The following is a 70,792-nucleotide window of genomic DNA, read 5'->3' as shown; positions in this document are numbered from 1 at the left end:
CTCCCATTTCTTTAAGAACTTGCCATAGTTTGCTGTGGTCGACACAGTCAAAGGTTTTTGCATAGTCAATGAAGCAGAAGTAGATGTTTTTCTGGAACTCTCTAGCTTTCTCCATAATCCAGTGCATGTTTGCTATTTGGTCTCTGGTTCCTCTGCCCTTTCAAAATCCAGCTTGCACTTCTGGGAGTTCTCGGTCCACATACTGCCTAAGCCTGCCTTGTAGAATTTTAAGCATAACCTTGCTAGCGTGTGAAATGAGCGCAATTGTGCGGTAGTTGGAGCATTCTTTGGCACTGCCCTTCTTTGGAATTGGGATGTAGACTGATCTTCTCCAATCCTCTGGCCATTGCTGAGTTTTCCAAACTTGTAGCACCTTAGAGACCAACTAAGTTTGTTATTGGTATGAGCTTTCGTGTGCATGCACACTTCTTCAGATACACTGAAACAGAAGTCACCAGACCCTTAGTGAGAGGGTGTATCTGAAGAAGTGTGCATGCACACGAAAGCTCATACCAATAACAAACTTAGTTGGTCTCTGAGGTGCTACTGGAAGGAATTTTTAAAATTTTGTTTCAACTACGGCAGACCAACACGGCGACCTACCTGTATCCAGGAGTGGATCACTTGCATATCATCTGGTTTGGCTCTACTATAGCCCTCTCAACTGTTTATTAAACAGACATGTACTGACAGAATAAAACTGATGATTGCAGCATAGTGCTCAAGTTCCTCCTTTGATTTACCCAAGCTTCTCTCTAAGGGCAGATCTGGGACTCCCCTCTTCCCTACCTTCCCACACTTCCCCTTCCTTCATCACTAGCCTTCCTGTTCATGGAGAGCTGCATTTGCAGGAAGGCTGTATGCACACCCAATAGCATGTGTAGGGGAAGGACTGGACTGTATTTGGAGGAGTCAAAGACTCCCTGGTTGTATAAACTGAAACTGGTATGTGTGTCAGAATGATATATTATCGCCGTTTGACCTTCTATGGAATTATTCCTAATTCTAAATTGTTGTTTTTGTTCTTTCCTTGTGTCGATGTATCCCTTGACCTAGGCACCCCCAACCTAGGAAGGCTCATCTCTAATACTTAATTCATTATTGACAAAAGTACACATGTACAGCTACTCGCCAATGTGCGCACACTAATAGCCTCTAGGCAGCTGTCTTCACATTTGTACCCTGCAGAACATTTACAGCCAGTGCTTTTTTTTTCTGGGGGGGGGGGGAAACGCATGCCCCTAAACATTTTGTAAATCTAAGTTTGGCCTCATTGAGGGGTAGTATTTCAATATGAGTAGGAAAATGAGAGCACCCCTAAACATTTTTAGAGGGGGAAAAGCACTGGTTACAGCAACAGTGAGACCACCCTCTCCCCAACTTATGCATTCTCATTTGACAAGGTGCATGTGACCAAACAGGCTTCTCCTACACAAAAGCCATCTGTCAGGGTTGGAGCTAGGAGTAGGTCAGCAATGAAACAATTAATCTACTGAGGCCAGTGAAGTTAACTCTTTATTGAAGGATGATGGGAGATGTGGTCCAGCAACATCTGGAGTGTGCCAGGTTAGCTATCCCCCCTTCTCTTCTTTTTTCCAGCAGTTTGGTCCCTGATCTGTTACATGAGCTGTGTGTGTGTTTTTGCTTTACAGTTATCCCTGAAAAAGAGTCTGATGACTGAAATGTTTTAGGCCTTTGAGGTCTCTTCTTCAGCAGTTCTTCCAGCGTACTTCTCCTGCGCTGTGCTGTGGTGCACTGCACTGCAACAAAACACTCAGGAAGAAGATAAGCAGACGAAACCAATTTTACTCTGCTGTAATGAAAAAATTGCTTAAACTCATTTGGAAGCAACAGAGTAGGGAGAAACAAACAGCTGGACATGTTTGTACAAGAGAATATATGAAGAGGTGTCAGTTATTCTTTTGCATGGAGCAATGTTAAAGGGTTCGATGTTTTGAATTTTTTTTCCTTCTTGCAGAGCAATGGAAATGCAGTAGAGCTGCATTGCCCCTGCATTCAAGGAGAATGCAGCTAATCTAATGCTATAGTTTTGTTTCCATGTGAGTTAACATGAACATGTTGAGGCTGGAATCGAGAGGCTGGCATCCAACAAAGTCCTACTTACAGTAGACCAATTGAACGCCAGTCTATTCTTTCACCATGTCTACTCTAAGTATGATTTGGTTGTGTACCAACCAAAGAACATTGCCTTCTACACATTTATCTGAGAGTGACTCCCACTGAACTCAGTGCTGCTTACTTTTGAGTAGACATGTATAGGATTGGCTTGAAAGGAATGTGCTATTGTCAAATGTTCCATGGGTACCTGTATCCAAGCCATATTCATTTAGTTTCTCTTCTCAATCCATAATATGCAAATAATAACTGCATTTTACAAAGATGTTATCTAGACACATTGGTGATTCAAGCCCACCTGGAGGCAGCTGTGGGCAGGATTCCTGCATTGCAGGGAATTAGTCTAGATGACTCCATCCAATACCCACACATAACCTTTTAAGATACAGTCATACTGAACAGCTTAGTTCTCGAACGTTTTAGCTCCAAAACACCACTTACCCGGAAGTGAGTGTCCCGGTATGCAAACTATTTTTGGAATCCGAACATCCGACGGGGCTTCCGCGGCTTCAGATTGGTTGCAGGAGCTTCCTGCATCCAATCAGAAGCTGCGCTTTGGTTTTGGAAGCCAAAGGACTTCCAGAACCGATTCTGTTCGACTTCCAATGTATGACTGTACATGGCTACAATGAATTTGTGTGGAAATATGCCCTCTGCTTGAGACATGAAATCTGATTCAGTATTAGAAGAGAATGCCAGAACCTGACTTTTTATCATTGTCAAGCAACCACATACACACAAACAAACTCACTCCCCCACCCTTTTAAACTCCTAGCCTATTTTTTTGTTTTGTTTGTATTTGCCTCTGAAACAGTTGCCAGATCAGTCTTGCGTAAGATCCAGAATTCTGGAACTGAGGATATTGGGCTCGGGCTGTTTGGAGAGGCTGGCAGTTTTCCAAGTAAAAGTCAACAACACGCTTTTCACATGCTTTGTTATCCTCCTAAGGATGTTACTCAGAAATAAAATTTACTGATTTTAATGGGATGTACTTCGCATTTGTGATTTGCATCACAATGCTGCAATTCTAAATGTGCTATTTAACACAAAAACTCAGTTGAACTTAGTAATAATTATTCCTGAGCAGGGCCGTCTTGATCAGATTGCGCGCCCTGGTGCTGAGGGGCGGAGATCGCTCCGCCGCCCGCCCCGCCCTCGCAGGGCGCAATTGGTTTCCGCGCGGCGCCCTCCTTGCCAGGCCGGCGCCCAGCTTACCAGCCCCCCGCCATGGTGCATTGCGCCACCGGGGGGCTATGTAGAGCCGGCCCTGTTCCTGAGTAAGCATGCAAAGGACTGCACTTACAGGGAATGTGGCTGAACTTGTAACATATGAGTTTAGGGTGGCCAAGTTAAAAATAAAAAATAAATAATAGGTCTCCTCTACATAATTGTGCAGGACGCCCTATACCTGCTGAATCCCCTCTTCTACACAGCTATTAAAGGTGCAAGAGCCGTTTCCTTATTTTTTACCCTGGCCATCCTACATACACATGAGCTTAGAGGGCAGTGTTGCTGTGTTCAGCCCTATCTTACAAATACAGTATATTCTTCATAGCATGGTGAATGACAGGAATAAAAAATGGCCTCTTGCACCTTTCATTGCTTAGCTCTGCACTAGAACTTAAGCAGAGCCTCAGATCACAATGGATCACATTATCTGCCAGCTTGAACCCTAAAAGCAAACAGAAAGCTTTTGCAATCTAGCTCTTGTCCAACTGAACAAGATGGCTGTGATGCCACACCTTAGGCATAGCCACCAGGGGCACTTGTTTTTATAAAGGCTTAATGATTAACTCAGGTTAACTAGCTTGATTGAGGATTGAGGTTGAATCCTGACAAGACGGGGTGGGGGGGACAGGGGGCAGGCTGATGTGGAGGACTCCCTGGTCCTGAATGGGGTAACTGTGCCCCTGAAGGACCAGGTGCACAGCCTGGGAGTCATTTTGGACTCACAGCTGTCCATGGAGGTGCAGGTCAACTCTGTATCAAGGGCAACTGTCTACCAGCTCCATCTGGTACGCAGGCTGAAACCCTACCTTCCCGCGGACTGTCTCGCCAGAGTGGTGCATGCTCTAGTTATCTCCCGCTTGGACTACTGCAATGCGCTCTACGTAGGGCTACCTTTGAAGGTGACCTGGAAACTACAACTAATCCAGAATGTGGCAGCTAGACTGGTGACTGGGGGCGGCCACCAAGACCACATAACACCAGTCCTGAAAGACCTACATTGGCTCCCAGTACGTTTCCGAGCACAATTCAAAGTGTTGGTGTTGACCTTTAAAGCCCTAAACGGCTTAACCCAATATACCTGAAGGAGCGTCTCCACCCCCATTGTTCTGCCCGGACACTGAGGTCCAGCGCCGAGGGCCTTCTGGCGGTTCCCTTACTGCGAGGAGCAAAGCTACAGAGAACCAGGCAGAGGGCCTTCTTGGTAGTGGCACCCACCCTTTGGAACGCCCTCCCACCAGATGTCAAAGAGATAAATAACTACCTGACATTTAGAAGACATCTGAAGGCACCCCTGTTCAGGGAAGTTTTTAATGTGTGACATTTTAATGTATTTTAAATTTTTGTTGGAAGCTCCCCAGAGTGGCTGGGGAAACCCAGCCGGATGGGCGGGGTACAAATAATTTTTATTATTATTATTATTATTATTATTATTATTATTATTATTATAGCTGAGTTGTACTGATAGTTTTATTGCTGTGTTGGCATCAGTCTGTCTCAAGAGACAAAGGTGAAGTCAAACAACTGGAGAATCACACCGCTTGCTGTGGCTGCAGAAACCAGTAACTCTTAACTGCTGCCTACCTTGTTGTTTTTGCTGTGTTTGCTCAACAAACTATAGATAACTTTATAGAATCATAGAATCATAGAGTTGGAAGAGACCACGAGGGCCATCCAGTCCAACCCCCTGCCAAGCAGGAAACACCATCAAAGCATTCTTGACATATGGCTGTCAAGCCTCTGCTTAAAGACCTCCAAAGGTTTACCTACACACTAGCAACATGAGATCAATGCTGTCTTTAGTGTTCAAATAGTGTTCTTCAGAAGAAACCACAGGATAAATTGCTTTGAAAACCGCTAGAGCCTGGTATGAAATTAGGTCACCCTGTTCCCTGAGGCTCAGATCCTAAGAATCATCATTGGAGCCTGGGAACACAAGTGTTCCAGGGTGGATCAACCAATCTATCAGTCAATCAATCAATCAATCAATCCAAGGGCATATCCTGGTTGATGTGTTTGGAATATGGCAGCTATTGGGTCAGGGAGAAGAGTCTGGTGGTTCAGGATAGAGCCTTATGAACATGGGGACAGAGATATAGCAAAAAAAATTCCAAGCCAAACAGAAATTATTCTGTCCTCAAAGTTTATGTCCTCAACTAAGCTTTCCCTTCTTCCTCTAGAAGTAAGAGTGTTATGTACTGAGCTGAATCCTAGAACAATAGGATTCAGAATCAGCGGGAGCTACCCAATCCAACTCCAGGTGGAAGTGAATCCGCAACCTGATTGGCCTGCTGGAGCAGCCAATCAGGCGGCTGGCAGAAGTGAATCTGCTACCTGATTGGCCTGTAGGAGCAGCCAATCAGGCTGCAGGCAAAAGTCAATCCACAATATAATTGGCCCACAGGTGTAGCCCTGAAGTAGCCAATCACGCAAGGCCCATTGTGTAAATAATGTATATAAGCAGATGGTTTTGGGAAAAGAGCCATTCGTCTTCTCTTCTCCTCCTTGATGACTATGAGCTGAATAAAGAGCATGAAATTCACTCTTGACTCCGAGTACATTTCACTGGCGACGAAGGTGGGATCCTGCTGAGCTGACCGCCACCACGCACTGCACCGCAGCACCGCCACCTGCTGCACCGCTGCATCGCACCGTGCATCCAGGCTTCAGCTCCAGGACCCAAGGAACCCAGAATGGCAACCAACAGCAGCTTCTCGCCATTCAAACCAGCATCAGGAGACTGGGAAGGGTACGCCGCCCGTTTCAACTTCCTCCTGCAAGCGAAAGAAGTCACCAACGATGCCATGAAGAGGGCGACATTCTTCAGCGTCTGTGGAGAGGAGACGTTTGAAATCGCCCGGGCTCTCCTTGCACCTAGAGATGTCGCTACCGTCTCTTACAAAACAATAATGGAACGGCTGAAGGAGCACTTCTCACCACAGCCCTCGGTGGTAGCTTGCCGAAATGCCTTCTACGCAAAACGGCAAGCCCCGGGGGAAACCATAACTGGGTTTGTGACCTCCCTCCGCCAAGCCGCCCGGTTATGCAACTTCTCAGAATTGGAGAACATGCTTCGTGACCGCCTCGTCGGTGGCCTGAGGGACGAGATGTTGCAACGACGCCTCTACGCCAAAAAAGACCTCACGTTCCAGATTGCTCTGGAGGAAGCCCTGGCAACCGAAGCCGCCGAGAGGTCAACGCAAGAGGCACGACCGGCCCCGCCATCCCAACCGAGGGTCTACCACGAAGACCTCACCGACGAATCCGAATCTGACAGGGAGGAAGTACACCGAGTACAGCGGCGCACTCAAGCAGCACACACACCACAGCAGCCTCGACGAGAAGGAGGGAACTGTGCAAGCTGCGGGGAGAACCACGAGAGGAGGACCTGTCGTTTCCGCAACGCAGAGTGCAGGCAGTGCAGAAAATTGGGACACATCGCCCGGGTGTGTCGGGCTCGACTCACCCGTCGACAAGCATCAGATGACCGACCCAGGAGCCCCAGGTCACACGGCACCATGCACCAAGGCAACTCGACGGAGATCACGGACTACCAGGTATTCCAGTTGCCCCATCCCAGCACAGAGAAAATTTATATAGAGGTACAGATAGAGGGAGCCCCATGCCGCATGGAGCTGGACACGGGTTCAACTCTATCCATAATCTCGGCCCGAACATTAAGGGAACTGTGCCCTAATGGGGGTCCCAAACTAAGGCCGGCCCCATTCACCCTCCGGGACTTCCAGAAACGTAAGGTCCCTACTATAGGGGTGGGGACCTTCAGGGTGCAATATCGAGGGCGAAAGCAACAATTGGACTTGCTGGTAGTTAAGGGTCCCTACGTTAGCTTACTGGGACTGGCATGGTTTGGACCTCTGGGGCTAGCCGTTACCGGGGTGAACCGCACTAGCTTACAAGTGGACGTGGACGCCATATGCAAAGAGTTTCCAGGGGTTTTCGATGGGGCATTGGGACGATATACAGGACCCCCCATTGCCCTACAGCTAGACCCCGCTGTACGACCCATCAGGCACAAGGCCCGCCGGGTCCCGTTTGCCCTGAAACCCCGCATAGACGAGGAATTGGACCGGCTCGTGGAGCAAGGAGTGCTGGAGCCGGTGCCCAACGCCCCCTGGGAAACTCCAATTGTCACACCCGTCAAGCCTAACGGTTCGGTCCGCATCTGTGCAGACTACAAATGCACCATAAACAAGGCTCTCACGGCCCATGCATACCCAGTGCCAGTGGTCAGCCATGTCCTCGCCACCCTGGCTGGGTCAAAAATCTTTGGCAAACTGGACTTGGCCCAAGCGTATCAACAGTTGCCTGTGGACGAAGCCACAGCAGAGGCTCAGACGATTGTGACGCACAGAGGTGCATTCAGAGTAAAGCGGCTGCAATTTGGCGTTAGCGTGGCACCAGGCATATTCCAGAATCTAATGGACTCTCTCCTTAAAGGGATTCCTGGTGTCACCCCCTTCTTCGATGATGTACTGATCGCCGGGCCCACACCAGAGGAATTTGAGGACCGCCTCCGCTCCGTCCTGCACCGTTTCCAGACGGCTGGCCTCAAGGTGAAGCGGGAAAAGTGTTTACTGGGAGTGCCGCAGGTGGACTTTCTGGGATTTAAGGTGGACGCAGAAGGGGTCCATCCAACCGGTGACAAGGTACGGGCCATTTGTGAGGCCCCAGCGCCCAAGAGCAAGCCCGAACTTCAGTCATTCTTGGGACTATTGAACTTTTACCATGCCTTCCTTCCCCATAAGGCAGCGGTAGCGGAGCCCCTACACAGACTCCTAGATAAAAGGGCCCCTTGGGTGTGGGGCCAGCGACAAAGGGCCGCATTCCAGGCAGTCAAGGACTTGCTCGTCTCGAACTCGGTCTTAGCACACTTCGACGAGAGGCTGCCAGTGGTGCTGGCATGCGACGCCTCTCCCTATGGCATCGGCGCTGTCCTGGGACACCAACTCCCGGATGGAAGAGAGGTGCCGGTGGCATACTTCTCCCAGACGCTTGCTGCAGCCGAACGAAACTACTCACAGATTGACAAGGAGGGTCTGGCAATCGTGAAGGGCGTAAAAAAATTCCATGATTTCTTGTACGGGCGGCCCTTTACCATAGTGACTGACCACAAGCCGTTGCTTGGCCTGTTTGCCCCTGAGAAGCAGACCCCCCAAGTGTTGTCTCCACGTGTCCTCAGGTGGTCAATTTTCCTTGCCGGCTACCAGTATGCACTAATCCACCGCCCTGGGAAGGCGATGGGCCACGCAGACGCCCTCAGCAGGCTACCACTACCAGAAACAGGCCCCGACCCAGCGCCTGCACAAGAGGTTATGACCCTGGAGCTGCTTCCCGACCGACCCATTCAGGCACGAGAAGTTGCGCACCATTCCACAAAAGATAGGGTCATCTCCCGGGTCCTGGACTGGGTGTGGCAAGGATGGCCCAGCAGCAGCCCCGGGCCAGAATTCGCTGGCTACACAAACCGCAAACATGAACTGTCGGCCCACAAGGGGTGCCTGTTATGGGGAAGCAGGGTTGTTGTTCCCCAGCCCCTCCGCAAAAGGGTCCTCACAGCCCTACACGAGACACACCCAGGGGTAGTGAGGATGAAGGCCCTTGCCAGGAGTTATGTGTGGTGGCCGGGGATTGACAGAGAGATAGAGGCCTGGGTCCAACACTGCCAGACCTGCCAAGAATCCCGCCCGGATCCCCCAAGGGCCCCAGTCCAGCCCTGGGAGTCTGCCCGACATCCATGGTCACGCTTGCACGTGGACTTCGCTGGCCCCTTCCAGGGAAAAACATTCTTCATAGTGGTGGATTCCTACACCAAATGGCTGGAGGTCGCACTGGTACCATCCACTTCTACGGCGGCAGCCATCCGGGTACTACGTAAGCTGTTTGCGACCCACGGGCTCCCTGACACCCTCATCTCGGACAATGGAACCGCATTCACGTCAGAGGAGTTCCAGACCTTCACAGCGCAGAACGCCATCCGCCACATCCGCTCAGCACCATTCCACCCTGCCACCAATGGCCAAGCGGAGCGCATGGTGCGGACCACCAAGGACAGCCTCCGCCGCATGACACAAGGGGACTGGGAATACCGCCTTGCCGCATTTCTTCTAGCACAGCACAGCACCCCAAGCACAACGACGGGCCGGAGCCCAGCTGAATTACTAATGGGCCGGCGCCTTGCAACTAGACTGGACCGACTTCACCCCGACAGAGCTCAGGATGAGGTAGTGGTGGGGAAAGGCAGGAACCCCCGGACATTTGTGGCCCAGGACCCAGTGTATGCAAAGAATTTTGGGGCAGGCCCAGCATGGGTACCCGCCACAGTCACCAAGGTGACCGGTCCCGTGTCGTACGAGGTACTAACGGAAGGGGGGCAATGTTGGCGCCGCCACTGCGACCAGATACGGCGACGATTCCCAGGAGGAACCCGGGAGGAGAGCGGGACAGAGGGGTCCCAAGGGGACAGCAGGGCAGTGAGGCCTGTAGAGCGAGAGGGGTGGGCAGAGGAAGCAGAAGCAGTAGGCACAGAGGGGCGCCCCAAGGCTGGAAGGACACCGGAACCAGAGCTACAACCTAGTGGTTCAGTGGCGCCAGACCAGACAGCCCCGGCACAGCCAGCAGCCTCGGAACACGAGCCAGAACCAGAACCCCTGACCAAGGAACACCCCAGGCCACAACGCACACGGAGGCGGCCAGCAGACCTTGGGGACTACGAATGCAACTTCCCGGGCAGGACTGGAACTTAGAGGGGAGGGGTGTTATGTACTGAGCTGAATCCTAGAACAATAGGATTCAGAATCAGCGGGAGCTACCCAATCCAACTCCAGGTGGAAGTGAATCCGCAACCTGATTGGCCTGCTGGAGCAGCCAATCAGGCGGCTGGCAGAAGTGAATCTGCTACCTGATTGGCCTGTAGGAGCAGCCAATCAGGCTGCAGGCAAAAGTCAATCCACAATATAATTGGCCCACAGGTGTAGCCCTGAAGTAGCCAATCACGCAAGGCCCATTGTGTAAATAATGTATATAAGCAGATGGTTTTGGGAAAAGAGCCATTCGTCTTCTCTTCTCCTCCTTGATGACTATGAGCTGAATAAAGAGCATGAAATTCACTCTTGACTCCGAGTACATTTCAAAGATGAAAGAGACCAAAGCCCTGTAATTTTCGTTTACATCCTCAGACCTGTCAACCCTGTGTAAAACTGCTGGATGAACCTGGTAATCTAGATTTATATCAGTCTTAGTTCAGCACAGAAACTGCTTTAGCTGCTCTGATGAATGACTTACAGTATCCAGGAGAGAAAGAGGGGGCATGTGGCCCTGAAAATTCTCCTTGATCTCTCATCAGCTTTCATTCCTTCTTGATATATTGGCTGGTTTGGGAACTGGAAATACTGTCTTCAGTGGTTCTATTCCCACTTCCTTGTCCAGTTTCAGAAAGTGGTAATGTGTTCGATCTCTTGCTATGAAGTTCCATGGGGTTCTATTTTTGTCTCCCATGCTTTTCAATATTTGCATGAAGCCATTGGAAGAGGTCAGAAATCTAAGTGAGGTGTCATCGATATACAGATGATATCCAGTTCCATGTCTCTTTTGCAATGGAGCCACTGATAGGCTGCCTGAGGGCCAATAAACTGAAACTCAATCCAGACAAAAAGAAGGCTAAATTGGCAGATTATTCATTTGACCAGGTAGGTAGGTTGAACCCATTATGAATGGGATTACAGAGGCATTGCCCCTGAAATATTAATGCCTCTGACATTGAAGGTAGAACATAGGCATGTACTTGTAAGGCAATGTTGCTGAGTTCAGCCCTAACTGATGGATGCACCTGTATCCTTTGCAACCGCACTCCAACACCCACCCAATCTGATTCTTGGGTGGAGGGAGGCACAGTAAATGACAAGAGTAGAGATCAGCCTCTTGCACCTTACATTGCTTAGCTCATTCACGCTGCAAAGCCTCAGATCACAATGGATCGTTTATCCGCCAGCTTGAACCCTAAAAGCAAACAGAAGGCTTTTGCAATTAGCTCTTGTCTGATTCAGTGGCTGAGATTACATACTTTAGGCATAGCCACCAAGGGCCCTTGCTTTATAAAGGCTTACAGATTAATTCAGGTTAATCAGCTGAGCTGTAGTGATATTATTTATAGCATAATCGGTAAAATGCTGGTCTCCACCCCTGTTTTTCTCCCTTCGTTTGTTTGCTCACTTTGGAAGTGGTGTTGCACTTCATGCCAGCCTGATGAAATATGATATCTAAGGTGTTCCCACCTTTTTGTTTCATATACTGTATAGCATTACTACAGGATTGCATATGAGCTGCATCCAGTCATACTTCAACCAAGAGACCCAGAAGCTGCTTCCAGGGAATTCATACTGAGCAAAATGCAACTCGCCTTGCCTGGACTGGGGTTAAACCTTTACCTGTTTTTTTATGCAGCTGCTACCTTCTGTCTGGTCAGCGTGCTCCTGAAAGTCATCCGGCTATGCCAAAGGAGGCAAAAGCTGAGCAGATCTTTGGAGAGCTTCCCAGGGCCACCGAAGCATTGGTTTTATGGACACACCAATGAGGTAGGACTTCTTCACCCAATCTAGTAGAACTCAGGAAAAAAAAGTGAGTGATTGTAATGTTTTGTGCCAAACAAATGTAGTGCTGTTGCCATTGCTGGTACATCAGACTTTTCATGAGCGACTACGATGCGAGTGGCAAAGGGCACAAACTAGACATTGTGGTGCCATGACCTATGTGTTAGAATGTGAGCTAGATTCCTATAAAGCAGGATGTAATTTCACGTACAGAGAGGCAGACATGAAACGAATGTTAGAAGTGCCTATCTGTACTTTACCCCAGAAGCTGCTTGTCCCTAGCCATGGTGCTGTCGCCTTCTGGTTCAGCACCCACTTCCTATTCAACCCACCCATACACTACCTTAAATCAGCCATTTCTCACATTATAGGAATTTGGTGATTAGATTCTAACACAGGGATATGTCGCCATCACACTGAGGTTGCTTCCAGGCTGTTGCTGTTTTGGGGAAAGTACTAGGTTTAGGAGAGAAACCTAAATGGGGTACAAATTACAGGATTAAGGGGATAGTTTTGGAAGGTATCTGATAAGCATGCTATGAAGCAGCCCAATGCTTATTGTGGAGTGAGAGATCCCCAATGGCCTGGGGACTTTGTGCTTTAAAGCAGGCTTGAAATGTTTCTGATCAGAGAGAAGGCTGAATCTCCAAGGAAATGGAGATCTATGTTATGCAGTAGCCCAAAACTTGTTTAGGGGTCTAAAAACATATGTGCTTCCTTGTTCTGATTGCTCATGCAGATCTGCATCAGATATAGGGAATTAGGAATCAGCTTCATCTCATGCCTGATCAAAGACTTTGGAAAACTAAAAAACTTGTTTGTTACACCATGATATTTTAGGTGGATATAGGCTGGGTACAATTGGTTATACCAGTGTAAAGCTTCTGAGACCATCTTTATATGTAATGTTTATCAGGCTGACTTAAGACCCTGAGATGGCCTGGAGAGTGGGAAGCCCACACCTAGTTGACTATAATAGCATTGATTTGATTTTTGTCCCCAATTGCCACAGCTCGGTCGAATTGGAGAACTTTCCACAATGGTGTCATGGTCGGAGAGATATCCCAACGGCCATTCCTTGTGGTTTGGAGCTTTCTTGGGGTTTCTCAATATCTACCATCCAGATTACGCCAAGGCTGTATACAGCAGAGGAGGTAACAAAATGGTCCATTTTAAGGCAATACCTTTACATCTCCTATCTGTACACTCAGTGTCAGAGACTGAGGAAGGAGCAGAAGGTGAGCTGAGCTTGGGAGACACTCTGTAGGTTTTGTGGCTTTGTCTTTTGGGGCTGTGTGTTAGTAAGTTTGTGTGCTTTTTTGTTTTCTTACTTGTTTGTGTGCTTGTGCTGGTTTTCTAGGGCTGCTGCCTCTTGGATTTGGGTGACTGTCCAGGCTTGTGTGGGTGTTTGTTTCTGGCTGTGACCTTGTTTGTTTCTGGCTGTGACCTTTCACCTAGAAGTGTGAGTCAGGAGGGACAGGTGATTAGCTGTGGGCGGAGCTAGTCAGAGCTTGGAGTGCAGAGACTGAGGAAGGAGCAGAAGGTGAGCTGAGCTTGGGAGACACTCTGTAGGTTTTGTGGCTTTGTCTTTTGGGGCTGTGTGTTAGTAAGTTTGTGTGCTTTTTTGTTTTCTTACTTGTTTGTGTGCTTGTGCTGGTTTTCTAGGGCTGCTGCCTCTTGGATTTGGGTGACTGTCCAGGCTTGTGTGGGTGTTTGTTTCTGGCTGTGACCTTGTTTGTTTCTGGCTGTGACCTTTCACCTAGAAGTGTGAGTCAGGAGGGACAGGTGATTAGCTGTGGGCGGAGCTAGTCAGAGCTTGGAGTGCAGAGACTGAGGAAGGAGCAGAAGGTGAGCTGAGCTTGGGAGACACTCTGTAGGTTTTGTGGCTTTGTCTTTTGGGGCTGTGTGTTAGTAAGTTTGTGTGCTTTTTTGTTTTCTTACTTGTTTGTGTGCTTGTGCTGGTTTTCTAGGGCTGCTGCCTCTTGGATTTGGGTGACTGTCCAGGCTTGTGTGGGTGTTTGTTTCTGGCTGTGACCTTGTTTGTTTCTGGCTGTGACCTTTCACCTAGAAGTGTGAGTCAGGAGGGACAGGTGATTAGCTGTGGGCGGAGCTAGTCAGAGCTTGGAGTGCAGCGGCGCGCGCCTAGCGGCGCGCGCAGTTTGTCCCATCTTTTTGATCTAGGGCAGCAAGTCTCACACGTTTGTTAGGGGAAACCTAGGCCTCTTCCTCTTTCCCCCTTGACTTCAAGGTTTTCAAGGTTTTCAAGATGGAGGTGGAGGGAACAACCGTTGTCACCTGCAATTCCTGTGCAATGTTTGTTTTCTTGCCAAAGGATGTGGGTAGCTACACGTGCAACAATTGCAAGTTGGTTGCCCTACTAGAAAACAAGGTTGCCCTTCTGGAAGAGAAGGTGCAGCAGCTTCAGGGGCGTGTATCTACGCTCCAGAGAATTAAAGAGCTGGAGCTTTTCTTGGATGCAGCAGAGCACACTGTCTGCACCAAGGAGGAGACAGGGGATCTCCCTGAGGAGGAGGTCAGTTCCCCAACACAGCAGCCAGATGTATGGAGGAACGTGACTCATAGAAGTAGGAGGCCCAGGGATCGCTCTGAGTGCTTAGAATTACACAACCGTTTTGAAGTGCTCATGGAAGACGAGGAACAGACTCCACCTGAGGATCTCTCCCTCATCACAGTTGATGAGGAATATGAAGACGAGCAGCAAAGTCAGTCCTCCGGGAATATGCAGGTAACCTTGGAAGGGACAGCACATGGAAGAATCCCAACCAAGCCTATGAAGAGGCGTGTAGTGGTGATAGGGGATTCCCTACTGAGGGGTACAGAAGCAGTGATCTGTGGGCCTGACAAGATGTCTCGAGAGGTGTGCTGTCTACCTGGGGCCAAGATCAAAGATGTAACAGAACGGCTGCAAGGAATCATAAAACCCACCGACAAATACCCCTTCCTTTTGGTGCATGTGGGAACCAATGACACTGCAAGCCATAGCTTACAGAAGATCAAAAATGATTATGAGGCTCTGGGCAGGAAGTTGAAGCAATTAGATGCACAAATTGTCATCTCTTCTGTCCTTCCAGTTGAACGACATGGCCCAGGGAGAGAGGGAAAAATAGGGGAAGTGAACAACTGGCTTCGCAAATGGTGCAAACAGGAACGGTTTGGATTCCTAGATCACGGTCTGCAGTTTCTTGAAGATGGACTTCTGGCAAGTGATGGACTGCACCTCACAAAAGTTGGGAGGAATGTTTTTGCCACAAAACTCAAAAACCTCATCAGGAGGGCTTTAAACTGACTTATGGGGGGGAGGGAGACAGTGGTCCTGAAGGTAGGAGTCTATCGAATGCTGAAGATGATCATCCAAATGTCAAGGACCAAATGGAGCAAGCAGCATGCAGACCTAGTGGTGGGACGAAAATATTCTTAAATAAGAGACATGGGGGAATGATCAACGGTCTTCAATGTCTGTATACTAATGCACAGAGCATGGGAAATAAACAAGATGAACTTGAGCTCTTGGTACAGCAAACTAAATATGACATAATAGGCATCACTGAAACCTGGTGGGATGAGTCTCATGACTGGAATGTAGTAATAGAGGGATACAATCTATTTAAGAGAAATAGACCAAACAGGAAAGGAGGAGGAGTAGCTTTATATGTTAGGGATATGTATACCTGTGAAGAGATCCAGGAATTAAAACTTCAAAGCCAAATTGAGAGTATCTGGGTCAAAATTAAGGGAGAGAAAAACAACAGTGATCTCATTGTGGGAGTTTACTATAGATCCCCAAGCCAAACTGAGGACACAGATGATGCCTTCCTGGAACAGATGGCCAAGCATTCCAAAGGAAGTGAGATAGTAGTAATGGGGGATTTCAACTATCCTGATATTTGTTGGATGTCAAACTCAGCCAAGAGCATAAGGTCGAACAGATTCCTCACTGGCCTTGCAGACAACTTCATTGTCCAGAAAGTGGGAGAAGCAACAAGAGGATCAGCCATTTTAGATCTGGTCCTAACCAATAGTGATGACTTGGTTAGTGGGGTAGAAGTGGCAGGATCATTAGGTGGGAGTGACCATGCTCTTCTGGAGTTTATTATCCAGCGGAAAGGAGCAACCAAGCATACTAAGGTCCAAATTCTAGACTTTAAGAAAGCCGACTTCAGAAAACTTAGGGAAACGCTGGGTGAAATCCCATGGACAGTAATACTAAAAGGGAAGGGAGTTCATGATGGTTGGGAGTTTGTTAAAAGGGAGATATTAAAAGCACAACTTCAGGCAATACCAATGAGACGGAAACATGGAAGGTGCCTAAAGAAGCCAGGCTGGCTATCTAAAGAACTTTTGACTGAGTTAAGATTTAAAAGGGATATGTACAAAAAATGGAAAAGGGGGGAAATCTCCAGAGAGGAATTCAAACATATAGCCAGCACGTGTAGAGACAAAGTCAGAAAAGCTAAAGCACAGAATGAACTCAGGCTCGCTAGAGAGGTTAAAAGCAACAAAAAGGGCTTTTATGGGTATGTCCGTAGCAAAAGGAAAAACAAGGAAACAGTGGGGTCACTCAGAGGAGAAGATGGTGAAATGCAAACAGGGGACAGAGAAAGGGCAGAACTCCTCAATGCCTTCTTTGCCTCAGTCTTCTCCAAGAAAGAAAACAACGCCCGACCTGAAGAATATGGAGCAGATGATTCAGCAGGGGAAACACAGCCCAGAATAAGTAAGGAGGTAGTACAAGAATACTTGGCTAGTTTAGATGTATTCAAGTCTCCAGGGCCAGATGAACTACATCCAAGAGTATTAAAAGAACTGGCAGAGGTGATTTCAGAACCACTGGCAATAATCTTTGAAAATTCCTGGAGAACAGGCGAAGTTCCAGCAGACTGGAGGAGGGCAAATGTTGTCCCTATTTTCAAAAAGGGGAAAAGAGAGGACCCAAACAATTACCGCCCAGTCAGCCTGACATCAATACCAGGAAAGATTCTAGAGCAGATCATTAAGCAAACAGTCTGTGAGCACCTAGAAAGAAACTCTGTGATCACTAAAAGTCAGCATGGGTTCCTGAAAAATAAGTCATGTCAGACTAATCTGATCTCATTTTTTGACAGAATTACAAGCCTGGTAGATGAAGGGAACGCTGTGGATGTAGCCTATCTTGATTTCAGCAAGGCCTTTGACAAGGTGCCCCATGATATTCTTGTAAAGAAGCTGGTAAAATGTGGGCTAGACAATGCTACCATTCAGTGGATTTGTAACTGGCTTACTGACCGAACCCAAAGGGTGCTCATCAATGGCTCCTCCTCATCCTGGAGAGTAGTGACTAGTGGGGTGCCACAGGGTTCTGTCTTGGGCCCAGTCTTGTTCAACATCTTTATCAATGACTTGGATGATGGGCTTGAGGGCATCCTGAGCAAGTTTGCAGATGACACCAAATTGGGAGGGGTGGCTAACACCCCAGAGGACAGGATCACACTTCAGAATGACCTTAACAGATTAGACAACTGGGCCAAAGCAAACAAGATGAATTTTAACAAGGAGAAATGTAAAGTACTACACTTGGGCAAAAAAAATGAAAGGCACAAATACAGGATGGGAGACACCTGGCTTGAGAGCAGTACATGTGAAAAGGATCTAGGAGTCTTGGTAGACCACAAACTTGACATGAGTCAGCAGTGTGATGCAGCAGCTAAAAAAGCCAATGCAATTCTGGGCTGCATCAATAGGAGTATAGCATCTAGATCAAGGGAAGTAATAGTACCACTGTATTCTGCTCTGGTCAGACCTCACCTGGAGTACTGTGTCCAGTTCTGGGCACCACAGTTCAAGAAGGATACTGATAAGCTGGAACGTGTCCAGAGGAGGGCAACCAAAATGGTCAAAGGCCTGGAAACGATGCCTTATGAGGAACGGCTTAGAGAGCTGGGTATGTTTAGCCTGGAGAAGAGAAGGTTAAGGGGTGATATGATAACCATGTTCAAATATATAAAAGGATGTCATATAGAGGAGGGAGAAAGGTTGTTTTCTGCTGCTCCAGAGAAGCGGACACGGAGCAACGGATTCAAACTACAAGAAAGAAAATTCCACCTAAACATTAGGAAGAACTTCCTGACAGTAAGAGCTGTTCGGCAGTGGAATTTGCTGCCAAGGAGTGTGGTGGAGTCTCCTTCTTTGGAGGTCTTTAAGCAGAGGCTTGACAGCCATCTGTCAGGAATGCTTTGATGGTGTTTCCTGCTTGGCAGGGGGTTGGACTGGATGGCCCTTGTGGTCTCTTCCAACTCTATGATTCTATGATTCTATGATTCTATGATTTGGTAGCTAATATGTACTGATGGGGAACATGTGGCCCTGCAGATGTTCTTGGACTTCCATTGCCATCAGCCCCAGCCAACATGTCCAATGGTCAGGGATGATGGGAGTTGTATTCCAACATCTGGAGCAGCCCAGGTTTCTCATCACTGTTATGTTGTAAGAGCTTAGCTGTAGAAACATAGGTAAAGGTAAAGGGACCCCTGACCATTAGGTCCAGTTGTGACCGACTCTGGGGTTGTGGCGCTCATCTCATGTTATTGGCCGAGGGAGCTGGCATACAGCTTCCAGGTCATGTGGCCAGCATGACAAAGCCGCTTCTGGCGAACCAGAGCAGCACACAGAAACGCCGTTTACCTTCCCGCTGTAGCGGTTCCTATTTATCTACTTGCACTTTGACGTGCTTTCGAACTGCTAGGTTGGCAGGAGCTGGGACCAAGCAACGGGAGCTCACCCTGTCGCGGGGATTTGAACCACCGACCTTCTGATTGGCAAGCCCTAGGCTCTGTGGTTTAACCCACAGCGCCACCCGAAGCTTCTTATACTGAGTAAGACCATTGGCCCATCTAGCTCAGCATTGTCTACATTGACTGTCAGTGGTTCTCCAGGGTCTCAGACTTAGGTCTCTCTCAGTCCTAACTGGAGATGCCAAGGATTGAACATGGGACCTTCTGCATGTGAAGCAGATGCCACAACCATATTGTAAACCAAACCAAACCAAACCAAACTAAACCAACAGCCATTTTAGCCCAGGAAACCCAGGAAGGTGCGAAAAGTATTTCAAGTATCACTATCAAATTATATGTGAGATAGCAAATGTTAACTTGCCTCACAAATGGTAATTGATTGAGATTGAGGGGGAAATTACCTCTGAGATACAGTGGTTGCACATGGTGCTGAAGCTCCAGAAAGAGCTCGTTGTTCAGAGGAAGCCATAACCATGTCACTTCTTTGAATCATTCTGAGTGTTAGTCTCTGTGTTTTGCACTTACTATCATATTTTCTCATACTATCTTGCAGGTTTTTACTTGTTAAACTTGCCTTAAACTTGCAGCAAGCCCAAACTTACCTGGGGAACCCCCATATTTTAAACCGTTTCCCGCTGGCAGCCCGGATTGGGAAAAACCCTGTAAATCTCCCGGATTTCCTACATGCCAGGGAGGCTCCATTTTGGGTCCTGGCACCGTCCGATTTCTGGTGCCCATGTCCAGACATGTCCAGACATGCGTAGAAGCGACTTGCGGTGCCACTCTGCCCATGCCTGGGCACCGAAAAATCGGGCAGAGCGGCACAGGAAGTTGCTTCTATGCATGTCCGGATATGTCTGGACATGGGCACTGGAAATCAGGCGGTGCCAGGACCCAAAATGGAGCCTCCCTGGCAGGTAAGAAATGGGCACCGGAAATCAGGCAGTGCCAGCACCGGAAGTTGCTTCTACGCATGTCCAGACATGCATAGAAGCGACTTCCGGTGCTGCGCTGCTGCTGAACCCGCATTTTTCAGCGGGAGACTTGGCAGCTATGCTTGATGGTAAAAGTCCAAAATGAACTCAGGAATGTAACAGAGACATATTTAAATGTGGAAAGGGATTGAAAGCCAGAGATGAAAGGTGGAAAAAAGAGATAGAACATAGATTGTTTATTGGAGCCTACATTTCAGATTATTGGAGGAAAAGGGGTGATCTTCAGTGTGGAGATCAATCGATGACATTTCCTCCTCCTCATATCAGCATGGAGATAGTTGGAAGGGAAGGGAAACATTGCCTCTATGTATTTCCTGAAGAGCCAGCAACAACATTTTTTATGCCTTCATATCTCAGTATGGAAGTTTTGTAGGAGAGGAAAGGAGAAAAGTTTTCTGTTTATCTTTAGCGATGTTTCTCTCTCCTCATTTCACTGAGGAGATGCAAAGGGAGGGGGAAACATTGTTAAAGATCTGGACACAGCCTTTCATTCTCCCTATTTATTCTTGGAATTGCATGTGTGGCATATGCCTACAACACTTAGGACAGCATGTACAGTATCTTGAGTGTGTGTGAGAGAGGGAGGAGATAATGTATGAGTGTGGAAGAGGAAAATGAGTCAGTGTTTCTGGAAGAAGAACTCCCTACTTCTGGCTCTGATGCTTGTCCACCTTGTGATGAAAATAGATGTACAAGAGCATCATGATCAGCATCATGTGTGTGCACTTTAAAAAAAGCCATATCCTTAGTCAACATCATTAATGCAGTGTGTGTGTCAACATGATATTTAGAAAGCAACCAAAAATAGAATGTTAAGTTGGAGGGGTACTAATTGTAAATTATATGTTTGTGTGGGTGTTTTTGTTTTTAAGGACAACAACAACAACATATAGATAAGAGGGGGAAATGAAACTACAACAACAAAAGCGAGAAAGGCAATAATAAGACACCATTTCCCCATGATAATATTTTAATTTTTTTGCCGTTTCGTAAGAGTTACTTAAATAAAAATAAAAATATTTCTACTAGTTTAGCCAGCCCTCAGCATTTTGTGTCCATTATTCCATTTTGCTATGCTTTCCCTGTGCTACTTGTCCGCTAATGGTTGTATCCAACCAATGTTAGCCATACTCAGAATAGACCCACCGAGATTATATATATATATATATCCTGCTCTCTTTTTCTGCATTGTTCAATGCACTCATCCTTTTTGAATGTTGCAGATCCGAAGGCTCTTGATTTCTACAATTTTTTTCTCCCATGGATCGGTAAGTATGCTTTTGGTTATTACATTTTGATCAGGAATCTCCAACTTCTTTAGGCCCTGGGGCACATGTGGAAATCTAAGGAACTGGTAGAGAGTGCCCCCCAAATACCCATTTCACAAAAGAAAAATTTGAAGATGCTCAGAACAGTCCCTCCAAAAAGAAAAGAACAACCTTAAAATGACTTGCACACAGCCTAAAACAAGAAACACACAAAGAAAAGGGTGAAGGGTGGGGAGGTTATTACTTAAAAAAGGAAAAGAAAAAGCAAGCAAGTATGGGATGGTGAGGGAGCTCTAGCAGGCACCAATGGGCCCATAGTGACCACAGCTGCCACACTAGGGACCCCAAAGTTAGATGAATTAACTTAACTTAGGGATTCTTCTTGTGGTGCTATCCCTGATTAAATGTGAACAAGGAGTTCCCTCATGTGATGTACTCTACCCATGACATACTATCAACCTATATGATAAAATCTGAACACCGAGTTCCAAAGAACAGCCAAATAAGAGAAACGTTGATTGGGATTCATCTGTCTCGGGAGACACTGGCCTTTGGGGATGAAGCCAAACTGTTGGAGATACAGAGCCTGCTGTGGCTGTAGAGACCAATAGAGGAGAGACATGTTCTGTTGCAGCTGGGGCAGATGAAGATGTCCGGTTGTGCTGAGGCACGTGTACAATGGCATGACTTCTTTCTGCGCCCCTCCCAGCAGTCATTCCTCCTTCGGTCACTGCTGTGAATATGTACAACTTATTATTGCATTGGTCCTTGCATTTAATGTATGTGACAGCAACATACCTCAGAAGTGCCAAGGGGATTCAAGCTCTTATTGCTCTTTCAAGCAAATTAGTCGTTTCTCATTGGACTTTCTGTCCCTTGGCTGACCTCATTAGGGGAAGGGCAGCTTTTCACATTCCATTTATGCATTAAGTTTTGTTTGTGTTAGACCACTGGCATCTATTCTGAAGAACGGAGTAATCTTCTTGGGAAGACAATGTATGAGCAGCTCCTCGGGCCCTTTGGATAAGGTTGCAGTGCATGTCACTAACCATTATGCTAAGTATCTTGTATAATAATGCCCTGTTCAGACTGAAGCCCCTACTACAATACAACCAAAGATCCAATTCCTATTAAAGTTTGTTTCCTGTGTTAAAGTCTGTCATCACGACTGCTGTATCTCCTTTCATTTGTGCCACTCCTTTGTTCTGCGATTCCAGAAACTGCCAAGGTTGAATTCTTTGTGGTAGCAGGGTGGAGATCAACATGATGAACCGCATTAATGCCAACAATCTCTGTATGTCATTTATTGAGAGTATCAGTTGCAGGATTAGATGGGGTTTGGCATGGAATTTTAAATCTTATTAGCGTGCCTCTGTTCAGACATGTTCTGCAGAGATTACTAACAAAAATGAGATTTGACTAGCTTTTTCATTCCACATTAGGGAAAGGGCTACTGGTATTAGATGGGCCCAAATGGTTCCAGCACCGACGTCTGTTGACTCCGGCATTTCACAGTGATATTTTAAAGTCGTACGTGGCACTGATGGTCGATTCCACCAAAGTGATGCTGGTAAGGGCTTTAAAAACCCCAAAAATCTCACCTCTCTCTTATATCTAATAGAAGATCTAAGCCAATAGTATTGTGGTTAAACTAGTGCTTTTTTCTGGGGGGACGCAGGGGTATGCATACCCCTAAACATTCTGTGAATCTTTGTACTTTTGTCCATTTACCCTATTTTTTTTCCCCACTTTGAACTATAAAATGGTGATTTTCTTGAGTCAAAACACTTTTTTAAGGAAAAAAAGCACTGGGTCAAACTATTCCAGCATGGCAATTACACTTTGTGCCCAGGTACCAACCTTGATCAGAAATGTTGTTCCTACTCATAGCTTATTCACAAACTTAAACCATCTTGTTGTACTCCTCTGAGCCTTGATTTCCTTTGGATGATGGAGTACAAGCCCAGCACTTTCATGCAGCAAGATGAATGTACCTGCTTCAGGCATCACCCTGATGGTGAGATGAAGACATGAATTTGTAGCTCTTTAGTATTGGCCCTGAGGTTTGGCTTGGGATTCTAGAGTTCTATTTCATTCAGCAAAAATGTCTTGGGCTAGTACTATTAGAGGATTCAAGCATTGCTTTATTTTCAAACACATAAGTAAAGCATCAGGGAAAGCAATGTGACAGTCCTACAAGGTACCATATATGTGGCTCCATGTCAGATCACCCTAAAGGGACTCTGCCTTCAACAAATTCATAGCTTTGCCTCTGCCTCTTCCAAACACCCCCCTTCCCTTAGCTAGAGCAGGCATAGGCAACCTCGGCCCTCCAGATGTTTTGGGACTACAACTCCCATGATCCCTAACTAACAGGACCAGTGGTCAGGGATGATAGGAATTATAGTCCCAAAACATCTGGAGAGCCGAGGTTGCCTATGCCTGAGCTAGAGGATGAGTGTCACCACTACCCCCAAGCTGAGTACCTCATGCAAGCACAAACATTGATTCTCAAATAGCTCTCATTGTCATCCAGAAATCTGCCTAACAAAGGAAATGGGTCTCATGGAATTATATTTAGACATAGTGTTAAAAATACAGGCAAAACACACATACCACCAACAACACCACAACAGGGTCACCAACTGCGATCCTTACTTGTGCCATAAACATAATCTATTAACTCACTAACTGATCATATGTATGTTGTATGTTGCATATATAAAATATTTAAGGGGGCCATACACCCCAGGTTGATGGGCATTGCCATTTAGATGGTGTATCATGTGATCAATTATGTGGGGCGGGGCTTACCCCCCATATTTTATTCAAGTTGGCACCCCTGATAGCCACCTATAACTGATTGGAATTTGATCATCAAAGATTTAAAGGGCTTCCACATTAGAAAGAAATGGAAACCATGATACCACAGTATATAAAAATAAGAATTCATTGCTTACTACACATGCTAGGTTGGTTAGTAAAAAAAGGTAAAGGGACCCCTGACCATTAGGTCCAGTCGTGACCGACTCTGGGGTTGCGCGCTCATCTCGCATTATTGGCCGAGGGAGCCGGTGTATAGCTTCCAGGTCATGTGGCCAGCATGACAAAGCCACTTCTGGCAAACCAGAGCAGCACATGGAAACGCCGTTTACCTTCCCGCTGTAGCGGTTCCTATTTATCTACTTGCATTTTGACGTGCTTTCGAACTGCTAGGTTGGCAGGAGCTGGGACCAAGCAACGGGAGCTCACTCCGTCACAGGGATTCGAACCGCCGACCTTCTGATCAGCAAGCCCTAGGCTCAGTGGTTTAACCACAGTGCCACCTGGGTCCCTAGGTTGATTAGTACAAGATCATAATCACCCAAATCTGATTGCTCCACTGCCGTTGAGATGATTGCCAAGTTCTCTCTCCAATCTATAATTGCAACAAGGGATTTTGTGGTATTTGTGGTTGTAGGGGAAATCCCCCGGGTGTCTAATGATCTGACTAAATGTTTTTTACCGTGAATTGTAAATGTACTAAATAAAGAAATGGACAGTGTGCCCTGCTCATTCTCCATGTGGTCTAGCAGCATGTGTGGCATATGGATGCCAGAAATCTAATCATCTGAGAAATTTCCTTTTGATGTGTGAAACCTTTCTCTCTTACATTAGGATAAATGGGAAAGGCTGATCTCAGAAGATAAATCACTGGATATTTTCCAGCATGTTGGGTCTATGACACTGGACAGCATGCTGAAGTGTATCTTCAGTTATCGAAGCAATTGCCAGCTTGACAGGTATCATGAGAACTGGGAGGGGGGGAGATAGAGGGAGGGAGAGAGAGAGAGAGAAAAGATTTATAGTACAAGGGAAAAATTAACTCCAGTTTATAAATGAACCACAGAACAATTTGGGTGGTGGTGGGATCACTTTTAGTATAAATCATTGTCTAGTGAGAACCAATTCACGTGAGCATCAGGGCACAGAAACTGCTTGAAACCCCTGCACCTGTTCTTTCCAGGTCTATGGGCGGTCTCTCACACGTCCCATGTTACAATCCAGAGTGGAATGGGTCTAACTCAGGGGTCATCAAACTTTTTCAGCAGGGGGCCGGTCCACTGTCCCTCAGACCTTGTCTATATTTTGAAGAAAAAAATTGAACAAATTCCTATGCCCCACAAATAACCCAGAGATGCATTTTAAATTAAATCACAAATTCTACTCATGTAAAAATACGCTGATTCCCAGACAATCCGCGGGCCGGCTTTAGAAGCCGATTGGGCCGAATCTGGCCCCCTGGCCTTAGTTTGCCTACCCATGGTCTAACTAATCAATATCCACCAAGAAGGCTTGCAGTTGTGCTAGCAGGCTAGGGCTCGGCCACGATAATTTGCTCTCTCAGACTAATTTGCCTCAGAAGGTTGTTGTGAGTATAAAATGGTGATGGTGGGAAAGACTATCTATTTCTTGGAGGATAGGTGGGGTTAGAGTGTGATAAACAAACTACATTGCTTTGTATTGTGCCTGTTAAAAATAATCACATCTCAATTAAACTCTTTCTTTGACTCCTCTAGTAAGAATACATATGTCCAAGCAATTAGTGACCTCAGTTGTTTGATGCAGGAAAGAATACAGACATTTCTCTATCACAATGATCTAATCTATCACCTCTGTCCTCATGGATACCGTTTCTTCAAGGCTTGCAGAATAGCCCATCGACACACAGGTATTTATTTCCTTCGGTTCTTCTCTTCAGTGGAGGGATCTACACCTGTATGTACATAGCCAAGGCAGCAAGCCTAACCCCACTTACCTGGGAGTAAACCTTATTGAATTAAATGGATCTTACTTCTGAGCAGATATGGTTAGGCTTGTGCGATAACACCCCAAGGGCATGGAGACCCAGCTGCCAGGCAGAACCCAACTGCAAAATTTAATCTGCAGAAAGTCAACCTGGGCTCTCCTGGGGGGGTGGGGGTGGGGATGCTGAGCAATTCTGGTGCCTCTCAAGGGTTTCTAAACCCTTGATTTTTCAGCAGGGGTACTTCAGCTATGGAATAGTCTCCCCAGAGAGACTCGCCTGGCACCTGCATTACAGTCTTTTCAATACCAGAAGATCTTTTTTATTCACTCACATTTTTTTTACCTGTGTTGTAAATCTGGACCATAAACTATTTTATGCTGCCTTTATGTAAGGATGTCTCAATTGCTGTCTTTTATTGATTATTGCTGGTTTCTGATTATTGCATATTGTATTTTAAACATTTTGTTGTAAGGGATTCAGGTAGTGTGGCCATATTTCAAAAATCCAGACACAGAAGTTGTTGAGCTTTTTTTTTTAGACAACGTTTTTGAGCTATTTTTAACGAAATCCGCCAAAATCTACACTAACGACGTATTCCGGACATATGGCAACCCTTATGTTTACTGAAGGGCAGGTATCGACATTGAATGAATGAATGAAAAGTGGGCAGTATTCAGCTAAGGATGCAATCCACACAGCCTTTGCTTCCCATGGGTGGGGGTTGGATTGAGCCCCTTCACCCAGCCCTGCCAACCTTTGCCAGCTTTCACCTGTAGAGTGATGCCAGCATTACTCTGCTGGCACAGAGCTTCTCCTTCCAGACATTGAATGGGTGGGCGGGCAGAAGTGTTACTGGTGGGAACCCCACTTGTGGCAACCAGTGAAAAGCCCCCAAATGGGGGGGGGAGTATTCCAGGGACAGGGAGGGACTGAGCTAGCCTGGGATCTGTTGGCTCCCAGGCTCTCCTCACTGCTATCATGTAACAGCTTCTGGCCTGATCACTGCGCCAGCTACAGGATGGTGCAAAAATTGGTCTGCCCCCACTTTCTGCTCTGGCTGTCCCTGCCCTTCAGTTAAGTCCCACTGGACAGCCTAAAACCCTGTGTTTGCTCTGAGAATGGCTTAGTTAAATGCCACCCAAAATAAACTGATGTGTAGACTTTTTTTTTAAAAAAAAGAATATTTGACAGTTGATAACGTGAGGTTTCATATATGATTTCTGACAAAATCAAGTCAATCAAAAGACACTAGCAAGTCTAAAGTATGCGAGTTTCCAATTTTAAGGTTAAGGTTTTACATTTCAAACTCAAAATGTCACATCCAAAGTTAAATAGCAATGTTTGCAAATATTTGTTTGCAAATATTTGTTTGAGCAGGTTACACCAGGATATGGAACAGTCCTAAGACTCCTAACCTTGGACTCAGTTATACAGCTGCAAAGAAAACATTTAAAGTGCAATATACAATGCGACACTAGATGGTGATGGCGAGCCTTATGGAAAATTCAATGTATTTTTTAAAAATATTGTTAAAAGAAGCATTTTCAGAATGTTTTTTATATGTGTGTAGATTTCACCCTTAAGTCCTGTTCCACTATGGGAATTTCCTCATCCTTTTAAAGTTAGTAACATACAGAAAATTACTTTGAAGCAGTGAATGTCATGACAACTGTTTGGGGAAATTATTAGATTTATTACTTTTTTGACACAGAAAAGGTGATTAGGGAAAGAAAGGCACTCCTTAAAGATGAACGGGAACTTGAGAAGATCCAAAAGAAGAGATATCTAGACTTTCTGGATATTCTTCTCTGTGCCAGGGTGAGTAAAATCCACATCATGTATTTCCAGATAAGGGATATATGCACATATGCAACCAATAGTCCTGTCCCTTAGATACATTGGTTTACAGTGTTTCTATCTCCCTGCCCAGCCATAAAGGGCTTCCAGAGTGGCTTCCTAATCCCATGAAGGAGGCAAGTGGCTGCATGTGACGGAAAAAGTCTTCCACGGCTTTTGACCTTGATCATACTCCATTTTTCAGGATGTAAATGGTGAGGGATTATCTGATGAAGACATACGTTCTGAGGTGGACACTTTCCTCTTTGAGGGTCATGACACCACCACCAGTGGGATTTCCTGGCTCTTATATGCCATGGCCCAGAATCCAGAGCACCAGCAAAAATGCAGGGAGGAGATAAAGGAGATTCTTGGAGAGCGAGAGACTCTGCGCTGGTGAGAACGTCCTTTGCTCCACTATCTGTTTTTCTTTTGTGAGAGGTACATGTGTCTCATATTCAAGTTTCTCTCCAGTTATTTCACTGCAAGTATAAATGCAGAATATGCAAGGATGCTCAAATCTCCTTTTTTGTCACTTCTTTTAATATTCGACTCCACTGTCTGTGTAGTATTTTTGTCTTTTTGTCACTTGCGAATCTTCCTCACAGTTTGTTTGTTTGTTTGTTTGTTTGTCCCAGGGATGACCTTAGTAAGATGACTTACACTACAATGTGTATTAAGGAAAGCCTCCGTGTTTATCCTCCTGTTCCTCAAGTGTACCGAGAGCTCAACAAACCAGTCACATTTGCTGATGGAAAGACATTGCCTGCAGGTCTGCTTCGTTATGTTTGATTATCATAATCACAATCACAACACCTTTATTGGCATATATGTTTGATTATATTTCACAGCATTTTCCGTGACAGACATGAAGGATGGGAACTGAAAGAGTGGCAATGGTGTTCTGATTGTGAGTTTTGTGACAAGTATCTGGCAAGATGTGATAAGAGTTGACTTGCTCAGTTGCCTTGAAGGATATAATTCTCTATCTGACTTTGGAGTCATGTGCCCCTAAAAGTTGTTGAGAGGCTTAGAAATTGTACTACAAAAGTTCTTTGTGTTAGGACACTGGAACTAAAGAGGCAAGGCACAAGATTCGAGATGTTACTAGGGCAACTGCATTAAACTACAACATGAAGAACTTCGAAGCTGAATAGGAAAAATCCATGTGTGGGGAATACACATCCTCTGTCAGGCTTTTAAGTATACCATGTCCAAATTTCAAAGTAGGGCTGGCTAGAATCCTTGCCTCACTGAAGACAAGTTTGAATTCGACAAGCCAATGCCAGGACAAGGCATCTTCATATCTTCCTCTGCAGATATATTTACATATTAAACTATGCACCACTTCGGAGGCTGTTTGTAAAACTGGCTGTGGTCTGGGAATGACAAAATAAATAAAAATGAAATATAAACTCACCCCGAGGACTTCCAGCTTAATCTATCTGTTCCATGAGTTCTGGCAAAACTCTTTTGTCACCTCAGAGAATGACCATTCTTCATGAAAGCAGACTCAAACCCCCACTAAGGCATTGTAACCTACATGCATGTAACTCAAAAACAAATGCCACAAAATACATTGGGATGCCATAACAGCTGCATCTTAAGCAATCCTTCCCTGGAGTCTTTCTGCAATCCAGCAATGCAGCACTGAAAACACAACTTTGTGATGTGTTCTGTCTTCCATTTACTAATCAGGTATTTCTCTCCTCTCCTTAACAGGTGCTTTGATATCCCTGAATATTTATGTTCTTCACAAAAATCCTGAAGTGTGGAAGGATCCTCAGGTACTTATGCTCTGGAGCATTGTTCGGTCATTGGTTTAGAGCATGCTGGATGCACATTTAAAGCATGTTTATTGCACACTGAAAGCAGGTGACTCCTCCCCCAAGAATAATAAGAACAGTTGTTCCTGCTTCACGGAGCTTCCATTTCTAGCACCCTTAATATACTACAGCTCCCAGGATTCTTTGGGGGTAATCATGTGCTTTGACTGTGCACAGAATATGTTTTAAATGTATAGCATGGATGTGCACTTAGAATCACAGTACCACAGCAGTGTTGCATGCAAAACGAGATAAATGTACAGTTGATCAATTCCTTATGTATGAGGTGGAGAATTTGGGGGTGCTCTAGGATCTGGGCTTCTGGTATTGTACCCCACTTTTTGACGGGGAATCCCTTGAGAATTGTGCAAAATGGGAAGAGTTGGGGCATGAAAATTTGCTGCAACTTGGGACAACTTAGCATTTCACAGCCTAATGTTGACATACCCTCCAACATTTGTCTGATAAAAATAGGGACGTCCCATTCCATAATGATAAGTTTACTGTTTATACACATCTTACTGGGTTGCTACTATTGTGGGATAGTAGAAAGTAGTATGGAGAAGCCACTGGAATAGATGACGATAACCCTGGGATAAAGAGACATTGATGACAAATCAGGGGCGTTTGGATAATGAGGAAGGGCTGTAGCTCAGAGTACAAGCTTGAGATGCGGTATGTGATGGGTCCAACCCCCGGCAACTTTCTACATGTCTGTGTACATCCCTGTTGCCAAACTGAAGGCTATCCCACATATACATGTACATCACTTGAATTCTGTCTCTGAAGTCTGGCATCTGAATGCATGAAGTGACCTCAGTGAAACCACTGTGCTTTACAAGAGTGAAAGCTCCTCTTGTGATGTTGTACCCATGATTCACTTGTGCAACATCACTTGATATTGCAGTAATCCAGCGATGAGCATGCATGTGTGAAGCAGCTTGTTTCGGATGCAAGCTGCTGATAACTACAGTCTTGCTCTCTTTCAGGTGTTTGATCCTCTAAGGTTTTCACCCGATAATTCATCTCAAAGACATTCCTATGCATTTTTGCCATTTGCTGCTGGACCCAGGTAATACAACTAATGATGTGAAGTTGTTCACTGAAAATAGACAGAAGCAAGAAGAAAGACAGTCAGCCCAAAGCAAAACTTGATTCATATGATGGATGAGTGAAGTTCATCCTCAGAATTATGGGTTGCTGCTTGCCTGTGTGTGGTTCTCACTGATATTGTGACAAGGAGAATGGAACAGCCCTCTTCCATGGGACAGAAGGTTTGTTCCAGAAAGATTAGCTTTCCCCCCTTACAAAGGGGTCCCTGTGTGAGTGTTCTGTTTACTGAGGCTTTAGGACCAATCCACACTCGTTTGGGTCGTTTCTGCCCCCAAGTCCAGGGTAATCCATGTGGGGGTTTTTCTATGGATTGAATGCATCCATAGTGAAGCAGTTTTCTGAACACACCACAGATCTTGCTCTTAATTTAGCATACTATTGTGCTTAATACACGGATTCATGGATCCTTAAGAAATAGTTTTTCTGTGGATATATTCCGCCTGTGATGACAACAAGATTAAAGATTAAAAATAAACTCAAAATGTGGTTAGTGTGAATGGAGTATTGTAAAGACTTAGATGGTCATAACTGAGGATCAGGAATCTTGCACCAGAAGCCAAATTCTTCTTTATTTAAGCCCTCTATGGAAACGCCCCATTGCTTTAGAACAGGTTTTGCCAAGCTGGCAAAACAGTTCCCATCAGCACGAATTTGCTGGCTGGAGCTGAGAGGAGCTGAGGTTCAAAATGGCTGTAGGGCAGCTGAGATTGGCAAAGGCTTCTCTAGAAGTATTCCCACCCCACACCAAAATGTTTTATCTTGTATGTAAACCACTTTGAGATTTATTTCTACAATCAAGCAGAATGGGTGACTCCCCATATGCGAAGTACCGGGAGATCATTAAATAATCCAATTCATGCCTGGAAATGGCAGGAGAGAGGTGTGGAGTCCTCATAGTTCATGAGGAGACCCTCAGTGAGGGCAGAGGAAGCCCCAAAGAGGCCAGAGGTGCAGCAAGGCCTCGGTCCAGTATACCTGAAGGAGCGTCTCCACCTCCATCACTCTGTCCGGACACTGAGGTCCAGCGCTGAGGGCCTTCTGGCAGTTCCCTCGCTGCGAGAAGCCAAGTTACAGGGAACCAGGCAGAGGGCCTTCTCAGTAGTGGCACCCGCCCTGTGGAACGCCCTCCCACCAGATGTCAACAAGAAAAATAACTACCAGACTTTCAGAGGACATCTGAAGGCAGCCCTGTTTAGGGAAGCTTTTAATCTTTAAGAAATTAGTGTATTCTAATATTTCTGTTGGAAGCCACCCAGAGTGGCTGGGGAATCCCAGCCAGATGGGCGGGGTATAAATAATAGATTGTTGTTGTTGTTGTTGTTGTTGTTGTTGTTGTTTTTTAAATACATTTTATTCCAATTTTCCAAATTCAACAAATTAACAAAACCAATCTTTTATACAAAATCTTATATTCACATCTTTTACCTTGCTCCGCCGAGCTATGACTTCCCCCCCTCCCTTCATGCGGGTTTCTTGTTAATTCCCTTTTTTGCAGTTCCTTTTTTGACATATTGGTCAATTCGTAAGGTTTATTTTAATCCTGCGAGAGTTTTTAATGATCTACAGTTTTTCTCCATATAGTCCACATATTTACTCCAGTCCTTTTGAAACCTTGTCTCCCCCTGGTCACGAATCTTGCATGTCAATCTAGCAAGTTCAGCATAGTCCATCATTTTTGTCTGCCACTCCACAATTGTAGGTAATTCCTGTAATTTCCATTTTTGGGCTAACAAAGTCCTAGCTGCGGTTGTTGCATACATAAACAGTGTTTGATCTTCTTTTCTAATCTCTCCTCCCATTATTCCTAACAAAAATGCTTCTGGTTTTTTTGGAAAAGTATATCTAAACATCTTTTTCAATTCGTTATATAAACTTTCCCAAAATCTTTTAACTTTTTCGCATGTCCACCACATATGATAAAATTCACCATCTTTCTCTTTACATTTCCAGCAACTTTTGTCACTCATTCTATACATTTTAGCTAATTTAACTGGAGTTAAATACCATCTGTACATCATCTTATATACATTTTCTTTCAAGGCAGTACATGCTGTAAATCTTAAAGTTTGATTCCATAATTTCAACCACGCATCATATTCAATATTATGCCCCAAATCTTTTGCCCATTTAATCATCACTTCTTTTGTCAACTCATCTTTTGTATACCACTCCAACAACAAATCATACATCTTTGCCAAAAGCTTTGTTTTGCCTTCTAGCACTTCTATTTGAAATTTGGATCTTTTATCCTCAAAACCTATTTTTCTATCTTCTTTAAGCACATCATTTATTTGATGGTATTCTATCCATCCTGTTAACACTCCTTTAATGTCCTCAAAAGGTTTTAAACTCCATCCTTTTTCAGTTTTCATCAAGATTTCCTCATACGTGGCCCGCCTCTTCTCCATATTTACTTTCTTAACTGTTAATACCTCTGCTGGTGAGACCCACCAGGGTGTTTTAGTCTCTAACAGCCTTTTATTTCTTTCCCACACCTCGTACAGAGATCTTCTTATCACATGATTCGTAAACCCGGTATGTGATTTCTTTTTGTCATAACATAAATATGCATGCCATCCAAATCTATTGTTAAAACCTTCCAAATCTAACAAGTCCGTATTCTCTAGAGTTATCCATTCTTTTATCCAACAGATACAAGACGCTTCATAATAAAGTCTCAAGTCTGGCAGGGCGAATCCACCTCTTTCTTTCTTATCTACCAAAATTTTATGTTTTATTCTAGGTTTTTTCCCCTGCCAGACAAATCTTGATAAAATCTTTTGCCACTCTTGGAATTGCCTCGTACCTTTAACCACAGGTATAGTTTGAAATAGGAATAACATCTTAGGTAATACATTCATCTTTATTGTTGCGATTCTTCCTAAGAATGACATTTTCATATTAGTCCATCTTTCCAGGTCTTTCTTTGTTTCCTTCCATACTTGTTCGTAATTATCACTATAAAGATTAATATTCTTTGCTGTCATCCATATTCCCAGATATTTTACCTTTTTAGCCACGTCGAGTCCATGTTTTAACTGTAATTCCTGTTTTTCTTCTTTCGTCATATTCATTGCCATAACCTTGGTTTTTTGTCTATTTAATTTGAATCCTGCCAATTGGCCAAATTTCTCCATTACTTCTATAGCTTCTGCAACACTTTCCTGTTGTTGTTGTTGTTGTTGTTGTTATTTGCGCTGCCCAGCCTCTCTGTCTAACAGCTGATGTAGCTGCTGCTTTCCTGTGTGTCCTTCAGCCTCCTGCCAGCTCCTGATACCGTATTTTTTGGTATGGATTGAAGAGAGAGTAACAGTAAAGGTGTTTAGAGGGGGCTCTGCACCTTATGCATGCAGGCCACACCCCCCCCCCGTGTAAGTGGGGCGGTGCTTATATGTGATTCTTATGACATGAAATACTAAATAAAAATTATTATGGGGCTGTTCAAGTTTCAGCTTGAATGTTTTTTCTTCCTCAGGAATTGCATTGGGCAACAGTTTGCTATGATGGAGTTGAAACTGGCGGTTGCTCTGACTTTGCTGCGCTTCCAAGTTGCACCAGATCCTGCTAATCCTCCCCTTGAGAAACCTCAGCTCATCATGCGCTCTTGGAATGGGATACATTTATATTTAAAGAAGCTTACATAGATTCTCTGTCAACCACAGAACATGACTCTTGTAAATAATAAAACTTGTGGAGCTGCTAAGATGTGTTATCTTTATCGCTATTTGGTAGATCAGGAGAAACATATTACAGCCAAACCTCGGCTCTCGAACGGCTCCATTTTCAAACGTTTCTGCTCCTGAACGCCAAAAACCTATCAATAAATGCTCTGGCTTTCAAAGATTTTTCGGAAGCCAAATATCTGACACGACTTCCGCTTGAGTGCAGGAAGCTCTTGTAACCAATCGGAAGCCGTTCCTCAGTTGTCGAATGTTTTGGAAGCCTAATGGGATTCCTGAACAGATTACGTTCGACGACCGAAGTTTGACTGTATACATTTAAAGAGATATGATACCAATTGAAACAGCTGCTATAGCTTCCCCCCACAATTTAGGCAAGTGCCACCCCTGATGTTTTTCAGCACCTGCCAAAGACCTTCCTCTTCCAACAAGCCTTTTAAGTAGAAATCTTTCCTAGCCTGCACTTGTATTGGAATCCCCCCATGTGTTTGAATTTTAAAAATTGCTTGAGTGTTTGCCTCCCTCAGTTCCATTGGGAGGAAGGGTAAGATATTAAGCAAGCAAGCAAGCAAGCAACAAAAGCCTCTATGAGAAGCAGCCATGGTGTTGAACAACTTCAAGTAAACATGCATAACAGAATCCAGCAGGGCCGTCTTAAGCACCTTTGGCGCCCTGGCGCCGAGGTGCGACGGATCCCTCCGCCGCCCCCCGCCGCCCAGTTTGGCGCGACGGGCGGGTGGGCTTAGCGCGCAGTGCTTAGTGCTGCGCGGCGGAGCAGCCAGCGGGCGGGCGGGAGCAGCTGCGTGGCGCCCCGCCCTGGCGGGCCGGCGCCATGGCGCCCTGCGCCACCCAGCCTGGCCGTAGAGCCGGCCCTAGAATCCAGTTACAGACACAGATTATAATAATACCTAGTACAGATGACAGCAAATGGTTAAATTATCTTAGAAGAGTTGTATTGTGTGACCCCCCCCCCCAGTGAAGCATGGATATTGGTGGGACCTGACAATTTTGTGTCCTTACTAATAAAGGAAATAAAATAAAAAACCAACTCAGACTTCCTTGAGCCAATATTTCTTTGCTTCACCTCTCTCAGCACTCATCTCTGTTGTGTAAGACATTCAGATAGGGCTATATCCGAGACATTATTGAACCATTCCTCTTTAGGTAGCATCAGACATGACTTCTGACCTGAAGGAGCGTCTCCACCCCCATCGTTCTGCCCAGACACTGAGGTCCAGCACCGAGGGCCTTCTGGCGGTTCCCTCGCTACGAGAAGCCAAGTTACAGAGGGCCTTCTCGGTAGTGGCAAACCACCCTGTGGAATGCCCTCCCACCAGAGGTCAAAGAGAACAACAATTACCAGACTTTTAGAAGGCATCTCAAGGCAGCCCTGTTTAGGGAAGCTTTTAATGTTTGATGGATGGATTTTAATATTTTGTTGGAAGCCGCCCAGAGTAGCTGGGGGAACCCAGCCAGATGGGCAGGGTATAAATAATAATGTATAATAAGGTATAAAGGAACTGTGATATAAGAACTGAATAGAAAACCAAATGAGGGGAGGGAGGGAAGTCAAGCTCGGCAGAGCATTGAGATTGAGAGATTTGGAAAGAATTGTTAAAAAGATTGATGTTTGTGTAGTATTGTATTTTTTAATGTTTGTTTGTTTTGTGTATTGTCTTAAATGCGCTTTAATTGGAAAATTTAATAAAATGCTTTATAAAAATAAAATTAATAATAATAATAATAATTATTATTATTCAATTGTTCCAATGACCATCTAAGCCAAGCATAGGCAAACTCGGCCCTCCAGATGTTTTGGGACTCCAATTCCTATCATTCCTGACCACTGGTCCTGTTAGCTAGGGATCATGGGAGTTGTAGGCCAAAAACACCTGGAGGGCCGAGTTTGCCTATCCCTGATCTAAGGCACCATCAGTAAGAACAAGTCAAGACATCACTTGGCCCTGGTCCCTTCAATTGCCAGGGGCATGGTGGCATGTTTGATTCCATAGTACATCTATGAACTGTGTGGCATATCTGTAACTTGTTTTTCTACCCAGCAGCTCAAGGTTGTGTACATTTTCCTCCCCTACCTGCTTCTATATTTGCAGCAGCCCTGTGAGGGGGGCTAGGTTACGTTAATATAGATACATACGAAGCAGCAGGGGGGCCAATCCACATACAATGTACCAGGCCCAGGGAATCCTGTTGACATCTCTGAGATTACCATTGCTCCTGATCTGGAAATTCTCTCAGCTGGTGCATAATGCTGCAGCTAGACTGATGGTGGGGACAGACTACAGCCAGCACATAACTCCAGGGCTTAAAAGCTTTCACTGGATACCCATACACCACTGGACCAAGTTCAAAGTTCTTGCATTAAATTACAGGGCCCCAAACAACTTGGACCCAGGATACCTGAAGGACCCCCTGGTTCCATATATCCAGGGCTTTTTTTCTGAGGGAACTCACAGGAACTCAGTTCCGGCACCTCACCATTGCCATTCTAAGAAAACAAGGGAGGTGGTTCATAGTGAGTTCCAGCACCTCTTTTTCTAGAAAAATAGCACTGCATATATCCTTGGGAAGTGATTTTTGATTGGCAGAATGTCCCATGGAAAAAGCTGAAGCCCCCTTACCCTGCTCCATAGCTCCAGACAAATTTGCAGAATTTCTGTGTTTTTATTTTGTTTTCTCCTGCATAAATCTTGTACTTCTTAGCTCCTACGATCAGAGGTTTGGGAATTAGCTGTGCAATCTGTGACATGACAACCCATTAAATAAATAATTATACTTCCATACAATAAAACTCAGATTAATGTTTACAGAGAGTAAGTATATGACCTCAACATACACAACACACACACATGCATTCACACCCAACACAGTCACATCTAGGAACTGCATTTTTTTAAATGACTGAATAGATATTAAAGGGTGCAATGGTTGTTACACTGTTTCCTGGCAGAGAAAAAGGAGAGCTGAAAGGGAGAATGTTATTGGTTGTTGGCCCCACCCAGTAGACTTTGGCTGGATTAAAATTACAGTTCCTATAGTCAGTAAGATTAGTGCTTTGGGGAAAGTATGTGGGTGGTTTTTGCAGGCAAATACTTCTGACTTCTGATTTTCCTGGTAATGTACCAGAGATTACAGCAATTTGCAAAAAGATAGTGTACAGTATTAGGACTAGAACTTCTTCTAGAACTGGCACTTTCAGCAATAGGAGCTCAATGGAAGAAGGCACAGTGAACCAAGGTGGGAGTATGAAAACTGTTCCAGAGACGGTCCTAAATTCTTCTTGGTCTTGGCTGCCTTGGGATTTCTCTCATATTTTCCACTTGACAATTATTTTGAGCTTTGCCTATGTGGCCCTGAAAGCTGTTCAGCTGTATCGGAAAAAACAGTACCTGGTCAAAGTTCTCAGATGTTTTCCAGGACCTCCAGCGCACTGGCTATATGGCCATATCAAAATGGTAAGGTGGTTGTGCAGGCGGTATGTATGTGGCAGAGCGAGGGGGGTAGAGAAAGTGTCTTTATGTATTTACTAAGCTTTATGCTAAGAAAGTAATGGATCAATGCCCACATTCTTCTGTGTTATGTAAACATAAGTGAGAAATGTGCTTTTCGCTTGCTTTTTCTACTAATACAGATTTAGGAGAAGGTCTTCACCCTTTCAAATGTAAGGAAAAGTCTGCTTGCACTTTTAAAAGTGCTGTGTAATGTTTGTCCACATTTGCAAGAAGTAAATATTTTTGTGTGCTTTGGGACTCCCTCTTTATTGACACTAGGCAGGCACCCTCACCACAGTGGTTTGGACACTGACTGAACACGTCTTTATTTCAGCAAGCACCTCAAAGTGCAAGTAGATAAATAGGTACCGCTACAGTGGGAAGGTAAATGGCGTTTCCGTGTGCTGCTCTGGTTCGCCAGAAGCGGCTTAGTCATGCTGGCCACATGACCCAGAAGCTGTACGCCGGCTCCCTCGGCCAATAAAGTGAGATGAGCGCCGCAACCCCAGAGTCGTCCGCAACTGGACCTAATGGTCAGGGGTCCCTTTACCTTTAATCTCTGAGTCTCAGTACTCTCTGTTTTTTATTTGTCCAAACTTAAATCTGGTTCTCCACATTTCTGCAGTAACTTGCAAATTATGATTTAAAAAATATATATATTCATGAAAATGATTTAGCATTTTACCGCAAATGTCTCATAAGAAACACATTTTCAATGCACTTTTAACTAATACACATTTTTGAAAACATTTTCCCCCTATACAGTACTGTGTATCTTTGTACATTATTTTCACATACGTTTATTTATTTTTATGCACACCTTTACCTAATATATACATTTTTTCTAAACTTTGTTTGCTTGGAGAACTGCATCACAAAATTCAAAGTAAATGTGAATTTCACACGACGGTTGTGTTTTGATTCTCATATTGTTTTGGAACATGGAAATTTTGCATATCTACCTTTAAATGTGAACTGAATCAGCATCCCTACTCAGGAGTTCAGTTTACATTCCAAGCTAGAGAAGAGCTTTTGGGGGACATTGTGCTCAGTTCAGAACATCGCTGAACATTATGAATGGAACTAAGTCATATTCCAAGGTAAATAATTGCAAACTGCAGCAACACACTAGAGATCAGCTATAGCAGATCTGCCAGCCATTATGCTAAGCTAAGTTGCAAGGGGTGCTTCATGCCATTACTTCCTCATATCTTGTTTGTTTCACACTTTTTGAAATGCAAGGAAGCAACATATGATGGAATTTCCCATCACGTTTGTACTAAAAGCTTTCAGCCATTGCCAGATACAGGGCTGAACTGCAAACATTTAATCCAACATTCAGAAACCAAAGAATCTACTCAGCCAGTAGAAACAAACATTTCTTCTTGAGAGCACTTTGAAGGAAAATAATAGAGAACCTCATATAATCTGTGCTGAACACGAAGAGCAGCATAAACAGCATGTTATGTGCTCATGACTTAAGGACTTTAAGATGATATGATTATTCCACACCCATCCTACATTCTAGAAGTATAACATTAACTTGGCCTTGACTGATACCTGCTGAATATTTTCTTATCATTAGGTACTTGTGGTCGGGGGACAAAGTGCCAATTTGGAATGCCATTCCATTATGAAAAAAATGAGAAGGATTTTGAGTGCAAAATTGTACAGCTGTGACTCACGTGTTATGGAACTCTCAAGCTTTTCAATTCAGGGGTGTGTGTGTCATATTTTCTTTTTCCTAAACAGAAGACTGGCATACAGAGTTTATTTTACTTTGAAAATTAAAGCCTGATCCATAGCTAGGTCAAGAAACTGACAGCCGACAAGCAATTATTAAATTACCATTGCTTATTTTAAATTGAAAATCAATGGTGCAACTTCAACATACCACGGAAGTCTTCCATGAGACATTGTTCATGTATGCTGAGCACTCTGCAACCGTTTGCTGGCTCAGATGATTGCTTGGCAGTTGGAGGGTAAACAACACATTTTCTTTCATTAAGAAAGGGAGGTATCTTGAAATTTTTTAGTTTTCAATGTTTCTAAAGAGCCTCTTTCCTCTAATACTCATGCTTATGATGGAAAGCTCGAAATGTGTGTGCACATTTATCACAGGCATATCCCAGTCCCTCTCTTGTTAGTTTCTATACACTTATATGTCCTACAACAGGTCCAGGGTACCTTTGGCTGACTAGATATTGTTCAGCTACAATTTCCATCAGCCATAGCCACTGCTCATGCTTGCTAAGGCTGATGGGAGTTGTAGTTCAGCAAATTCAGGAGAGCCAAAGGTTCCCTGCACGTGCTCTATTATGTTCTTTGTGATATCCTACTGTGGGCCCAGTCACAGTACCCTCCACCCCTGTGCAAAAGCAATAGCTATGGTGTAAAGGAACAAACATGGCAAGACAACGATCTGGGGTAAAAAGTGGTCAAAACTTTATCGATTACAGGTATAGGTAGACTTTGGCTCAGGCATTGGGTGTATTATTAGCCTCCTACTGGAGGGCTGAAATTTTGAACGGGGTCATGCATTGTTTTGTGGACTCCCCGAGACATGAATCTCTAGTCCCACATTCACCCTCTACTCCCTGGCTCCCCTATTTGACGTGCAAATGTTTGCATTTGTGATTGATCTATTTCTCTTATGCAATCTTACCTAAAACGGGAAAGATTTGCACGCATAAAGGAGCATAATCAATCATAAATGCTATATAATAATGTTATTATAATGGTTCGATTTATTTCAATTAGGAAAAAAAATGTTTTTCTAACTATTATTTGGTGGCTGTTTTCTTCTTCTTAAATTTAGACACCAGTGTATGTTCTTCTACACCTGGGAGGTTCAGTGCAGAACAGAAAGAAAGCAGATTTTAAAAGACTGCGGTGTTGGGACAGAGTCAAGGGGGTGAATAATCCCATTGTTAAATATGCATCCTAGCTTAACGTTATAAACCATTGCATTATATAATCATCTAAGTCTGATTTCATTCTGAACTAAACATTTAATCACGGTGTCTGAGATGTAAACTGACTACTGATCTTTTTTTAAAAAAATAATGATGATGCAGATGAAACCGGAAGAAGAATTCCTGAACATAGCTGCATGGACAGAAAAGTACCCACACTGCCATCCACTTTGGTATGGAAATTTCTTGGCTTTCCTGGCCCTCAACCACCCTGAATATGCAAAGGCAGTGTACAGCAGAGGTGGTAAGAAATTTGTATCTTACGTCCTTCTGATTGTGCAGTTACATAAATATGCTAGAGGCTGTCAAAATTATCCATGCATTTATCTCTGGGCAGTAAGTTCCGCTGTTCTTTGCATTTATCGAGATATGAATGTAAGTGATTCATATTTCAAGGCCATCCTAAAGCAACCTTCCCCAAGCTGGTGCCCAGTTTAGGGAAGCTTTTAATGTTTAACAGACCATTGTATTTTAATATTTTGTTGGAAGCCACGCAGAGTGGTTGGGGAAGACCAGCCAGATGGGCGGGGTATAAATATTATTATTATTTAAGATGTTTTGAACTCTAACTCCCACCAGTCCCTCACTGCCAGGCAAAGAGCTCCAACTCCCAGCTCTAGTTCTACCCAAGTCTTTAATGCTTAGATCAGATTGGTAGAGAAGGCACATTGCAGGCTACAAAGTTCAACAGGTACACTAGAGAACTGGATATTTCCTTTTGGAAATTGGGGGAAGCACAACTGTTTGCCCAACAAATGGCTGGAGTCCCCAGGGCTGGGCAAGGAAATGGTCACACCTTGGAATAAGCTGGGCCTGCAAAGGTTGTTTGTCTTAAATCACATGTGCAAAGATGTGGGAGTGTGCACTGGATCTGGCTGCTGAAAAGCAAGGAAAGGCAAGTGAGTGAGCTCTGGGTGCCCATAAGAATTCCCTGGATTGAGGCAACAGAGTTCAATTTAGCAAATGAAACATCTGCATTTGTTCTCACAAATACTGTATCATCTCATGCTAACCTCATTGTCTCTCATTTATTACACTATTCAGATCCTAAAGCTCTTATAACATACGACTTCCTAATTCCATGGATTGGTATGTATTTTCTCTCACTAATTTTATGCAGCCCTGTATTTCCTGCATCGAGCATATACATATATTCTCAGCTTTCAAAGTTCAAACTTCCGTTGGGTCTACGGGAAGCTGCTAGTGTTTGTTAAGCTGGTGCCCTCCACACTGGCCACATAGGCCAACTGATTTCTGCCCATTTTGCTCAGGAATCAGACTCTATCGTACAATCTCAAAAGTCTGTCCTTATAGAGTCTATGAAGATGGACTTTTTGGGTTGTAAGGAAATATACACACTGCATTCCATGTTTTAGAAATCCTTTAGTAGGTAAATAGATTCTTAACGTGAATTGTTCCAGCAATTAAGTGCCTACTTCAATGGGTTAAATATGGTGCTGGTTCTACTATAAACCCTGTCATCTGTGGTGGATGATTTACCATGTGACCCTGGTGGATGTGCCTAAGAAAGACAACATTATCTTTGGCTTCTGTTCCTCATTTTTCTCCCTTTCCCTGGCAGGAAGAGGGCTTCTAATCCTGAATGGGCCAAAGTGGCAGCAGCACCGGAAACTGCTGACTCCCGGATTCCATTACAATATTCTGAAGCCTTATGTGACTCTTATGGCAGAATCAGTCCAAGATATGCTGGTAATAAACCTCATTGTTACTTTTAGGAGGTCAGTTCCAGTCTCAGAAGTAGCTCATCCATGATCTCAGTCCTGCTTTGAACAGACTCAGAGGGCCTTTAAATTCTCTTTTTCTTTCACCTGAAAACCTCCTCTGATATACCACAAAGATTTTTTTTGGAAAAGTTTGAGTCCGAAGCCCCCATCGAAGTGTGAAACTAGTTGAGCAGCCCTTTGGGTCGCAGGCAATGAGTTTGCACCAGCATTGAATTCTAAGATTCCTTCACAAACTTGTGATCATTAAGATTGTCTTCTTTAGTTCATTCACTTTCTCAAGATAAACAGATGGTGACTACCACTATCTTTCTTTGTGGAATGCCTCTTCATTCTTCTCCACATTTCCTCCCCACAGGCTTTATGTGTGTCCCTGAACTAGGCTTACCAGCCAGTAGAGGAAACTGCCCAGCAGACAGTGGTGGCTGATGCACATTGCGACCAGTAGGGTAGAAGGCAGGGTGGTCAGCAATAAGTGGAGCCAGAGCAAATGACAGACAGAGCCAACTAATCTTATACCATGCCGAGTTCTAGAAATGCAACACTGAGGCTAAAGACACAGGCATGCCTTTGACTGGTTATAAGTAAAAAAGGCATGTGGGTGGGGTCACCCTGAGGTTGATGGGACAGTCCAGTCATCCTAATGAACTAGCCTCCACTGCTAGGAGGGGTCTAGGCAAATTGATGTATGGGGAAAGGGTTAAGCACCTGTCCTTCTCACCCAATGATTCTCCCTTGGAAATGCTTTCTGCCATGCCATGCCTTAGTATTATGGGGTAAGCACCACTGTGGTTACCTTGTAATATGCAATTTCACCTTCAGTGATGTGAGTACATGAAAGGACCCAAAGTCCATTTTTAGAAAGAAGCAGCTCAGAAAATAAATATAACTTATTCTGCAGTTAACTAGCAAAATCCATAGTTGGGCAGCCACTGACATACTTGACAATCTAAAGTTTTCATATATTGACCACAGAAGATCATATATTGTTCCAGTATCTAATAATGAATCATCTAATCATTCTAGAGACTTCCGCAGAATGAGACTTCTCATTTCTGTCCCTTTCCTAAAATATTAGGATATATGGGGGAAGCTGGTACCAAAGAATGGCACAGCATCAGTGGAGATGTTTGAACATGTCAGTCTGATGACTCTCAATACTATTATGAAATGTGCCTTCAGCTACCAGAAAAATGCTGAAACGGAAAAGTGAGTATAAGATGCCTGTTTCAGGCAAAGTGGGAGCCCCAGGCAGATACAGTCTTTCTTTTCTGTGCCATGGGCTAGCAGTCACAGGAGTTGCAATCACCTCTGCAATCTGCATATGGTTAATGAAGCCATTCAGGATGATGGCCATCACTACATCATTCGTGTGCAAATTCTATAGTTTAACTGTGTGAAGAAATACTTTCTTTTGTCTGTGCTGAATCTTCCAACTGTCAGCTTCAACGGATGGCCCTGGGTTCCTTTCTCTAGCCCCTGGACCAGTTTGTTTGTCCTTATTGTGAGATAACCAGCCTCATCTAACCACCATGCTTAAGTCTAATTAATGCATGAAGGGGTTAAGACCATAGAGTAAGCTGTCCTGCCAGGCTTAGCTCACCTTAGAAGAGAGTAGGTCAGGCATCCCCAAACTGCGGCCCTCCAGATGTTTTGGCCTACAACTCCCATGATCCCTAGCTAACAGGACCAGTGGTCGGGGAAGATGGGAATTGTAGTCCAAAACATCTGGAGGGCTGAAGTTTGGGGATGCCTGGAGTAGGTAATCGGAAACTAATGGCAGGCTGGGATGGGTGTAACATGCTCAAACCGTCTTGCCCTGGTGAGTGACCTGGCTGCCGAATTCTGCACCAGCTGAAGTTTCTGAGCTGTCTTCGGTCCAGTCGTGACCGACTCTGGGGTTGCGGCACTCATCTCGCATTATTGGCCAAGGGAGCCGGCGTACAGCTTCCAGGTCATGTGGCCAGCATGACAAAGCCACTTCTGGCGAAACAGAGCAGCACACGGAAAAGCCGTTTACCTTCCTGCTGTAGCGGTACCTATTTATCTACTTGCACTTTGAGGTGCTTTCGAACTGCTAGGTTGGCAGGAGCTGGGACCGAGCAACAGAAGCTCACCCCGTCGCAGGGATTCGAACCGCCAACCTTCTGATCAGCAAGCTGTAGGCTCTGCGGTTTAACCCACAGCGCCACCCGCGTCTTCAGAGGTAGACATATGTATAATGTGTTGCAATATTCTAACACAGAGGTTACCAAAGTATACACAACAGAAGTTGTGTATCCAGATAGGGATACAGCTAGGCTACTAGCTGAAGTTGATGGAAGGAACTCCTTGCTACTGATGCCACCTAGGTATCAAGTGACAGCAAATGATCCAGAAGTACCTCCAAATTATGTCCCCGTTCCTTCAGAGGGTGTGTAACCCCATCAAGAGCAGGCAACCACCCATCCATCCAGCCTAGGGAACCACTCACCAACAATGTCTCAGTCTTATCTGGTTTGAGCTTCAATTTCTTGGTGCTCATACCAAGGCAATTTAATGTTCCAGCATTGTCACACCTGCAGATGTAAAGGAGAAGCAGAACTGTGTTTGATCAGCATAATTGCTGACAACATACTCCAAAACTCTGGATAACTCCACTCCGGAGTTTCATGCAGGTGTTAAGTCGTGGGGGATAAAATTCAACCCTGATGAACCCCACATTAAAGGGTCCATGGAGCTGAGAAGAACTCCCAAAGCATCACCCTCTGGAAAAAACCATCCAAGAAGGAGTGGAACCACTACAAAACAATGCCTCTCACCCCTGCCTCTGATCTCAAATAGAAATGGATCTAGAAATTGGACTTTAAAAAAAGCATGTAATCTAACCTTTTTTTGTCTTCATTTTGTGCTTATATTTGTTTCCATTTTCCTACTGTCCACAGAGACAATTCCTACATTCAAACTGTATTTGATCTCAGCTCCCTGTTTTATCAGAGACTGAAAACACCTTGGCATCACAATGAGCTCATTTACCGGTTGAGCTCCAAAGGGTGTCGGTTTTACAAAGCATGCAAAATTGCCCACCATCACACAGGTATGTATTTTTTACTTCCTGGCAAGAACTTTTTCTTCCTCCTTGTCCCCCTCCTCTTCTTCTGAGCTAATATATAAATCTATTTCCTAATAGAAAATTCAAAACAAAAAACGTACTGTTTCAGTACCATTAGGAAAAATAAAATTTTAACAGTGTCGGTATGATGTGCTAAGGGCATATAAAATGTAGGTGTGAAAAGGAAAAAAACCAAACCAATTTAATATGGGTTAAATGATTAGTAACACAGTGGATTTATTAGGAAGGTTAGAGAAATTAGAAATTTAAAAAGATTGAATATATTTGCTTGCCTCTTGCGCATAGCTTTATTCATTTCATACTGTATGTCTTCAATGCAGAGAAGGTAATAAGAGAGAGGAAGGATTCCCTCAAGAATGAGAAAGAGCTAGAAAAGATTCTGAAGAAGAGGCATTTGGACTTCCTGGATATTCTGCTTTGTGCAAAGGTGAACATTGCAAAAATAATGCACCTATGCATGCTATATTGCTAAGGGCTTTTCCAGCCATCACTAATCGGTTCAGATGACATAGCCCAAGCAAAACTCCCATGGTCTGTAATATATACATAAAATGGTAAGGCTGTCATCACACTGCAGTTTCTGTGGCTGCTGACAGGTGGCCATGTCAACTCCAGCAGGATGGCAGAATGGCGGGTAGGCATGTGAGTGAGCAAGCATCATGGGTGGCAGGTGGCCCAGGTGAGCTGTTTAATTGGGGGGGGGTGCTTCAGAGAGCAGTTTGGCAAACTGCTTTCTGAAGCACCTCCCCTTTCTTTGATGTGAGCTGGGGGAGGAGGAAGGTCTTTGGAGAACTTTAAATATTGGATCTCACCAATTGTATAATACGCTATGTTCCCTGTGCGGTTAGGATGAAAATGGAAATCCATTGTCGGATGAAGACATACGTGCAGAAGTGGACACATTCATGTTTGAAGGTCATGATACCACAGCTAGTGGAATCTCTTGGCTCTTTTATTGTATGGCCCAGAACCCTGAGCATCAGCAGAGATGCAGAGAGGAGATCATGGAGCTTCTTGGGCAACAGGAGGATATTCAATGGTCAGACTCAATTATTGCTCAACCTTAAATGTTTATTTCCTGCTTAATGGGGTTTCTCAAAAATTAAGAGATGATGAAGGAGAGGAACACTGCAGAGTAGTTTAGTATCAAAGTAGTCCTCAGGTTGTGTAAGTTCCAGGGAAGATGGGCCAGTCCTATACTGTAGGAAAAGAAGTGTGGTATCTGAAGAAGTGTACATGCACATGAAACTTAGTTGGTCTCTAAGGTGCTACTGGAAGGAATTTTTTTTATTTTGTAGGAAAAGAAGTTCTGATTTCTATTTCTATATTTAAATCACTACTATGGCTGCTGCACTGATGTACTGTAGCTAGTGTGGTCATGCTTGTATCGCCAAAAATAATGCAAAAATCAAAATATATTATCAAAAAGAGACTGCCCTATGTAAAGTAGGACACAATTAGCCACCCTCACCCATTACTTGCATGAAGAGGTAACACAATTACAACAGATGGGCTGTGGACTGAGCCCACCAATACTCCTGGACTCTAATGTCCTGATAACTTCTAAAGAGGGGAGCCTCCTCTATTCAAGTGGGATTCCAGCATGATTTGCTTTCTAGGTGGACTTCCTGCATGGTTTAATTTCCCATAACAAAAACAGTTATGTATGCTGTATTTCATTCAATCAATCATTTAACTTATTTACTGCCTTTCTCACACTATAAGATACAAGGTGACTAACAGAATAAATTAAAATAAATACAGCATATTTTTAACAGGGTTATGCAATATATATATATATATATAGCAAATCCTGTTAAAAACATCCCTAAAAGCACAGATATTCACTAATATATGCATCTCCATGCATGCAGTTCGAAAGCACATCAAAGTGCAAGCAGATAAATAGGGACCGCTCCGGCGGGAAGGTAAACGACGTTTCCATGCGCTGCTCTGGTTCACCAGAAGCAGCTTTGTCATGCTGGCCACATGTCTGCGGACAAACGCTGGCTCCCTCGGCCTATAGAGCGAGATGAGCACCGCAACCCCAGAGTCGGACACGACTGGATGGTCAGGGGCCCCTTTACCTTTACCTATTTGGCTGCAGAAGTGCAAATTTGGAAGGATGGCTGTGTTTCAGTTCACATCTTGTTCCAGAAAGTGTGAGTTAGATACGTTCACCTTCGAATGTGAACTGAATCAAATTTCTCCTCTCCCGCCATCTCTTGTATTGAGCAAGGACAAACGAAATAGTGGATTCCACTCTGTCTCCTTTTTTGCTTCATCTTAACAAAAGTTTATGCGACTAACTCCAGTAATTTTGGGCGGTGTCTTTAAGGGACGACTTGGGAAAGATGACGTACAGCACCATGTGCATTAAGGAGAGCCTTCGGCTTTATCCTCCAGTACCTCTCATAGCACGAGAACTGAATTCACCTGTGACCTTTGCTGATGGACGAAGCTTACCAAAAGGTAGGCTTTCCCTCTCTCTGTTCTGCAGACTTGTTTTGAACTCATTCCTTCCTCTGGCACCTTCATTCTTACCCTGTCTTCACTATTTAATTCCACTTTCTCTTAAACTTCCATCAAGGGTGGCTAACCTTTTATGGACCACATTCACCCTTGGCCTACCTTGTGGGGTTACTGACAACTGTGATGCGGCCACCCCACACTCTTGCATGCACACACGCACATTCATGCACACGGATAATATGTGGAGGACACACACAGGTGTGCATGCCTACACAGAGGTACACAGAGGTACATAGCCCCTGTGTTCAGATGGACACTTTCTGGAGCTGCTAGGCCTTAGATAGACCATCTCTTGAGGCCCCACCTACACCTAAATGAATTCATTGGGCAAACAAACAAATATTATATGACTAGGAAAGCACAACCGTATGCTTTCCAACTGCCTTCCTGTACTCTGTGCAGGATCATACCTGGATACTCTGAAAATCTGCCTGTCTTTGCAACAAGTTATGGAGAATGAATGTTTTGCTAAATGCCACTGGATGGCAATTAATTCTCATTACAGTACATAATATCACTGCTGACGAAATGATAATAGATGATGTGTCTCTTTTTTCACAGGCTTTCTAACTGCATTGGATGTTTATGGTCTTCACAGAAATCCTGAGGTTTGGGACAATCCTGAGGTAAGTATAAAGGGATAAAGGGCTAAGCAAAACCTTTCTGGTGAGACTGAGAGAAGCTGACATGTTTTGAGAAAAAAATGGTGGAGAACATCAGAATAATTGCCATAGACACATAAAATTTCTTTGAGAAAAGAGGCCAATTGTTTGTCACACTAATACTGTGTCACTAGATGTGTGGATTTATCCCAGTGTTTTTCCAGCTTCTTGCTTGTTTTACCTTACTAAACGCATCCAGAAGTATTCCAGTTTGGAGGTGAGAAAGGCTGATTTAGTCCATTGCCCCATATCAATGGCCTAATGCCAAACTATCTACCCCCTGATATGATATTAGATGTGGAACAGAAATATATAAACACAAGGGATGCCTACGTTTCCCTATGTGGATAGTACCAGCTCTAGAGTGTGTGCATGAGAGAGAGAGAGATTTACATTGGTGAGGGTGTGTGGGTGCCTATAGAGCTAAATCCCTTCTCATCTCTATGCCTTTGCTCTCATCGAAATCTCTTCTTTGCCAGCTGCTGTTAGCAAAAAGAAAAAAGTTTGGATATATCTTCACACAACTCTGATGTCAAGTTTAGTGTGTCCCTCTACAGAATTGGTTTAGTACAGTATGAGGAAGATACTGTACTAATTAAGCAGAGGGACAGACCACATGTTATGTATTATGTAGTTATGATTCTTAAAATTTTGCTTAAGCACTAACAAAATGGCAAGAATCTATAGCAAAAAGAAGAAGAGTTTGGATTTGATATCCCGCTTTATCACTACCGGAAGGAGTCTCAAAGCGGGTAACAATCTCCTTTCCCTTCCTCCCCCACAACAAACACTCTGAGGTGAGTGGGGCTGAGAGACTTCAAAGAAGTGTGACTAGCCCAAGGTCACCCAGCAGCTGCATGTGGAGGAGCGGAGACGCAAACCCGGTTCACCAGATTACGAGTCTACCACTCTTAACCACTACACCATTGCAAAATATATTAGCAAAGCTGCTGTGGAATCTTGATCCAGAACACATTCCTAATGAAGATCAGGACCTATGGAAGTGTTCTGCCAAAACTCCACCCACACCCACCCACAAGTCCCTAAAGTGCTGCTTACAAAAATTGTGCAGGCTTCCCATTCAAAGAGCAACTTCAGGAGCAACATCAGCACCACAGCAGGGGGGGGGAAAGGTTAGCATTTCCCTCCCAACCCCTGAAGGCCTGTTGCTGATCTGACACCCCAATGACTGTGTACAGTTTTAAAAACATGCACACTGATGAAATAAACATCATGTCTCATTTGGCCCAGGCATTTATAGATATGAATGAATTTTCCTTCAGTTTACACTGGGGAAACATATTGCTAAGAGTTCAGTCCTATAATCCTATACAGAACTAAGCCCCATGGAGCTCAATGGGCATTATGACCTGGTAAGTGGGTACAGAACAGTATTCTTTTTTGTGAATGTCCCTTTTTCCTTTAGCTCTTTCTTCCACTATATCTGTTGCCATTCTAATACAAAGTTCCATGATTTTCTGCTATAGGAATTTAATCCTCTAAGATTCTCCACAGAGAATTCAAAGAATCGCCACCCATATGCTTTCTTGCCTTTTGCTGCAGGGCCAAGGTAAATATTTCCTCACTCTATACTTTGCACTGTTCCTACCATAAAGGGAGCCTTCGACATGAAAGACATAACTATGTTCAAGGCTTATAAAATTGTGGTGGGGACACGGGTGGCACTGTGGGTTAAACCACAGAGCCTAGGGCTTGCCAATCAGAAGGTCAGCGGTTCAAATCCCCGCGACGGGGTGAGCTCCAGTTGCTCGGTCCCAGCTCCTGCCAACCTAGCAGTTCGAAAGCACGTCAAAGTGCAAGTAGATAAATAGGTACCACTATAGTGGGAAGGTAAATTGCGTTTCCGTGCGCTGCTCTGGTTCGCCAGAAGTGGCTTCGTCATGCTGGCCACATGACCAATAACGCAAGATGAGCGCCGCAACCCCAGAGTCGGACACGACTGGACCTAATGGTCAGGGATCCCTTTATCCTTTGCCTATAAAATTGTGGATGAGTCCACAGCAAAGCAGAATCAACTGCCAGCATAAAACAATATATACTCAAAAGCCTAAAAGGGTTGGGCATACAAAGGAGAACAATGCCAGACATTCATTTCTGGGGAGGGAAATCTAAAAGTGAAGGAGCAACATCAGAAAATGCACTGATTTGACCCTCTCCAGAATGCTCTTCTGTCGGTAATGTAATGTTGCCCTTTATTCTACTCAGGAACTGCATTGGACAACAGTTTGCCATGAATGAAATGAAGGTTGCTCTTGCCCTGACACTCCAGTGCTTTGAGCTTTTGCCTGATCCTGCCAACCTCCCGATTCCCATGCCGCAAGTTGTCACCCGATCCATGAATGGGATATATCTGAAGCTGAAGGCTCTCCACTGATGCTTGCTGTTACCAGAGTAGTAATGTTTGCTTCAGGACTCTCAATTCCTGCCAATAAAGAGATACATACTGTCCCTGATAAAATATGTAAGCACCCTACATGCAAAGAATTATTATTACAATATTTCCCAATAACAGTGACCTGGATCCAGCAATGATGTGGGGAAAAGGTGGGGATTTAGTGCCCACAGGGTGGAACATATTAGAATGTGTGAGCGAAGGTTCCAGCTGTTCCCATATAACTATAGAACAAGCTGCCACAAAGTTGTTCTGGCATTTTGAGCCAGCAGTGCCAGCCGAATCAGAAAGTCTTCAGGACTTTTTCTAGGCAGTGAGCAAAAGGAAGCAGCAGTCAGCTGGCGATGGGGAATCTAATTAATCCCTTGTGGTCCTGGCTCCCCGGGAGTTTCTCTCAGTTTTTCTATTGGACTGTGATGTTGCTCTTCACCTGCGTGGCTCTGAAAGCCATCCAGCTATTTCAGACAAGGCAGAACCTGATCAAGGGTTTTAGAATTTCCCAGGACCTCCAAGCCACTGGCTATATGGCCATATCCACATGGTAAGGGATTCTCTGACTTTCCTGGTGAGATGTTGGGTCTCTCTTTGTGAAATTGCATTTCTCAATAAGGACCTGGAAATTGACTGGATTCTGTGTTACCAGCCACCGTTCAGTTGTGCCTAAAGAGTAGAGCACAGAATAACTACTTTCTGGAGCTCTGGTTCCAATTCATATTGTGGATCAGAGGAATCCTACCACAGTGCGTTCTCTGCTTCATATCACATTCTGAAAGGATATTGTCTATGAAATAATGGTGTTTCATTATTGTTGTCGTGCAGTTTGTTTGCACCTGCAAGGCAACTGGCTTGGGTACTATTGAACCTGTCTACTGCAGAGCTTTGGTTATTTGCAAGATAGACTCTGAAATCAAAGTTTAATATGCCTGGATTTTAATTTTTTGTATGTTTTACATCGTTGACTTTGGGGTTTGTTCTTTTAATAAAACAAAGTATGCATCCATCTGCTTAATAATAAATAGGTCATAACTATTGTGTTTCAAGGACTGTACAAGGAGAAATCCTGATCTTTTGGACTTTCTCATGCCCCCTCCTTGTTGCTGATCTCACATCAACTGTTCTGTGGGAAGGGTCCTGAACACTTTTTAAAAATATGTAACAAATATTTGTTGTAGTTATTAAATATGTAAGTTATTTGTAAGACTTCTTGGAAACATTGATTTCCTGAACTATGGAATATAAATTACTGTGATAATAGAAGAATGAATAATAAATCTAGAAGTTGCAAATAAGAAAAAATATCATTTTGACTTCTTGTACAACTTATGGAAATGTATTAACCATTTTTTAAAAAAGGTTAACTAAGCTATCTAAATTTACACAACCTACCATATGAATAAAATAATAATTTTATAGAAAATGAGACACTTTTTAGGTATAACTCATGTATTTTTCCTTTCTTGAGCTAACCTAACCTCAGCTGGGAGCCCATGGCTTAGTCCAATAGCAGGGCCTTGAATAGCTCCAAGCTGCTAACTTCCTCCAACCAAACCTAGAGCAGTGCTTTTTCCCACCTTGAGCCCCCAGGTGTTGTTGGACTACAACTCCCATCATCCCTGACCATTGACTAAGATGGTGGAAGATTATGGGAGCTGTGGGCGAACATCATCTGGGGACCCAAGGCATATTTCTGCAAAACAATGTCATTAATAGAATGTGTTGTTCGGTTTCATTTCCCCAAATACATGCATTTTTATGCACCATTTACCTCAGTGTATGTTGGAGAACTACATTGCAAAATTCGGAGAAAGGCAAATTTTGAATAATGTGCTTTGTTTCTTGTATTTTATTGTTTCAATTTAAAAAACAAAAACAAAGATGGAAATTGAATCAAATATGTCCCCTATCACTATTGGGGAATTTGCAGCTACTGGTAGACATCAGTTCCTGAGGGGAGACTGGCTCATGGGATGCCTCTGGCTTGATAGAGCCTTTTCCAAAAGTATAGGATTCAGTCCATGCAGATGATGAGGGAAGCCCAACTCAAGCAGGGGTTGGCTGACACCATTTATTCCAACTGGAAGCAGTTGCTATTGCTCAGTAGAAACACTGCACAAAATAAGAGGCAAACATAAAACCGAAAGAATATTTTCTTCCCTATCAAATGCCCTTCTCTATACCAGTCCTCCCTTGAAGTCACTGTGATATCTTCTTTGAATATCAGTGAATTCTGGGTGTACCAAATACTTCCACGGATAAAGTACATTTTCACCTTGCATGGAGTTAATTAAAACAGCATTTCCCAATAACAGTGATCTGATCCAGCTCTGAAGTGAGAAAAAGGGGAGGATTCATCAGCACCCAATGGGTGAAAGTAATTAGAGTGTGTGGGTGGAGGTTTAAACAGTTCCCAGATTCCTGCAGGACCAGCTGCCAAAAAGTTGTTCTGGTAATTTGATGCCACTCACAAGAAAAAAGCCAGCAAAACAGCAAACCTTTTGAGGACTTATTCTAGCTACTGGAGCAAAGCAAGCAGCAGGCAGCTGGTTATGGAAATTGTAATCAATCTCTTGTGGTCCTGGCTACCGGGGAGTTCCTCTTGGTTTTTCTTTTGGACTGTGGCATTGATCTTCACCTGCGTGGCTCTGAAAGCCATCCAGCTATTTCAGACAAGGCAGAAACTGATCAAGGGTTTTAGGAGTTTCCCAGGACCTCCAAGCCACTGGCTATATGGCCATATCCACATGGTAAGGGATTCTCTGACTTTCCTGGCGAGATGTTGGGTCTCTCTTTGCGAAATTGCATTTCTCGATAAGGAACTGGAAATTGACTGGATTCTGTGTTACCTGCCACCGTTCAGTTGTGCCTAAAGAGTAGAGCACAGAATAACTACTTTCTGGAGCTCTGGTTCCAATTCATATTGTGGATCAGAGGAATCCTACCACAGTGCTTTCTCTGCTTCATATCACAAGGATAAATCTGTTTTTTGTTGTTGTTGGCATGCAAAGACTACATCAGGAACACAGAAAGATAGATGAAATCAGTGGATTTAAACTTTATGATGTGACACAGAATAATTACTTTCTTGCCGAGTGTTTCCTCAGCTTCATGTCACATTCTAAAAGGCTATTTTCTATCAAATGTGCTGCTTCATTAATGTTGCCATTCAGTGTGCTGGCACCTGCAAGGCAGCTGGCTTGGGGACGGCTGTGCTGGGTCAGCAGACTGGGCTCCACTCATTGGCTGCACATGATTGGACTGTTGGAACTTTTGATTTGCCCAAGGAATCTACAATAGCTAGTCACTGGGACATGATTCATGGCACCTTCTGAATGGAGGGCCGCCAACAAGGGGCCGCAACTGCCGCCCACTAGGAACCGGATACATGGCCATTGTGGGCTTAGTCATAGTGCCCTCCCTACTGTGTGAAGGCAATAGTTATAGTGTAAAGGAACATACTTGACAAGACAACAATTTGGGAGGGGGGAAAGGCCACAACCTTATTGAGGTGGACTTTGACTCACATGTATATCCATTTCATTTTCCTGTTGAAGTGCTGAAATTTTGAACAGGGTATTGCCACGTATTGTGGCCTCCCCAATATGCTGATCTCGAGTTCCATATTCAACCCTTACTCCCCGACTCCCATATTTGGCATGCAACAGTTTGCATTTGTGATGGATCTGTTTCTCTTATCCAATGAAATGAAATTGATAAGGGGAGGCCAATGTCGAATAGAAAGAAACAGGTTTAAAAAGACTGTGGTTTTAGGACTGAGCCAAGTGGGTGAATTATTTCTTTGTTACATATGCATCCCAGCTGAAAATTATACACTATTACATTACCTGATTATCTGTTTTCATCCTGAACTAAACATTTAATCACAATAACCAAGATGTAAACTGGTTACCAATACAGATGAAGCCTGAGGAAGAATTCCTGAACGCGGCAGCATGGACAGAAAAGTACCCGCACTGTTATCCACGTTGGTATGGAAATTTCTTGGCTTTCCTGTGCCTCAACCACCCTGAATATACAAAGACAGTGTACAGCAGAGGTGGTAAGAAACTTATGTTCCTCTGATCATGCAGTTAAATGAATATGCTAGAGGCTGTCAAAATTATTCGTGCAGCAAGTTGCACTGCTCTTCTGCTCTTTGGTTTTATCGAGATATAAATGTAAGTGATTCATATTTCAAGGGCATCCTAAAGCAACCTTCAAGATGTTTTGAACTCCAACTACCACCAGTCCCTCACTGCCAGGCAAAGAGCTCCAACTCCCAGCTCTAGTTCTACCCAAGTCTTTAATGCTCAGATCAGATTGGTAGAGAAGGCACAATGCAGGCTACAAAGTTCAACAGGTACATTAGAGAATTGGATATTTCCTTTTGGAAATTGGGGGGAAGCACAACTATTTGCCCAACAAATGTCTGGAGTCCCCAAGGCTGGGCAAGGAAATGGTCACACCTTGGAATAAGCTGGGCCTGCAAAGGTTGTTTGTCTTAATTCACATGTGCAAGGATGTGGGAATGTGCATTGGATCTGGCTGCTGAAAAACAAGGAGAGGCAAGTGAGGGAGCTCTGGGTGCCCATAAGAATTCCCTGGATTGAGGCAACAGAGTGCAATTTAGCAAATGAAACATCTGCACTTGTTCTCACAAATACTGTATCATCTCATGCTAACCTCATTGTCTCTCATTTATTACACTATTCAGATCCTAAACCTCTTATAATATACAAATTCCTAATTCCATGGATTGGTATGTATTTTTTCTCACTAATTTTATGTATTCCTGTATTTACTGTGATATTCTTGCATGAAGCATATACATATATGAACAGCTTCCAAAGTTCAGACTTCCTTTGGGTCTACAGCAGGGGTGTCAAACTCAAATTCATCGGGGGCCGCATCAGCAGTTTGGTCACCCTCAAAGGGCCGGTTGTGTCTGTAGGACTATGTGTCCACTCTTTATTATCATAAATTATTGTCACTGCATTCAATTATTACTGTTTTTTGTAATAATGTAAGCTCATTCCCTCCCCCACGCGGATCACATTCCTGCGTCGTGGCGCGTGTGTGGGAGGGGATGTAAACGAGGGAAATTTGAACTAAAGGTGGGGATCGACGGCTTGGGGGGGGGCTCAACTAAACCTTTGACAGGAAGGAGAAAGCCACTGCTGGGATTAAAAACCTGCAGATGGAAAGAGGGCTTCCCTCTCCTGCCCTGCGCACACCCAAACCCCGCTAGGCAGGATGCCACACCTTGCACCCCCCCCATGTTTTGGAGAGGGGCAGGAACATGTGGTGCAGCGCCAACTCCCTGCTTTGCTTTTGCATCCTCCCTCCTCAGCGCCAGAGTCCCTTCCCCTCGCGCTGAGGGAGGGCAGCGGATTTCCCGAGGAGGAAGGCGGCGGCAGCCCCAGCGGATGTGCATCTTCGCCTCAGAGCTGCTCTTCCCCCCCCCTTTCGCCCGCTCGCTCGCCCACCTCCCGGATGCAGCCGAGGAGAGGAAGGGAAGCGGCGGGCGGCGGCTCCCCAGTGCCGCCTCACTCGCTCTCGGAGACAACAGCAAAGCCCGCCAAAAAAAAATCCAGCGCTGCTCTGTCCCGGCACCAACTTTGCTGGTGGCGCTGTTGTCGTCTTCGCCACCGCCTCTCCCTACCGGGACTGCAGGCAGAGGAGGCTTGAAAACCTCCCCCCCCCAAAAAAATTCCCCTCCCACCTACTCAAACTGCGAGGCGACTCCATCTGGAGCCCTACATCACGAGGGGCTGAGAGGAGGAGGCGGCAGAGCGGGAAGAGCAGGAATCCGTGCCGTCACCGCCGCCTCCCTCCCGGCCGCCCCCCCCCCGGGGATCAGCTCCGCCGGAACTGAGAAGCCAAAGGGCGGCTCGGGGGTGGGGGGCAGAGCAAAAGCCAGGCACCCTCCTGAGTGTCTATGAGGAGAAAACGGGGAAAGAGGGAAGAGAAACCCGGCTCCATCAAGAGAGCGGCTGTTGCGCTTCGCCTACTTCCCCCTCAGGCTCACTCCGCGTCCCTTTCGCCCGCTCGCTCGCCCAACTCCCGGATGCAGCCGAGGAGAGGAAGGGAAGTGGCGGGCGGCGGCTCCCCAGTGCCGCCTCACTCGCTCTCGGAGACAACAGCAAAGCCCGCCAAAAAAAAATCCAGCGCTGCTCCGTCCCGGCACCAACTTTGCTGGCGGCGCCTGTAGGGCTTTCCTATCTCCTCGGCGGGCTTCCTCCTCCTCCTGCATCTCACTTCCCCGTCTGGCCGCTGTGCCACCGCCTCCCTCAGCCTCATTCGAAATTGAAATTCCCTGGCCAAAGCCGTCAGCGCGGCTCCAGCGCCCCAGCCTCCGCCTGCAGCCCCGCCCCCGGTTTTGACCCTCGGCCAATCGCAGGCTCCAGAACTACTGTTAGCTGCTAATGTCGGCGGCGGCTACGCGGGCCACATGACGATGTCTGGCGGGCCGGATTAGCCCCCCGGGCCTTGTGTTTGACACCCGTGGTCTACAGGAAGCTACTGATATTTGTTAAGCTGGTGCCTTCCAGGAGGCTTCAATGCCAGCTTTATTCCTTTGGCCAACTGATTTCTGCCCATGTTGCTGAAGAATCAGACTCTATAGTATGTTTCCCTAAAATCTCAAAAATCTGTCCTTATAGAGTCTATGAATATGGACTTTTCGGGTTGTAAGGAAATATACACACTGCATTCCATGTTTCAGAAATCCTTTAGTAGGTAAATAGATTCTTAACTTGAATTGTTCCAGCAATTAAGTGCCTACTTCAATGGGTCGAATATAGTACTGGGTGGATCCTTCTACTCTAAACCCTGTCATCTGTGGTGGATAATTTACCACGTGACCCTGGTGTATGTGCCTAAGAAAGACAACATTATCTTTGGCTTCTGTTCCTCATTTTTCTCCCTTTCCCTGGCAGGAAGGGGGCTTCTAATCCTGAATGGGCCAAAGTGGCAGCAGCACCGAAAACTGCTGACTCCCGGATTCCATTACAATATTCTGAAGCCTTATGTGCCTCTTATGGCAGAATCAGTCCAAGATATGCTGGTAAGAAATGTCATTGTTAGTTTCAGGAGGTCAGCACCAGTCTAAGAAGTAGGTCATGCACCTTGATGATCTCAGTCTTGCTTTGAGCAGACTCAGGGGGCCTCTAATTTCTCTTTTTCTTTTACCTGACATACCACAAAGATCTTTTGAAAAGTTTGAGTCATAAGCCCCCATTGAAGTGTGAAGCTAGTTGAGCAGCCCTTTGGGTCGCAGGCAATGAGTTTGCAGCAGCATAGAATTCTAAAATTCATTAACTTGTGAACCTTGATATTGTCTTTAATTAGTTCATTCACATTTTCAAGATGAACAGATGGTGATGTCTCTAATAATGAATCATCTAATCATTTGGGAGACTTCTCTATTCTCATTTTTTCCCCTTTCCTAAAATATTAGGATATATGGGGAAAGCTGGAACTCAACAACCCCACAGCATCAGTGGAGATGTTCGAACATGTCAGCCTGATGACTCTTGATACTATTATGAAATGTGCCTTCAGCTACCAGGAAAATGCTAAAACAGACAGGTCAGTATAAAATGCCTAATTCAGAGATGGTGGGAGTCACAGACAGATACAGACCTTCTTTTCTGTGTCATGAGAAGCAAGCCTAGGATTGCAGTCACCTCTGCGATCTGCATATGGTTAAGGAAGCCATTCAGGATGATGGACATCCCTTCATCTTCGGGGAATAATTTCTATAGTTTAAATGCATAAAGAAAACTTTTCTTTTGTCTGTGTTGCTTCTTTTAACCGTCAGCTTCAATGGGTGGCCCTGGGTTCCTTCCTCTAACTTCTGGACCAATTTGTTTGTTCTTATTGTGAGATAACCAGCCTCATCTAACCACCATGCTTAAGTCTAATTAATGCATGAAGGGGTTAAGACCATAGAGTAAGCTGCCCTGCCAGGCTTAGCTCACCATGGAAGGGACCAGGTAATCAGAAACTAATTGGCAGCCAGTGCAGTCAGGCCAGAATTTGTGCAATATGCTCAAAACATCTTACCCTGGTGAGCTACAATGCCGCCAAACACTGCACCAGCTGAAGTTTCTGAAACTGTCTTCAGAGGTAGCCCTATATATATCTAATCTTCTTTTTTGTCTTTTTGTGTTTTATTGGTTTCCATTTCTCACTGTCCACAGAGAAAATTCCTATATTCGAACTGTTTTTGATCTCGGGTTCCTGGCTTATCAGAGATTTAAAACACCATTGCATCACAATGATCTCATTTACCGGTTGAGCTCCAAAGGGCGTCAGTTTTACAAAGCTTGCAAAATAGCCCACCATCACACAGGTATGTATTTTTTACTTCCTGTCAAGAACTTTTTTCTTCCTCCTCCCCCCTCCTCTTCTTCTTCTGAGCTAATATATAATTTTATTTCCTAATAAAAAAATTCAAAAGAAATAAAGATATTATTATAAGTATAAGTATTGGTATGATGCACAAGACAATTTTTTAAAAATAATAATTTATCAATTGGTCATCTTAGAAAAGTTAGAGAGACTAGGGTTTATCATTGAAATCAACCAGCACCTTGGCAATATATTTACCTTCCTATTAATTCATCTTATACTTCATAATAACATGAATTCTCTTTCTGGAACCCTTAAATCTGATCATTTGTCTAACATAATGAATATATCTTTCTTATTAAACCACTGAGCCTAGGGCTTGCTGATCAGAAGGTCGGCGGTTCGAATCCCTGGGACGGGGTGAGCTCCCGTTGCTTGGTCCCAGCTCCTGCCAACCTAGCAGTTCGAAAGCACGTCAAAGTGCAAGTAGATAAATAGGAACCGCTACAGCGGGAAGGTAAACGGCATTTCCGTGCGCTGCTCTGGTTTGCCAGAAGCGGCTTTGTCATGCTGGCCACATGACCTGGAAGCTGTACGCCGGCTCCCTCGGCCAATAATGCGAGATGAGCGCGCAACCCCAGAGTCGGTCACGACTGGACCTAATGGTCAGGGGTCCCTTTACCTTTACCTATACTTCTCAGAATCTTTCATGAATGCAGCCAATTTAATCATTTCTATCTGTCCCCAGAGACATATCTCATATTTCATTGTCCTTTTCCCACATCATTCCTGTTCAGGATTTCTCCCTGGCTTCTAGCAACTGTCTTTGGAGATCATGTAACCTTTACTGAATTTTTAAATGTCCAGCAAGGTGAAAAGACCCTCAGGAAACCTGGCAGATAAAAGGGCAGAGTTTGCATCTGGATTATTATCTTCCCTATATTCTGGGACCTCTTTTCCTTTTTAGCTTTCTCCTATGTGAAGCTTTAATACCAACATGATAATTCTCTCTAAGAATAAAAAAAATCCTTCCAGTAGCACCTTAGAGACCAACTAAGTTTGTTATTGGTATGAGCTTTCGTGTGCATGCACACTTCTTCAGCACACGAAAAGTCCTCATACCAATAACAAACTTAGTTGGTCTCTAAGGTGCTACTGGAGGGATTTTTTTTTTTAAAAAAATTGTTTCAACTACGGCAGACCAACACGGCTACCTACCTGTAACTCTCTCTAAGAACATAGGAATAGCCTGTTGGCTCAGGCCAATAGCCCATTCTAGTGCAACATCCTTTCTCACTGTGGGAAACCAGGAATCAGAACCCGAACACAAGAGAAATCTCCCCTCCTGTGGTTCCCAGAAAACAGCATTCGGAAGCCTTAATGCTCCCAAGTGTGGACTGAAATTTGGACTGGAGACCGTTAGCTCTTTAAGCTACTGATCATCCTAAGCTTCCTTTTCAGAGCTCTGCTAACAAAAGGCTTTGTTACCACAAGCATAACACAGTCTAAATATATTTGCTTGCCTCTTGCGCATAGCTTTATTCATTTCATACTGTGTGTCTTCAATGCAGAGAAGGTAATAAGAGAGAGGAAGGATTCCCTCAAGAATGAGAAAGAGCTTGAAAAGATTCTGAAGAAGAGGCATTTGGACTTCCTGGATATTCTGCTTTGTGCAAAGGTGAACATTGCAAAAATAATGCACCTATGCATGCTATATTGCTAAGGGCTTTTCCAGCCATCACTAATCGGTTCAGATGACATAGCCCAAGCAAAACTCCCATGGTCTGTAATCCTATATAATAAAGTACAAGTGTCTCTGCGTCCAGTATTCCCTGTGTCCCTGGGTTTGCGCTACTGCGCATGTGCCCCACAGACACAGGGACTGGACGCACAGAGCGCAATCCCTGCGCACTCACTTGCGCCCTCGAGCTGGGGGGGGGGCGGAATGCAGTTCTCTCTCCCTCAACGGCTTCCCCTCCAAACCGCCGTTCCGCGCCTTGCCTCCCGACTAACGGCGCAAGGGGAAGAGGGAAAGGAACCGCGAGGGATTGTGACGTGAGCGTGCGATGGAGCCGCCGTTCCCCACCCCCACCCCACCGCCATCGCCGTTCCCCACCGCCACCCCATCGCCGCATCCCAACCCCTCTCCCCACCCGGCGGTTAAGATAGCCGTAAAAAGAATGAGGCAAGGCGGGCTCAGCTCTAGGTGGGTTGGGAAAGGCGGGAGGGCGTGCGTGCACGCGGCGGGAGACGCGACGACGTCAGGGGAAGCACACAACGGACGCAGGGACACAAACAGCCTAGAGCACCGTGGGAGGGGCCAGAGAGTCCCGAGCCTCTGGGATGCAGCAGTGCTCTGTAGGACTTTGAATCCTCCTCCTGCTGCCGTGGCTTGGCGCCTGGAACTGGCTGCTGCTGCTGCTGCTGCTGAAGCACCGACAAAGCACCCAGCAGCGCCGCGTGGAGCGCCCCGAGCCACGGCAGGAGGAGGAGGATTCAAAGTGCTACAGAGCACTGCTGCGTCCCAGAGGCTCAGGACTCGCCGACCCGGCAAGCCGCCACCTCCTCTTCCTCCTGCCGCGGCTCAGCACCCTCCCCGCTAACGCGCAACTCTGAGGAGGCTATACGCACCTCTCCTAAAAAAAGACACCCGCTGCCTCACGCTGCGCGGGAAATGCTTTTTGCCCCTGGGTCCCTTCCCGCTCTTTTCTGGCGCCGAATCATGGAAGCGCCCCCCCCGCTTCCTTTTCTTTCTTTCTTTCTCCCTGTCTTCTCTCCCTCTTTCTTATTCTTTCCTTCTTTATTCCCTTCCTTCTTTCCTACTCTTCTTTCTCTCCCCTCTTTCCTTCCCCTCTCCCTCCTGCTCCCTCCTTCCTTCCTTCCTACCTTCCATCCTTCCCATCTTTCTTCCTCTCCCTCATTCTTATTCTTTCTTTCCTTCCTTCCTTCCTTCTTTCTCCCTTTCTGTCTTCTCTCCCTCTTTCTTATTCTTTCCTTCTTTATTCCCTTCCTTTTTTCTCTCCCCTCTTTCCTTCCTCTCTCCCTCCTGCTCCCTCTTTTCTTCCTTCCTTCCTTAGCTCACTGTTCTAGCACTCGTTATTTTAACGGGCTTCAAGATACTAGTATATACATAAAATGGTAAGGCTGTCATCACACTTGCAGTTTGTGTGGCTGCTGACAGGTGGCCATGTCAAGTACAGCAGGATGGCAGAATGGCGGGTAGGCACATGAGTGAGCAAGCATCATGGGTGGCCGGTGGCCCAGGTGAGCTGTTTAATGGGGGGGGTGCTTCAGAGAGCAGTTTGGCAAACTGCTTTCTGAAGCACCTCCCCCTTCTTTGATGTGAGCTGGGGGAGGAGGAAGGTCTTTGGAGAACTTAAAATATTGGATCTCACCAATTGTATAATACGCTATGTTCCCTGTGCGGTTAGGATGAAAATGGAAATCCATTGTCGGATGAAGACATACGTGCAGAAGTGGACACATTCATGTTTGAAGGTCATGATACCACAGCTAGTGGAATCTCTTGGCTCTTTTATTGTATGGCCCAGAACCCTGAGCATCAGCAGAGATGCAGAGAGGAGATCATGGAGCTTCTTGGGCGACAGGAGGATATTCAATGGTCAGACTAAATTATTGCTCAACCTTAAATGTTTATTTCCTGCGTTATGGGGTTTCTCAAAAATTAAGAGAAGATGAAGGGACAGCAACAGTGCAGAGTATTTTACAATCAGAGTACTCTGACCACAAGTCTCAGGTTGCTTAGGTTCCAGGGAAGCTCTCCTATGCTCTTGAACCCTATTTGCTATATCTTAATAAACAGTTAAAAAGGTAAAAGGTAAAGGTAAAGGACCCTGACAGTTAAGTCCAGTTGCAGACAACTCTGGGGTTGTGGCACGCAACTCGCTTTACAGGCCGAGGAAGCCGGTGTTTGTCCACAGACAGTTTTTCCGGGTCATTTGGCCAGCATGACTAAGCCGCTTCTGGCGAAACCAGAACAGTGCACGGAAACGCTGTTTACCTTCCTGCCACAGCAGTACCTATTTATCTACTTGCACTTTGGGGCGTGCTTTCGAACTGCTAGGTTGGCAGGAGCTGGGATCAAGCAATGGGGGCTCACCCCGTCACGGGGATTCAAACCGCTGACCTTCTGATTGGCAAGCCCAAGACTACCACAGCGCCACCTGCGTCCCTTAATAAATGGTTATGAGACCTAAATCTGGCAATTTTGGGCTGTGTCTTTAAGGGACGACTTGGGAAAGATGACGTACAGCACCATGTGCATTAAGGAGAGCCTTCGGCTTTATCCTCCAGTACCTCTCATAGCACGAGAACTGAATTCACCTGTGACCTTTGCTGATGGACGAAGCTTACCAAAAGGTAGGCTTTCCCTCTCTCTGTTCTGCAGACTTCTTTTGAACTCATTCCTTCCTCTGGCACCTTCATTCTTACCCTGTCTTCACTATTTAATTCCACTTTCTCTTAAACTTCCATCAAGGGTGGCTAACCTTTTATGGACCACATTCACCCTTGGCCTACCTTGTGGGGTTACTGACAACTGTGATGCGGCCACCTCACACTCTTGCATGCACACACTCACATTCATGCACACAGGGAATATGTGGAGGACACACACAGGTGTGCATGCCTACACAGAGGTACACAGCCCCTGTGTTCAGGTGGACACTTTCTGGAGCTACTAAGCCTTAGATGGATCATCTCCTGAGGCCCCACCTACACCTAAATGAATTCATTGGGCAAACAAACAAATATTATATGACCAGGAAAGCACAGTCGTATGCTTTCCAGCTGCCTTCCGGTACTCTGTGCAGGATCTTCCTGGTTACCCGTGCAACAACTCTGAAAATCTGCCTGTCTTTGCAGCAAGTTATGGGGAATGAATGTTTGCTAAATGCCACTGGAAAGCAATTAATTCAGATTACATAATATCACTGCTGATGAAATGATAATAGATGATGTGTCTCTCTCTTTTTCATAGGCTTTCTAACAATATTGGATATTTACGGTCTTCACAGAAATCCTGAGGTTTGGGACAATCCTGAGGTAATAATAAAAGAAGAAAAGTCTTGACCTTTCTGGTGAGACTGAGAGAAGTTGACATTTTCTAGTATACCTGAAGGAGCGTCTCCACCCCCCATTGTTCTGCCCAGACACTGAGGTCCACCTTCTGGCGGTTCCCTCACTGCGAGAAGCCAAGTTACAGGGAACCAGGCAGAGGGCCTTCTCAATAGTGGCACCCGCCCTGTGGAACGCCCTCCTATCAGAAGCCAAAGAGAAAAATAGCTACCAGACTTTTAGAAGACATCTGAAGGCAGCCCTGTTTAGGGAAGCTTTTAATGTTTGATAGATTATTGCATTTTAATATTCTGTTGGAAATCACCCAGAGTGGCTGGGGAAACCCCGCCAGATGGGTGGGGTATAAATAATAAATTATGATGATGATGATGATGACGACGACATGCTTTAAGAAAAAGATGGTGGAGAACATCAGAATAATTGCCATAGACACATAAAATTTCTTTAAGAAAAGAGACCAATTGTTTGCCTCACTGGTACTGCAACATTTGACTAGATATGTGGATTTATCCCAATGTTTTGTTTTACCAGTTTCTTGCTTGTTTTACCTTACTAAATGCATCCAGAAGTATTCCAGTTTGGAGGTGAGAAAGGCCTATGGAGATCAGGACGTATGGAAGTGTTCTGCCAAAAATCCACCCACACCCACCCACAAGTCCCTAAAGTGCTGCTTACAAGAACTGTGTAGGCTTCCCTCTCCATTCAAAGAGCAACTTCAGGAGCAACATCAGCACCATAGCAGGGGGGGAAAGGTTAGCATTTCCCTCCCAACCCCTGAAGGCCTGTTGCTGATCTGACAACACAATAACTCTGTATACAGATTTAAAAACATGCACACTGATGAAATTAACATAATGTCTCATTTGGCCCAGGCATTTATAGATATGAAGGAATTTTCCTCTTTTTTTAATTTTAAAAATATACTTTATTGATCTTTAAAAAATATACAAAATTATTAAATCATATAGCTCATACATGTCCAAACCATTCATACCAACATAAAAATTGATTAAATCATATAAATCATATAATCACATACATATCTAATCCACTCATACAAACATAAGGATTAATTAAATCAAATTAAATCATATTAAATTAAATCAAATCAAATAAATCATATAAATCATAAATGTTTCAAATCCACTCTTCCAACATAATACAACTGATAAATACAAAATCACAATAATTAAATTACATAAAGAAAATGAAAAATGAAAGTCCAGAAAAAGGAAAAAAGAAAAATAGGAAAGAAAAAAAATAATGGTGAAAAGAGCACATGGATCAAAGAAAAGAAAAGAAAATAGATAAAAATTTCCTTCCTACTATTTGCAACACGCTTCCCTTTACCTAATCTCCCTTTCTGCTATTTATCTTTACTTTCTTTATTTACTTTCTTTCTATTATTCAACCCTTTTTCCTCTCCTTTTATATCTCTATTCTAGACACGCTACTATATTATTTTCTATGTTCTCTTTTTCCAGATAGTCTTGTACATATTTCCATTCTTCTATTATTTTACGCCTAGGTACATTTCTTACTATTGCTGTTAGTTTTGCCAATTTTAAATACTCTATTAATTTTTCTTGCCATTCTTGGACTGTTGGTATCTTTTTTTCTTTCCAGTTTTAAAAACATGCACACCGATGTAATTAACATCATGTCTCATTTGGCCCAGGCATTTATAGATATGAAGGAATTTTCCTTCAGATTACACTGGGGGAAACATATTGCTAAGAGTGCAGTCCTATAATCCTATACAGAACTAAGCCCCATGGAGCTCAATGGGCATTATGACCTGGTAAGTGGGTACAGAACAGTATTCTTTTTTGTGAATGTCCCTTTTTCCTTTAGCTCTTTCTTCCACTATATCTGTTGCCATTCTAATACAAAGTTCCATGACTTATTTTCTGCTATAGGATTTTAATCCTCTAAGATTCTCCACAGAGAATTCAAAGCATCGCCACCCATATGCTTTCTTGCCTTTTGCTGCAGGGCCAAGGTAAATATTTTTTCACCTATACTTTGCACTGTTTCCTCCATAACGGGAGACTTTGACATTAATCTTCCATGAAAGACACAACTGTGCTCAAGGCTTATAAAATTGTGGATGAGTCCACAGCAAATCAGAATCAACTGCCAGCATTAAACAATATATACTCAAAAGCCTAAAAGGGTTGGGCAAACAAAGGAGAACAAAGATGGTGCCAGACATTCATTTCTGGGGAGGGAAATCTAAAAGTGAAGGAGCAACATCAGAAAATGCACTGATTTGACCATCTGCAGAATGCTCTTCTGTCTGTAATGTAATATTGCCCTTTATTCTACTCAGGAACTGCATTGGACAACAGTTTGCCATGAATGAAATGAAGGTTGCTCTTGCCCTGACACTCCAGCACTTTGAGCTTTTGCCTGATCCTGCCAACCTTCCGATTCCCATGCCACAGCTTGTCACCCGATCAATGAATGGGATATATCTGAAGCTGAAGGCTCTCCACTGATGCTTGCTGTTGCCACAGTAGTAATGTCTGCTTCAGGACTCTCGATTCCTACCAATAAATATTGGTAGGCACTATTAATATTAATAATATGCACTACACTTCTACAGAAGCTGGTTCAGGAAATGGCACCTCTTCCAAATATAGATTCCCCCCCCCCGTATTTTCAGTCAGCTATTACTGCAATAAACATGTTCAGTCATCGCTTTTACATTCTCAACCCAACATGCTTCCTTTTATCCTACCAGATCATATTCTGAAATAAATGCACTGGATTAACTTAAGTCCACTGGTTTCAAAGTGTTTACTTTGGGCACCACTTATTTGGGTTCCTTCCTTTGTCCATTACACTATAATGTTATATATATATAAGAAATCCTAAGAATACACAGATACAAAAAGAAATAAAAGCATTACAAACACAGTTTTCTTAATTGGTCAATCAAGAGATTGAATCGAAAATCAAATGGATGAAACAAAAATTGTTTGATTCTGCAAATAAGTGTGGTAAACTACTTGCCTGGCAATTGAGAAAAAGACAGAAACAGAATACCATCACAAACCTCGTTCAAGAAGGGAAAAATCTGGAACACCCGACTGAGATCAGAAAATGCTTTCAAAAATATTATAAGCAGCTGTACAAAAGAGGAAAGGAAGATAAGGATAACATAGAGCAATTTCTGGATAAAAATGGCTTGCAGAAAATCCCCGAAGACAAGAAATCCCTACTTAGCCAACAAATTTTGAGACAAGAAGTAGAACAAGCGATAATGCAAATGCAACTGGGTAAAGCACCAGGACCTGATGGACTAACAGCAAAGTAATATAGAATGATGAAAGATTGGCTGATTCAGCCTTTAATGGACTTATGCAACCAAATATTGAAAGGTGGGGAGGCACCGGAGTCTTGGAAAGAGGCCTACATCACGCTGATACCTAAACCAGACACGGATAGAACCCAAGTCAAGAACTATTGCCCAATTTCATTATTAAATGTGGATTACAAAATATTTGCAAATATCTTGGCTTCCAGACTGATAAGAGTTTTGAAAGACATTATCCACCACGACCAAGCAGGTTTTTTACCTGGGAGACATATGAAAGACAACATAAGGAACGTGGTGGACATCTTAGAGATGCTGGAGCAAAAGAAAAATACAAAAGCCATATTGATGTTCATAGACGCCGAGAAAGCTTTCGATAATATTTCTTGGTTGTTCATGAAAAAGAATTTAGAAAGGATGGAGATTGGCCAGAATTTTCTGAATGGAGTAAATGCGATCTATTCGGAGCAAAAAGCTAAAATTATTGTTAACAATGTGGTATCAGAAGAAATTAGAATTGAAAAAGGAACAAGGCAAGGGTGCCCCCTTTCCCCTTTGTTATTTATAACAGTCCTGGAGGTTTTACTCTCATTGATTAGAAAGGATGAGGAAATTAAAGGAGTAACAGTAGGGAGAAAACAATTTAAACTTAAAGCCTTTGCAGATGACCTAGTATTAACTTTACAAGATCCAGAATCCAGTGCAATTAGGGCACTGGAGCAAATACATGAATTTGGATGTGTGGCAGGTTTCAAACTGAATAAGAGTAAAACCAAAGTCTTAGATAAGAATTTAGATTCTATCAAAAGAGAAAAGTTACAGAATGAAACTGGTTTGTCATTTGTTAAGAAGGTGAAGTACCTGGGTGTGAATATGACTGCTAAGAATTTGAATTTATTCAAAGATAATTATGTTAAATTATGGAATGAAATTAAGAATGATTTAGAAACTTGGACAAATCTGAAATTGTCTTTGTTGGGTCGCATTGCAACAATTAAGATGAATGTATTGCCAAAGATGTTATTTTTATTCCAAGCATTGCCAATAATTGATAAGATGGAATGTTTTAAAGAATGGCAAAAGACGCTTTCGAAATTTATATGGCAGGGGGAAAAACCCAGGATTAAATATAAGATTCTAACTGATAGTAAAGAAAGAGGGGGCTTCTCCCTGCCAGACCTAAAGATCTATTATGAAGCGGCTGCCTTTTGCTGGATGAAAGAATGGCTTTTGCTAGAAAATACTGATGTATTAGATTTGGAAGGATATGATAATGCATTTGGTTGGCATGCGTATTTGTGGTATAATAAAGTGAAGGTTCACAAAGGCTTCAAAAATCACATAATTAGAAAATCATTGTATAATGTATGGATTAGATATAAAGATCTATTAGAAAGAAAAACACCTAAATGGATTTCACCTTTAGAAGCTAAAACACATAAGAGATTGAATATGGAAACCGGTTGGTTAAACGGTTGGTTAAAATATAGAGATTTGTTAATAGAAGAAGGAGACCAATGCAAGTTAAAAACATATGAACAGTTAAAAAGTAAACTGAATGATTGGCTCCAATACCATCAGATTAATGAAGTATTTAAAATGGATAGGAAAGTTGGTTTTCGATTGGAAAAGTCAAAGCTGGAAACAGAATTGTTAGAACCAAAATCAAAAATACTTTCCAGAATGTATAAGTTACTGCTTGAGTGGCATACGAAAGATGAACAAACAAAGAATGTTACGATATTGTGGGCAAAGGATGTGGGACATAATATTCTGATGGAAGATTGGGTAAAACTATGGAAACAGAATGTGAAATTTACTGCGTGTAGTCTTTTAAGTGAAAATATAATGAAAATGATGTATAGATGGTATCTTACACCAGTAAAATTAGCTAGGATGTATCATAATAAAGATAACAAGCGTTGGAAATGTAAGAAAGACGAAGGTTCCTTTTACCACATGTGGTGGACTTGCCCATTAGTAAGAGATTTCTGGGAAAAGATTTATAATGAGCTGAAGAGAGTGTTGAAAAACACATTTACCAAGAAACCAGAATCCTTCCTATTGGGTATAGTTGGAAAAGAGATCCCTAAGAAAAATGTTAATTTTTTCATGTATGCCACAACAGCGGCAAGAGTACTATTAGCCAAGAACTGGAAGTCTCAAGAACTACCAACAGTCAACAATTGGCAAATGAAGATGATGGAGTATATGGAGATGGCTAAGATGACCGGGAGAATCCGTGACCGGGGAGAAGAAGCAACTGAAGAAGATTAAAAAGATTTCAAAATATATTTGAAAAAATATGCTAAAATTGTGTATTAAGATGAGATTTAGAATTCTATAGACGCTGTGGATTTAGAGAATAAGTGAAGTAATAAGAGGGACGAAAGATTTGATATGATATGAAATTTATATAAAAACGTATAAGAAATTGCTAAAGATTAAAATGAATTGAAACGCAGACCGACGGAACCCGAGGAGGTCCCTATATATAATGTTAAAAGAATTTGGAGTTATATTTGGATATTTTTTTCTTGTCTTTTCTTTTCTTTTTGTTGTTGTTGTAAGATTGTTTTTTGTATGTCTTTGTTATTCTTTTCTTTATAAAACTAATAAAAATTATTATAAAAAAAGAAAAGAAAGGATTTAACAAACAAAAAAAGAAGGCAATTGGGCCGCATCCGGCCCCCGGGCCTTAGTTTGGGGACCCTGCAATAGAGGGATAGAGGATGTTTAGTTGTCATGAATTCTTTGCTACCTTGCTGTGATTTTATGGCAAACTATCTCCTGTGCCTATTGAACCTGTCCA

The 70,792-nt window shown here is 44.1% G+C and overlaps 3 protein-coding genes across 7 annotated transcripts; all 3 read left to right on the top strand.

Moving 5' to 3' along the window:
• The first annotated feature begins 11,675 nt into the window (after positions 1–11,675).
• On the top strand, positions 11,676–35,982 carry LOC118088116 (cytochrome P450 4B1). Its single transcript, XM_035121278.3, has 12 exons — positions 11,676–11,954; positions 12,982–13,123; positions 20,976–21,020; positions 22,463–22,590; positions 24,678–24,802; positions 25,580–25,731; positions 27,521–27,627; positions 27,851–28,041; positions 28,284–28,417; positions 29,368–29,432; positions 30,461–30,543; positions 34,060–35,982. Exons 1-12 carry the CDS (start codon positions 11,769–11,771, stop codon positions 34,226–34,228), a joined length of 1,527 nt encoding a protein of 508 aa, XP_034977169.1. The 5' UTR covers positions 11,676–11,768; the 3' UTR covers positions 34,229–35,982.
• A 1,341-nt stretch (positions 35,983–37,323) lies between these two features.
• LOC118088221 (cytochrome P450 4B1) lies at positions 37,324–52,507 on the top strand. Of its 2 annotated transcripts, none has more exons than XM_035121565.3 (12): positions 37,324–37,737; positions 40,851–40,992; positions 41,793–41,837; positions 42,331–42,458; positions 43,569–43,699; positions 45,415–45,566; positions 45,923–46,029; positions 46,451–46,641; positions 47,941–48,074; positions 48,696–48,760; positions 50,284–50,366; positions 51,023–52,507. In XM_035121565.3, exons 1-12 carry the CDS (start codon positions 37,495–37,497, stop codon positions 51,189–51,191), a joined length of 1,590 nt encoding a protein of 529 aa, XP_034977456.1. In that variant the 5' UTR covers positions 37,324–37,494; the 3' UTR covers positions 51,192–52,507. The 2 variants fall into 2 exon arrangements, with proteins under 2 accessions (XP_034977456.1, XP_060132905.1); XM_060276922.2 differs by lacking the exon at positions 37,324–37,737 and adding an exon at positions 39,368–39,492.
• A 1,118-nt stretch (positions 52,508–53,625) lies between these two features.
• LOC118088222 (cytochrome P450 4B1) lies at positions 53,626–70,244 on the top strand. 4 transcript variants are annotated; one of them, XR_004692964.3, is made up of 13 exons: positions 53,626–53,953; positions 55,125–55,266; positions 55,921–55,965; positions 58,145–58,272; positions 58,666–58,796; positions 59,411–59,562; positions 61,133–61,239; positions 62,993–63,183; positions 63,808–63,941; positions 64,561–64,625; positions 66,337–66,459; positions 66,578–66,660; positions 66,991–67,039. XR_004692964.3 is itself a non-coding variant. In XM_035121568.3 (12 exons), exons 1-12 carry the CDS (start codon positions 53,756–53,758, stop codon positions 67,157–67,159), a joined length of 1,545 nt encoding a protein of 514 aa, XP_034977459.3. In that variant the 5' UTR covers positions 53,627–53,755; the 3' UTR covers positions 67,160–67,440. The 4 variants fall into 4 exon arrangements, 2 of the variants coding, with proteins under 2 accessions (XP_034977459.3, XP_088530209.1); XR_004692963.3 differs by lacking the exon at positions 66,337–66,459 and adding an exon at positions 70,109–70,244 and having other exon boundaries at positions 53,627–53,953; positions 66,991–67,223; XM_035121568.3 differs by lacking the exon at positions 66,337–66,459 and having other exon boundaries at positions 53,627–53,953; positions 66,991–67,440.
• The last annotated feature ends 548 nt before the right edge of the window (positions 70,245–70,792 follow it).

Source organism: Zootoca vivipara, chromosome 7 (assembly GCF_965207765.1).
Source record: "Zootoca vivipara chromosome 7, rZooViv2.hap1.1, whole genome shotgun sequence".
Taxonomy (NCBI): Eukaryota; Metazoa; Chordata; class Lepidosauria; order Squamata; family Lacertidae; genus Zootoca; species Zootoca vivipara.
This window is presented reverse-complemented; position numbering and strand designations above follow the sequence as displayed.

What these genes read in the sequence shown, in the direction of transcription:
- LOC118088116 (XM_035121278.3), top strand. Translation starts at nt 11,769, where the DNA reads ATGCAACTCGCCTTGCCTGGACTGGGGTTAAACCTTTACCTGTTTTTT. An exon ending in AGCAATTGCCAGCTTGACAG is followed by an intron (nt 24,803 to 25,579) that starts GTATCATGAGAA and finishes TGACTCCTCTAG; the next exon opens with TAAGAATACATATGTCCAAG. An exon ending in ATATTCTTCTCTGTGCCAGG is followed by an intron (nt 27,628 to 27,850) that starts GTGAGTAAAATC and finishes TCCATTTTTCAG; the next exon opens with GATGTAAATGGTGAGGGATT.
- LOC118088221 (XM_035121565.3), top strand. Translation starts at nt 37,495, where the DNA reads ATGGAAGAAGGCACAGTGAACCAAGGTGGGAGTATGAAAACTGTTCCA. An exon ending in AATTGCCCACCATCACACAG is followed by an intron (nt 45,567 to 45,922) that starts GTATGTATTTTT and finishes TCTTCAATGCAG; the next exon opens with AGAAGGTAATAAGAGAGAGG. An exon ending in ATATTCTGCTTTGTGCAAAG is followed by an intron (nt 46,030 to 46,450) that starts GTGAACATTGCA and finishes CTGTGCGGTTAG; the next exon opens with GATGAAAATGGAAATCCATT.
- LOC118088222 (XM_035121568.3), top strand. Translation starts at nt 53,756, where the DNA reads ATGGAAATTGTAATCAATCTCTTGTGGTCCTGGCTACCGGGGAGTTCC. An exon ending in ATTCCTAATTCCATGGATTG is followed by an intron (nt 55,966 to 58,144) that starts GTATGTATTTTT and finishes TTTCCCTGGCAG; the next exon opens with GAAGGGGGCTTCTAATCCTG. An exon ending in GAAAATGCTAAAACAGACAG is followed by an intron (nt 58,797 to 59,410) that starts GTCAGTATAAAA and finishes CACTGTCCACAG; the next exon opens with AGAAAATTCCTATATTCGAA.